At 47.5% G+C, this 72,089-nt stretch overlaps 1 protein-coding gene across 4 annotated transcripts; it reads right to left on the bottom strand.

The window, feature by feature from the left end:
* Positions 1–14,362: 14,362 nt before the first annotated feature.
* stard3nl (STARD3 N-terminal like) lies at positions 14,363–50,267 on the bottom strand. 4 transcript variants are annotated; one of them, XM_078539780.1, is made up of 9 exons: positions 50,160–50,267; positions 44,365–44,624; positions 39,849–39,926; positions 39,679–39,756; positions 37,913–37,966; positions 32,445–32,565; positions 29,672–29,761; positions 23,683–23,719; positions 14,363–17,027 (listed from the first exon to the last, which is right to left on the bottom strand). In XM_078539780.1, the coding sequence occupies exons 2-9, from the start codon at positions 44,581–44,583 to the stop codon at positions 16,913–16,915; spliced, it is 792 nt and encodes a 263-aa protein (XP_078395906.1). In that variant the 5' UTR covers positions 44,584–44,624; positions 50,160–50,267; the 3' UTR covers positions 14,363–16,912. The 4 variants fall into 4 exon arrangements, with proteins under 4 accessions (XP_078395906.1, XP_078395907.1, XP_078395909.1 ...); XM_078539783.1 differs by having other exon boundaries at positions 16,900–17,016; positions 23,676–23,719; XM_078539782.1 differs by having other exon boundaries at positions 16,901–17,019; positions 23,676–23,719.
* Between the last annotated feature and the right edge of the window lie 21,822 nt (positions 50,268–72,089).

Raw genomic sequence — 72,089 nt, 5'->3', positions numbered from 1 at the left:
GCTGCAACCAAATTACAGCAGGACTTTAATAAACTTGCAGAATGGGCTTTAAAATAATGGAAGGGCTTGATAGAGTGGATACAGAGAGAACATTTCCTCTTGTGGGGAAGAGCATAACTAGAGGCTGTCGGTATAAGATAGTCAGCAAGAAATCTAACAGGGAATTCAGAAGAAATGTCTTTACCCAGAGAATGTGGAACTCACTCCCACAGGGAGTGGTTGAAGTGAACAGTGCAGATGCATTTAAAGGGAAACTAGACAAGCACATGAGGGAAAAGGGAAGAATGGTTATGATGGTAGACTAGAGAAAAAATGGGAGGAGACGTGAGTTGAGCCTTAACACAGACATGGGCTGGTTGGGCTAAAGGGCCTGTTTCTGTGCTGTATATCCAATGTAATCCTACGCAAATGACCAGACACTCTTCCTCTCCCTTAGACAGGAATACATTCCCTTCCCCTACTCCTTAAAACTCCTTATAATCTACCTCTTTGGCCAAAGTTTTGGTCATTGGCCCTAATATCTCTTTATGTGTTTTGGTGTCAAATTTCATTCGAAAGGCATTAGAAGCATTATATAAATATGAGATTTTGTTGGGGCAGATATTGGTATATTTTGCATGTGTACATCATCAATCTCTCTGAAGATGGACTAACATTCAGGCATTGCTTGGATCATTAGACTGCTTTATTCTACAGCAAAGTAAAACAAGTGGCGCAACAGGTATGATTAGAACATTTAGTTTGTTACAAGTTGTATTTATGTACATTTTTTTATTCATTAATGGGATGTGGGTGTCATTGGCTAGACCAGCATTTATTGCCCTTCCCTAATTGCTCTTGAGAAGGTGGTGGTGAGCTGCCTTCTTGAATCACTGCAGTCCATGTGGTGTAGGTACACCCACAGTGCTGTTAGGAATGGAATCCCAGGATTTTGACCCAGCGACAGTGAAGGAACAGCGATATATTCCCAAGTCAGGATGGTGAGTGACTTGGAGGGGAACTTACAGGTGGTGGTGTCCCCATGTGCCTGCTGCCCTTGTTCTTCTAGATGGTAGAGGTCATGGGTTTGGAGTGAAGCAAAATAAAGAACATGCAGCACTAGCCCCAGTAGGTTGCCTTACTAAACCTAAACAGAGTAAAGTATCTGCAGTCCAGGACAGACTTACTCTCCCTACAGTCTGTGAACTTGGAGCATTTTACTTCCTGTTTATTTCTGTTTCCAAAGGGCAGCCTGATTTTTCAGGTGTATAGGATTCTACTTTATTTATGATTATTTAGTCAGGAAGAGATCAAAATATTCCCAACACAACACGTGAAAAATGTACAACCTTTATCGACACAAGCCATAAAATTGTCTATTGTTTAATAACTGGGGAAGCTTTCCAATTGGCCTATTAACCACTTGCATCTGACTTTAGGTTCATAAAACATGGGATTTTGCTGAGAAACATTCCTCTTTAAAGCAGATTTAACTTGGAATGCATTGACCATATCAGAGGAAAAGTGGTTCAAAATAATTCTGCTTTCAGATAGTATATCAATTAGAAAACAATATCACTCTCAGCATACACATCCTTTCATTGGACGCTACAATAAAGGGCATTCAAGATGGTTACATTAAAATGTGCCAAATTACCTTCTTTGTACTGATAATCCTGTAATTTTTTAAAAGGTTCCTATCAAGGAGGCACTTTCAACTCCACCTTCAAATGAAAATACCTCCCAAAGAGATGGAAAAGGAATTGATCATTTATGTGGAACCTGATGATGCTGAGTTGTCTATCTAAATTCACTAAGCAATGAATGGCTCCCTCTGGTGACAGAACACCAACAGTACAAGTTGAATTTCTTACCGACATGGAATGGGGTTAAATTCTGGTAAATACTGCCACAAAATTCCATACAGCAACAGAAACAACTTGAATTTCTACAACGCATTTAACATAGTAAAACATCTCAAAACACTTTACATGGGTTTATGAAACAAGATGTGACACTGTGCCACATTAGGGAATATTCGAGATAGATGACCAAAAACCTCATTAGAGGCAAGAAGGAAGTTTACAGCATCAGACATCTCAAAGTGCTTTAGAACAGGCTTGTCAAACCGTTCTGTGTGAGGGGTCACATTTCAACTCTTTTCTCACTTAAGGGCCCGATGATCAAATTTAATTAAGATCAGGTTTCACACAACATGAAGCATAAATTTCTTTAAAAAGTCAATGTCAAAGCAAGAGGGAATAAAATCAGGGATGTTCAAGAGGCCAGAATTAGAAGAATGTAAACATTTGGAGGGTTAAGGGACATTACAGAGATAGGGAGAGGGGAAGGGCTATGGAGGAGTTTAAAAATAAGGATGAGAATTTTAAAATCAAGGCATCGCTTAATGAGGAGTGAATGTAAGGCCGTGAGCACAGGGGGAATGGGGGAATGGGACTTAAAGTGAGTTAGAATATGGACAGATGATGTTTGGATAATATCAAGCTTAAGGACAGTACAATGTGGAAGTAATGCATTAAAGCAGTCACGCCTGGAGTTAACAAAGGAAAGGACGAGGGTTCCTGCAGCCAATGAGCTGATGCAGGGATGGAGTTTGGCAATGTTACAGAAGTGGTAATATTCAATCTTAAGTGATGCTGCGGATATGTTGTTGGAAGTTCATTTTGGGATAAAAATATGTTTGTGATGTTCGGCTCAGTTTCAGACAGCTGCCAAGGGAGGGATGGAGTTGGTGGAGAGGGAGCAGAGTTTGTGGAGAGGGATGGAGTTGGTGGAGAGGGATGGAGTTGGTGGAGAGGGATGGAGTTGGTGGAGAGGGATGGAGTTGGTGGAGAGGGATGGAGTTGGTGGAGAGGGAGCAGAGTTTGTGGAGAGGGACCAAAGACAATGGGAGTCAGTCTTCCTGTTCATTCAGCACTGGATGTTGGATAAGCAGTCTGGCAATTTAGTAACTGTGGAAGGATGGAGAGAGGTGGTGGTGTGGTAGAGTTGGGTGTGGTCAGTGTACATGTGGAAACTAACATTTCTTTTAGATTATGTCACTGAGGGGCATATAGATGAGAAATAGGATTCCATACATGGGAAGTTTAGGGAATATATTTCAAATAACACTTGATATGGACCTCAGTATTACTTTTAATACATGACAGAAAGAGCATATTTACTGAGATAGTACAATTCAGAAAAGTATATGATATTTCACAAAGAACTCTTCAGAACGGGGTGATGATTTTTTTATGTATATTTATTTATCAGCCATTTCTCAGTTGCAGTCATACAACAGATTTCTCGAGGTCAAAGTAGTTGTTGCAAATGCAGTCTGCTACATTTGAAAAAGCAATGGTGGGTCATTAATTTCTTTAGGGGAGGAAATCTGCCGTCCTTACCTGGTCTGGCCTACATGTGACTCCAGACCCACAGCAATGTGGTTGCCTCTGAAATGGCCAAGCGAGACACTCAGTTGTATTAAACCACTACAAAGTCACAAAAAAAGATGAAAATGGTCAGACAGTCAGGTCAGACAACCCCCTCAAGCGCCCACTGCCTGGACCTGTTAATGGCTAACTTGGCCAGGGCCAGAAGCAGGTTCATGAGGAGGTTCCCCTCCTCACCAGCTCCCTTCCGCACTGGGTGCCTGTAGATCAGGGACGTGGGACTGAAGTTCAAACAAAACGGAAGAAAAAGGTTCTTCAAGTAACTAAAAAAGGGAGTGCAGCCTACAACAACCAACATACACGTAGGCCACGGGCTTCAGGAGGCTGCAAAAGGCGCAGGTGTCCTGGGAATCCATGAACCGACACATCCTATGGTTGTAAGGGACTGCTGCATGCAACACCCTGCACCCCAGTCCCTGATGGAAGGAGGGAGGGCACCCCCATAGGCAGCCCCCCAATGGGGAACTCTGCCGCCAGACGGCAACAAGGCAGCCAGGGCGTGTCTGGGCAGCGGGTGAGGGTGAGGGAGTGAAGGGTGTGCAGCAGCAGCAGCCCGTACAGGAAACCCCTCCACACTGTGCTAAAGGACACAGAGGGCATTTCCTCGAGGCGACTCAGGTTGCAGGGCACTGGCTCCCGAGGGAGGGTTCGGGGCTTGGGGCCAATGTGGAATTCCGTCTGAATGCTCAGACAGGAGGCCACCGCGCACCTGGGCCACCTCAAGACCCAGTATAACATCGGGGCCAAGCACGACTGTCCTGAGGTCTCGAATGGCATTGGCCGAGAGTCAAACATCCACGGACGCGCCATGTGTCAACTCCTGCGGGAGCATCCAGCCCACTCCTCCACCACCCAGCACGTCCCTGATCCTGGTCACCACGGCAGCCACAGCCCTCCTCTCCGCCAGCCACTGAAAAGGACGGAGGGGCGGATTCCTGAGCAGTGGATCATTGACGATAGCCGCTACCCCTGACAGGGGAGAGCTGCGTCACGAGGCGACCATGTTCCAGACTTTTATCAGGTCCTGGTAAAAGGTGGGCAATGCCTGCAAGGAGCCACGAAGGCCCCTCAAGTCTACAAACAGGAGCTGCCCGTCATAATTCAGGCCGTGCACCTGGTGGAAGAAATACTTCACCAGGGTACACCATCTCGGAGGGGTCTCAACGTAAAGGTATCGCTTCAGGGCCTGAAGGCGGAAAGTTACCACCTGAGTGTGTAGGCAACCAGTGCCTGACCGCCTTATCTAAGTGGGAGACTCAGAACCTCAGCACCGACCCGGTACCCCGGCACCGACCCGGTACCCCGGCACCGACCCGGTACCCCGGCACCGACCCGGTACCCCGGCACCGACCCGGTACCTCCGCACCGACCCGGTACCCCGGCACCGACCCGGTACCCCGGCACCGACCCGGTACCCCGGCACCGACCCGGTACCACCGCACCGACCCGGTACCCCGGCACCGACCCGGTACCTCCGCACCGACCCGGTACCTCCGCACCGACCCGGTACCTCCGCACCGACCCGGTACCTCCGCACCGACCCGGTACCCCGGCACCGACCCGGTACCCCGGCAGTGACCCGGTACCCCGGCACCGACCCGGTACCTCCGCACCGACCCGGTACCTCGGCACCGACCCGGTACCCCGGCACCGACCCGGTACCTCGGCACCGACCCGGTACCCCGGCACCGACCCGGTACCCCGGCACCGACCCGGTACCCCGGCACCGACCCGGTACCTCCGCACCGACCCGGTACCTCGGCACCGACCCGGTACCCCGGCACCGACCCGGTACCTCGGCACTGACCCGGTACCCCGGCACCGACCCGGTACCTCCGCACTGACCCGGTACCCCGGCACCGACCCGGTACCTCGGCACCGACCTGGTACCCCGGCACCGACCCAGTGCAGCCCTTCATCCCAGAAGTCGTCGACGAGCATTCTCTGGATTTTTGTGACAAACTCTGGGGGAGAGGTCAAAGTGACCAGCCGGTCCCACAACATGGCATCAATCAGCTGGTTTACGACCAGTACTCGACCCCAGTAAGACAGCACTCGGAGCAGTCCTGTCCAGCGCCGCAGGCGAGCGGTGACTGGTCTCCAGCTTCTGCCAGTTCACCGGCCAGGATCCCTCAGCAGGGCAGAGGTGGACCCCCCAGGTAGAGGATGCTGGTCCTGCTCCAGGTGAAAGGCCTGAGCTCCTTGGGTTGGGGATCCATCTGCCACGGACCCACCAGGAATCCTGAACACTTGCCCCAGTTGATCCTGGCAGAGGACGTGGTAGGGTAGACCTCCAAGCAGCATCTGTAACCTCATGGCCCAGCATATCCCCCACTCTACCATTACCATCAAGCTAGGGGATCAACCCTGGTTCAATGAAGAGTACTGGAGGGCATGCCAGGAACAGCATCAGGCATACCTAAAAATGAGGTGTCAACCTGGTGAAGCTATAACACAGGACTACTTGCATGACAAACAGCATAAGCAGCAAGTGATAGACAGAGCTAAGCGATCCCACAACCAACGGATCAGAACTAAGCTCTGCAGTCCTGCCACATCCAGTCGTGAATGGTGGTGGACATTTAAACAACTCACTGGAGGAGGGGTCTCCACAAATATCCCCAACCTCAATGATGGGAGAGCCCAGCACATCAGTGCAAAAGATAAAGGCTGAAGCATTTATTACAATCTTCAGCCAGAAGTACCGAGTGGATGATCCATCTCAGCCTCCTCCGGAGGTCCCCAGCATCACAGATGCCAGTCTCCAGCCAATTCAATTCACTCCAGGTGGATATCAAGGAGAGAATTTTCTCCCTGTCGAACGGGCCTCAGGGAGATCAGATTAATAATAAAACATTGCAAAAAAGAAAAAATAACATTATTCAGACATGTCCCCTCATGTGACAATTTCACTCACATGAGCTGGGGCATATTTATGAATTTTCGGAATATGTTTTATTTAATTAATAAACATCATGAAGCCTCATCCCGCCCGTGGATGAGGTTCCATGAAAAATGTGAAGGCCGCCTGGGCTCTTCGCCTGCCCAACAACCAGGCAGCCCTGACAATCAGTTTAATTAGTTAATTAACGGCCTTAACAGACCCTTGACGGTTTGGCGGGTGCGCAGCCGACTCCTATGTGTGCCCGTCAAACTGAAGATCGGAATAACATGCGGTGACATTGGAACGCACGCCCGACATCACTGCGCATCATTTTACACATCGGCGTGTGGGGCCTGCCTCCCCCATGCCAAGGAACGGCTGAAGGCGCTGGATACTGCAAAGGCTATGGGCCCTGACAATATTCCGGCAATAGTACCGAAGGCTTGTGCTCCAGAACTTGCCGCACCCCTAGCCAAGCTGTTCCAGTACAGCTACAACACTGACATCTACCCGGCTATGTGGAAAATTGCCCAGGTATGTCCTGTACACAAAAAGCAGGACAAATCCAACCCGGCCAGTTACTGCCCCAACAGTCTACTCTCAATCATCAGTAAAGTAATGGAAGGGATCATCAACAGTGCTATCAAGTGACACTTGCTTAGCAAGAACCTGCTCACTGACACCCAGTTTGGTTCCACCAGGGCCACTCAGCTCCTGACCTTGTTACAGCCTTGGATCAAACATGGACAAAAGAGCTGAACTCCCGAGATGAGGTGAGAGTGACTGCCCTTGACATCAAGGCAGCATTTCAGAGTGTGGCATCAAGGAGTCAACGGGAATCAGGGGGAAAACTCTTCGCTGGTTGGAGTCATACCCAGCACAAAGGAAGATGGTTGTGGTTGTTGGAGGTCAGTCATCTCAGCTCCAGGACATCACTGCAGGAGTTCCTCAGGGTAGTGTCCTTGGCCCAACCATCTTCAGCTGCTTCATCAATGACCTTCCTTCCATCATAAGGTCAGGAGTGGGGATGTTCGCTGATGATTGCACAATGTTCAGCACCATTCACAACTCCTCAGATACTGAAGCAGTCCATGTCCAAATGCAGCAAGACCTGAACAATATCTAGGCCTGGGCTGACAAGTGGCAAGTTACATTTGTGCCACTCAAATGACAGACAATGACCATTTCCAACAAGAGAGAACTCAACCATCGCCCCCTGATGTCCAATGGCATTATCATCACTGAATCCCCAACTACCAACATCCTGGGGGTTACCATTGACCAGAAACTGAACTAGCCATATAAATACTGTGGCTACAAGAACAGGTCAGAGGTTAAGAATCCTGCAGCAAGTAATTCACCTCCTGACTCCCCAAAGCCTGTCCACCATCTACAAGGCACAAGTCAGGAGTGTAATGGAATACTCTCCACTTGCCTGGATGAGTGCAGCTCCCACAACACTCAAGAAGCTTGGCATCCAGGACAAAGCAGCCCCGCTTGATTGGCACCACATCCACAAATATTCACTCTCTCCATCAGTGAAGCACAGTAGCAGCAGTGTGTGTACCATCTACAAGATGCACTGCAGGAACTCACCAAGGCTCCTTTGACAGCACCTTCCAAACCCACAACCACTACCATCTAGAAGGACAAGGGCAGCAGATAGATGGGAACACCACCACCTGGGACAAAATCCTGGAACTCCCTTCCTAACAGCACTGTGGGTGTACCTACACCACATGGACTGCAGCGGTTCAAGAAGGCAGCTCACCACCACCTTCTCAAGGGCAATGAGGGTTGAGCAATAAATGCTGGTCCAGCCAGTGACACTCACATCCTGTGAATGAATAAAAAAAAAATACTGTCACTGATCCCACAGTCAATAAGCCAATCTCCCAACTACAATTGAGAAGTTATCCGATCTGCAAATATCATAAATCTTGCTTATAGTATTCTTGTTTAATTATTAATTCAATTTGCAAAAAAAAAATAATTACCACCAGATCTTATTCTGAAAGTTGCATTCAAATTTAATCCCACTTTAATTTTATTGTACAGGAGCAAAGGACTAAACTGGAAAATTAGATCTCCTGATAAAACCTGGGGCTGTTAAAACCATTAAAGAAACAGGTTTAAAATGTCTTTTGGGCAATTAGAATGTATTTTACTGACATCGGAAGTTTTGTGGAGTCTAATTATTATTAATCTATTCCTTTGCTAAATGGTTTTAGTTGTTCTGTAGAACTGATTACCTTTTCTTCAATTTAAACTCATGTCATGTGACATTTCAATAAACACAAAAACTCAAACCTTGAGCTTAAATACATGTTATATTAAAGCCACTTTACAAAACTTCCATTTACACACAGCTAAAGAACCTATAACACAAAAAGGTAGTTTGTTATCAGACAACTGCATCTTGCAGTTACCATATTTTTCATGAATTAGGTGTCAAGGTGCAACTCTCAAATGGTCAAGAAGTAAAACTTCACAGCAGATGGGAGGTGGAATTATAGTGCAGAACAGAGTCAGTGGTAACCCTAGTACTGGGCCATTTAACACCGACATCTAACACTGCCATCTCCCCCGGGCACTGGGCCATCTCCCGCTCCCCTCTCCCCCGGGCACTGGGCCATCTCCCGCTCCCCTCTCCCCCGGGCACTGGGCCATCTCCCGCTCCCCTCTCCCCCGGCACTGGGCCATCTCCCGCTCCCCTCTCCCCCGGCACTGGGCCATCTCCCTCTCCCCTCTCCCCCGGCACTGGGCCATCTCCCGCTCCCCTCTCCCCCGGCACTGGGCCATCTCCCGCTCCCCTCTCCCCCGGCATTGGGCCATCTCCCGCTCCCCTCTCCCCCGGGCACTGGGCCATCTCCCTCTCCCCCAGGCACTGGGCCATCTCCCACTCCCCCCGGCACTGGGCCATCTCCCTCTCCCCTCTCCCCCGGCACTGGGCCATCTCCCTCTCCCCTCTCCCCCGGCACTGGGCCATCTCCCACTCCCCTCTCCCCTGGCACTGGGCCATCTCCCTCTCCCCTCTCCCCCGGCACTGGGCCATCTCCCTCTCCCCCCGGCACTGGGCCATCTCCCGCTCCCCTCTCCCCCGGCACTGGGCCATCTCCCGCTCCCCTCTCCCCCGGCACTGGGCCATCTCCCGCTCCCCTCTCCCCCGGCACTGGGCCATCTCCCGCTCCCCTCTCCCCCGGCACTGGGCCATCTCCCGCTCCCCTCTCCCCCGGCACTGGGCCATCTCTCGCTCCCCTCTCCCCCGGGCACTGGGCCATCTCCCTCTCCCCCGGCACTGGGCCATCTCCCACTCCCCTCTCCCCCGGCACTGGGCCATCTCCCACTCCCCGCTCCCCTCTCCCCCGGCACTGGGCCATCTCCCTCTCCCCCCGGCACTGGGCCATCTCCCTCTCCCCTCTCCCCCAGGCACTGGGCCATCTCCCACTCCCCTCTCCCCCCGGCACTGGGCCATCTCCCGCTCCCCTCTCCCCCGGCACTGGGCCATCTCCCTCTCCCCCGGCACTGGGCCATCTCCCACTCCCCTCTCCCCCGGCACTGGGCCATCTCCCACTCCCCTCTCCCCCGGCACTGGGCCATCTCCCACTCCCCTCTCCCCCGGCACTGGGCCATCTCCCACTCCCCTCTCCCCCGGCACTGGGCCATCTCCCACTCCCCTCTCCCCCGGCACTGGGCCATCTCCCTCTCCCCTCTCCCCCGGCACTGGGCCATCTCCCTCTCCCCTCTCCCCCGGCACTGGGCCATCTCCCACTCCCCTCTCCCCCGGCACTGGGCCATCTCCCACTCCCCTCTCCCCCGGCACTGGGCCATCTCCCGCTCCCCTCTCCCCCAGCACTGGGCCATCTCCCTCTCCCCTCTCCCCCGGCACTGGGCCATCTCCCTCTCCCCTGGCACTGGGCCATCTCCCTCTCCCCCGGCACTGGGCCATCTCCCACTCCCCTCTCCCCCGGCACTGGGCCATCTCCCACTCCCCTCTCCCCCGGCACTGGGCCATCTCCCACTCCCCTCTCCCCCGGGCACTGGACCATCTCCCGCTCCCCTCTCTCCCGGCACTGGGCCATCTCCCTCTCCCCCGGGTAGTGGGCCATCTCCCGCTCCCCACTCCCCCAGGCACTGGGCCATCTCCCACTCCCCACTCCCCGCTCCCCTCTCCCCCGGCACTGGGCCATCTCCCACTCCCCGCTCCCCTCTCCCCTGGCACTGGGCCATCTCCCACTCCCCGCTCCCCTCTCCCCCGGCACTGGGCCATCTCCCTCTCCCCTCTCCCCCGGCACTGGGCCATCTCCCGCTCCCCTCTCCCCCGGCACTGGGCCATCTCCCTCTCCCCCCGGCACTGGGCCATCTCCCTCTCCCCTCTCCCCCGGGCACTGGGCCGTCTCCCGCTCCCCTCTCCCCTGGCACTGGGCCATCTCCCACTCCCCGCTCCCCTCTCCCCCGGCACTGGGCCATCTCCCTCTCCCCTCTCCCCCGGCACTGGGCCATCTCCCGCTCCCCTCTCCCCCGGGCACTGGGCCATCTCCCACTCCCCTCTCCCCCGGCACTGGGCCATCTCTCGCTCCCCTCTCCCCCGGCATTGGGCCATCTCCCGCTCCCCTCTCCCCCGGCACTGGGCCATCTCCCGCTCCCCTCTCCCCCGGCACTGGGCCATCTCTCGCTCCCCTCTCCCCCGGGCACTGGGCCATCTCCCTCTCCCCCGGCACTGGGCCATCTCCCACTCCCCTCTCCCCCGGCACTGGGCCATCTCCCACTCCCCGCTCCCCTCTCCCCCGGCACTGGGCCATCTCCCTCTCCCCCCGGCACTGGGCCATCTCCCTCTCCCCTCTCCCCCAGGCACTGGGCCATCTCCCACTCCCCTCTCCCCCCGGCACTGGGCCATCTCCCGCTCCCCTCTCCCCCGGCACTGGGCCATCTCCCTCTCCCCCGGCACTGGGCCATCTCCCACTCCCCTCTCCCCCGGCACTGGGCCATCTCCCACTCCCCTCTCCCCCGGCACTGGGCCATCTCCCACTCCCCTCTCCCCCGGCACTGGGCCATCTCCCACTCCCCTCTCCCCCGGCACTGGGCCATCTCCCACTCCCCTCTCCCCCGGCACTGGGCCATCTCCCTCTCCCCTCTCCCCCGGCACTGGGCCATCTCCCTCTCCCCTCTCCCCCGGCACTGGGCCATCTCCCACTCCCCTCTCCCCGGCACTGGGCCATCTCCCACTCCCCTCTCCCCCGGCACTGGGCCATCTCCCGCTCCCCTCTCCCCCGGCACTGGGCCATCTCCCTCTCCCCTCTCCCCCGGCACTGGGCCATCTCCCTCTCCCCTGGCACTGGGCCATCTCCCTCTCCCCCGGCACTGGGCCATCTCCCACTCCCCTCTCCCCCGGCACTGGGCCATCTCCCACTCCCCTCTCCCCCGGGCACTGGACCATCTCCCGCTCCCCTCTCTCCCGGCACTGGGCCATCTCCCTCTCCCCCGGGTAGTGGGCCATCTCCCGCTCCCCACTCCCCCAGGCACTGGGCCATCTCCCACTCCCCACTCCCCGCTCCCCTCTCCCCCGGCACTGGGCCATCTCCCACTCCCCGCTCCCCTCTCCCCTGGCACTGGGCCATCTCCCTCTCCCCTCTCCCCTGGCACTGGGCCATCTCCCTCTCCCCTCTCCCCCGGCACTGGGCCATCTCCCGCTCCCCTCTCCCCCGGCACTGGGCCATCTCCCTCTCCCCCCGGCACTGGGCCATCTCCCTCTCCCCTCTCCCCCGGGCACTGGGCCGTCTCCCGCTCCCCTCTCCCCTGGCACTGGGCCATCTCCCACTCCCCGCTCCCCTCTCCCCCGGCACTGGGCCATCTCCCTCTCCCCTCTCCCCCGGCACTGGGCCATCTCCCGCTCCCCTCTCCCCCGGGCACTGGGCCATCTCCCACTCCCCTCTCCCCCGGCACTGGGCCATCTCTCGCTCCCCTCTCCCCCGGCACTGGGCCATCTCTCGCTCCCCTCTCCCCCGGCATTGGGCCATCTCCCGCTCCCCTCTCCCCCGGGCACTGGGCCATCTCCCTCTCCCCCAGGCACTGGGCCATCTCCCTCTCCCCTCTCCCCTGGCACTGGGCCATCTCCCTCTCCCCTCTCCCCTGGCACTGGGCCATCTCCCTCTCCCCCCGGCACTGGGCCATCTCCCGCTCCCCTCTCCCCTGGCACTGGGCCATCTCCCTCTCCCCTCTCCCCCGGCACTGGGCCATCTCCCTCTCCCCCCGGCACTGGGCCATCTCCCGCTCCCCTCTCCCCTGGCACTGGGCCATCTCCCTCTCCCCTCTCCCCCGGCACTGGGCCATCTCCCGCTCCCCTCTCCCCTGGCACTGGGCCATCTCCCTCTCCCCTCTCCCCCGGCACTGGGCCATCTCCCTCTCCCCCCGGCACTGGGCCATCTCCCGCTCCCCTCTCCCCCGGCACTGGGCCATCTCTCGCTCCCCTCTCCCCCGGGCACTGGGCCATCTCCCTCTCCCCCCGGCACTGGGCCATCTCCCGCTCCCCTCTCCCCCGGCACTGGGCCATCTCCCGCTCCCCTCTCCCCCGGCACTGGGCCATCTCTCGCTCCCCTCTCCCCCGGCACTGGGCCATCTCCCTCTCCCCCCGGCACTGAGCCATCTCCCGCTCCCCTCTCCCCCAACACTGGGCCATCTCCCTCTCCCCCCGGCACTGGGCCATCTCTCGCTCCCCTCTCCCCCGGCACTGAGCCATCTCCCACTCCCCTCTCCCCCCGGCACTGGGCCATCTCCCTCTCCCCTCTCCCCCGGCACTGGGCCATCTCCCTCTCCCCTGGCACTGGGCCATCTCCCTCTCCCCTGGCACTGGGCCATCTCCCGCTCCCCTCTCCCCCGGGCACTGGGCCATCTCCCGCTCCCCTCTCCCCCGGCACTGGGCCATCTCCCACTCCCCTCTCCCCCGGGCACTGGACCATCTCCCGCTCCCCTCTCTCCCGGCACTGGGCCATCTCCCACTCCCCTCTCCCCCGGCACTGGGCCATCTCCCTCTCCCCCCGGCACTGGGCCATCTCCCTCTCCCATCTCCCCCGGCACTGGGCCATCTCCCTCTCCCCCGGGTAGTGGGCCATCTCCCGCTCCCCACTCCCCCAGGCACTGGGCCATCTCCCACTCCCCCGGGCAGTGGGCCATCTCCCACTCCCCACTCCCCTCTCCCCCGGCACTGGGCCATCTCCCACTCCCCGCTCCCCTCTCCCCTGGCACTGGGCCATCTCCCACTCCCTGCTCCCCTCTCCCCCGGCACTGGGCCATCTCCCACTCCCCGCTCCCCTCTCCCCCGGCACTGGGCCATCTCCCACTCCCCGCTCCCCTCTCCCCCGGCACTGGGCCATCTCCCACTCCCCGCTCCCCTCTCCCCGGCACTGGGCCATCTCCCACTCCCCGCTCCCCTCTCCCCCGGCACTGTGCCATCTCCCACTCCCCGCTCCCCTCTCCCCCGGCACTGGGCCATCTCCCACTCCCCACTCCCCGCTCTCCTCTCCCCCGGCACTGGGCCATCTCCCGCTCCCCTCTCCCCCGGCACTGGGCCATCTCCCGCTCCCCTCTCTCCCGGCACTGGGCCATCTCCCGCTCCCCTCTCCCCCGGCACTGGGCCATCTCCCGCTCCCCTCTCCCCCGGCACTGGGCCATCTCCCTCTCCCCCAGGCACTGGGCCATCTCCCACTCCCCTCTCCCCCGGCACTGGGACATTTACCCTCTCTTGGCTACTGGGCCAGTTATGAACGAAATGAAAATGAAGCATTTTTTGCATTAAAGAGGCCACTATAATGTAATTAGAAATTCCTCAAATATAAATTCATAGAAAAGTGCAACATAATTAGCTGATTAGAGGTCAAAATAAAAAAAAATATTTGATTGGCTTAAAACAAATGGCCTTTCGTATTAAAGCGAGGATCAGATGTCAGGACTCCAGTTTCCAACAGTAAAATCAAAAAATTAAACAAATATAAGGGCAGAAAAAGCATAACTCTCAAAACATCAAATAGAGTTTCTTAAATAAAACATCTTTCTTCCATTTTCATTGATCCATTAACTTTTATTGCAAATGATTTAACGTATAAAGTGACCCATCTATTTCAGGTGAATAAAACAAGGTATGAATTGAAAGTTGCAGACACAATATCAGATACACTAGCATAAAGGCAGGAGCTGGAAACAGCTGGACTGATTCTGCCAGCTTAGTTTACAACTTGATTATTTTCATCTTTTAACTGGTCTTGTGTGTTCAATATCAGCAGTTTGATCATTTAAAGCCCTAAATCCCTTTGTGTAAAGTTTGACCAGGGAGATTGAGATGAGCGTAAAACACCAACATTCAGCCTCCATTTTACCAACACTCATTCTTACTCCCACAGCGAGTTGTGCTCTGGAAGGGCAGCCCACATTAGGATCTTGTAAAGCCCAGTGACAGGGAACTCCAGAAGAATTACTAGTGGATGGAGAGAGATTAAAAATGGAGTTCACACAGCCATGATCAGTTGTTAGCTATATAAAGGGCAGGATTTTGAATTTCAGTCATGAGGTGGAACTTGTATCTTTTAAAAAAAAATCTGCAGCCATAAAAAAGGAAGCATGGCATTAAAATAAGATGACCATTGAATCACTCAATACATTTGCACATAGAGCCTGCTCTTGACAATTCAGAATTGTTTCTTAATGCTAAAACAAATTTTTATCCAATAATTTGAAGCAATGTAAACAGAATTAAAACAATTATCAGAATAACAGTTAAGAGCTTTTTGTATAAAAATATGATGCAAGTCAAAAGCCTCTGGCACGTGCAATAAGCAATTATAATTTCAGTGTAGCAGCAGCACATCACAGCATTAATACTTTTACTGTAAATCAATCATTTACAGAGCTCCTGGTATATCTCCTTGCATATAATTAAAATTAAACAGGAGATTTTCCACAAAAACATTAAAGCAGTTGATTAAATGTACATTACGTACAATTCCATTTCAATCCAATTTAAGCTAATGTTAAAATATTTTCTCAAATTTCTACAATGCATTAATTTTGCAGAAGCAATCGTCCATATTATCTCACACACACACAATATCCCCGTGCCCAGATATTTGGTCATATTCAAGGGTTTTGGCAGGGGGGGGGGGGGGGGGGGGGGAGAGGAGAGGAGGGAACTATGTGAAATGAAGTGCCCATGATTGTCTATTAAATAGGGATCTTATCAATTAACCAGCACTGGCATCCGTAACCGTGGGAAGATGCTATGCACCTTTATAATGTAAAAGACACTTGCCAGCAGAGGAAGATCTAATAGGAAGAGCATGGGGCAGGGGTAGGCTGCCTTCCTATGGGATAGGGGTCAGCCAGCCTTGGTTCAAAATCAGATGAGCTCTTTGTTAGCGTTGAGGCACAAAAATCAGAAAATACAACATATAATTTATGAGGGAGCTGGGGAGAGGTCACCAACAGTTGGAGCCTTGTCCCAAGGAATGCTCCTATTTTTTTTAAAGAATGAATTAATCTCTTATTACAGAACACAATATTTAATACTTACACAAAAAGTCTGCAAGCAACTAAAATTGATTATAATGACATTGCATTGATTTATAAATCTACTGCTTTAATTATTAAAAAAGAAATGCAATTAAAACTTTAACTGTTTTACAAAGTAAAGGATTGGAATATCTGCACTAGTGCTTCCCATCTCACAATACAAACACGACTACAGCATCAGGGCTCACACCATGAAGGGAGTTTTACTATGGGAGTGCTGTCAGCTGACATATCCAATTATGGGCTGATATTGGCAGCAGAGATTGCGTCCTGCCACCCACATTGAGTCCTGGGGCTTTCAGCAACTCCTGGAGGATTTAATGGATAAAGATAAATTCTTCATTCTGTCACAAAATATTTTGTTTGGTTTCATTGTCAAGAATGTTGTGTAATTTTCTGCCTAGTTTGTTGCTATTGTCAGCTAAATATAAATGGTTTTTAAAAAAATTCCTTCAATAAACTTGTGTTGCAGAAAGTAACAGCTGTAAGCTGTGATGTGCTCTGATGTTCAGGGATATAAACACTGCACGTGGGCTGAATATCAGTCACTTGCGCATCTGTGCAATGCTCCCTCTGTTTATCTCAAATACTTTTCTTTACAAATAAGGCATAAATATGAAAAAAGCTTGAATGTTCAGGAACACTTCATAATTTATAACATTCTGCTGCATTTGGCCAATTCCATTTAAAATAATGAAAGACCAAACAAAAATAATTAAGAATTTTAGTGCAACATAATGCTTAAAGTGAATAAGTGCGACCACATCAGTCAGGTGACTTGATCACACTTGTCAGCGATCCTCAAATATTACCTCAGTAAAATTATTAATCCCTGAAATGATTGGTTTGGGGCCTAAAATGAGCTATTTTGAGAAATGTTACGCAGCAGCTGATTCTGGGATTGAAGTTAGTTCAGTGATAGCAGGACCCTGAAGCCATTTCAGGGTTGGCATAAGGCAGTAAAGTGATAAACTTCCATCAGGTGAAGGCTCTGCAGCATAAAGTGAATCACAGATTTCCCATTGCCAGTCACATCTCATTCTTCCCCAAAATGAATTCTGGTATTGGGAGAATTCAGCAGCTCAGCTATTAGAAACTTTTCCACTGTCCCTTTCAGACTGAACTGCATCCACATGGCAGCTGCTGAGATGGTTAAGGGGAGTTTGAAGAGAGAAAAAGTCAGGTTACTTGCAATAAACTTTCACACAACTGAACACACGGATGCACAATCAATGATCTAATCAGCCAGTCAGCGCACTGAGTGATAATTGTGTATGAATTTACATCTTAGATATAAATGCAAATTATAACGCAATTTCAGTTGATGCTGAAGAGTCTGGTAAATCCCCCATTTTAAAGACAAGATTATAATTTATTTGCGAGTAATTGAATAACAAAGTAATAAAAAGCAAAATGCTACGGATGCTGGAAACCTTAAATAAAAACAGAAAATACTCAGCAGGTCAGGCAGTATCTGTGGGGTTAATGCTTCAGTTCGATGTCTTTTCATCAGAACTGAAGAAAGATAGAAAAGGAATCGTTTCTAAGCCAGTGGAAGGGGAGAGGATCCAGGAAGTAAAAAGGGAAGGTCTGTGACACACTGGAGTGCAGGGTAGATTAAATAACAAAAGATTTCATGATGCAAAAGCTAAAGGAGAGACGTAAAGAAACAAAAGTCGTGTTCAGATGAGGTATGAATGGCTACATATCAGCTGTCTGAATACAAAATGAAGAGCTAAAGAAAGGAACAAACAAGACCAAACCAGCAAAAGGAAAACAGAACAGGTGGAGACAGAGTTTATGGGCAGGATTTTTCCTGTCGGCGAGTGGGGGGTGCGGGATCTGCTCGCCGACGAGTAAAATGACTCATGGTGATGTCGGGCAGAACTCCCGATGTCACCGCGCCCCATTTAAATTTTCAGACAGGCGGGGTTGCAGCTAAATCAGCTGTGGGCCCACCGACCTATCAATGGCTAAGTGAGGCCATTGACAGAGTCATTGAAGTAATTAATGGACCTGACTGACCAACCTTAAGGCTGGTGGGCAGGCCAAGAGCCCTGGCGGGCTTCAGAAAAAGCATGAAACCTCAACCACGGGCGGAATGAGGTTTCATGTAGGCTTTAAAAAACTTAATTAAAGCTTTTTAATAAGTTATGGACATGTCAGGGTCTTTTTTCTATTTTTAATATTTTTGACAGTAGAGCCGATCTCCCTGAGGCAGCACTTAGCCTCAGGGAGGTGAGTGTGCTCTTTCGTGCGCATGCGCAAAACAGCGCACTCCTGGGTTTAGGGATTTTCCCCCACCTGCACAGGGAGCGCTCAGCGCTTCCATGCGGATGTCACACTGGGCGGGCCTTAATTGGCCAGCCCACAAAATGGCAGCACGTCCCCGATTGGGGGTGCCAATCAGAGGCGCGCCTCTTGTGCACCCACACTTCAACGTCCCACCCTGACTGGGGGGAAAATCCTGCCCTATGGTTTGAAACTATGGAACTATTTGATGGTGGCATCACGTTGAAAGGGGTGAAAATAGCAGAGGATGAAACTGTTGAATATGAGGCTGGTGCGGACAAGGGGAACCTTATCATTCTGGGAGCGAGGGGAAGGGGTGAGAGCAGAAGTGCGTGAAATAAATCAGACACTTGTAAACCAATTAAGATTGCATCTGATACAATGCAGGAATCATTCCAATTTAACTTTAATAGCTAATGAACAGAGCTGGGACCACTAGCTAAGAAGCTATAGTGTTCCCATCAACGGCAACTCAATGTTGGATTATTTCATGCAAGTGAGTCAACAAAATATTACCAAGCACCCTACTTTCACTCTTCATCAGTAAATAATGACAAGAGGTTCTTTTCTGATGCTTTATGCTGATTATGAATCATAAACCAACACATTCCTTACCACTGACTGTTTACTGTGAAAACTAAACCAGCTCAGCTGTCAGCTAACAAAAGCTTTACAAACAGAACAAAACTTCAAAAGATAGAGTGAAGGGGTGAGCTCATTTTAATCTCAGTGGGGCTGAAATACAAAGGGAACTAAGGTAAGATTCAGTTCAGACCTGCTGAGTTTTTCCAGGTATTTTTGTTTTTGTTCAGTTAATTGGGGTTTAGTCAGATCCCATCTGCAGTTGTGTGTTCATTTCTTGGCACCACACCTCAGGCTTTGGAGGGAGTCCAGTGTATATTCACCAGCGCAATGGGGCAAGGAGGTTAAATTGAGGACAGGTTGCATAAACATGGCTTGTCTTCCCTCGGGTGCAGAAGGTTGACAGATGATCTGATCAAGCTGCTCAAAATGATAGCAATTTGATAGGGTAGAAATGGAGAAACTATTTCCTCTAGTAAGAGAATCCAGAACAAGGGGACATGATCTTAAAATGAGAGCCAGGCTGTTCAGGGGCAAAATCAGGAAGCACCTCTTCACACAAAGGTTAATGGAAATCTGGACCCACAACCCCAACATCCCTGTGTTCAAATGAGTATTTCAAGCCTGGGATCAGTGGAGTTTTGTTGGCTTAAGGGTATCAAGGGATATGGAGCAAAGGCAAGAAAATGAAGTTAAGGTACAGATAAGCCATGACGTAATAGAAAGCCAGAACAGGCACCAGGGGCTGAAGGGCCACCCGCTGTTCTTATGGCACACAGCTGCTAAAATGTACAAAATGTTAACATTTATGGCAGCTTTTTATGTCAACTTAAAACACAGGTTATTGCAACATTTGCTTAAAATTAATTACTTCTGAAATCTTGCTGGGTTTACATTATGAACCTGAAACATAAGATTATAAGATAAAGGTATTTCTAGTTAGGGTTGTGGACCACAACAAGTAATGGCAGTTTGTACAACCCAAATATAACACAACCCACCAGAGGGTTGGCCTATTGTCAGGGATTCATACCAGAATTTTTTTATAACCGATACACTGGCCACAACAGTTTAAGCACCAGGTGTGAAACCGTCACATGGAAAATCTTTGTTCTGTATTACGAATGATTACAACACAATTATTGTGCTTAAATGCAGTTTTGAAGTTTCGGAGAGTTCAATAATTGTCGTGGTGTGCAGCAAATAACTTGCTGCCTGGGTGAGATGATCCCAGTATCAATGTCGGCCCAGGGAAGGAAAGAAAAGAACAAAATTAAAGATCACAGGAACAGGGTATTTTGCAATAAAAACAGAAAGTGCTGGAAAAACTCAGCAGGTCTGGCAGCATCCGTGCAGAGAGAGAAACAGAGTTAACCTTTTGAGTCCGTATGACTTCTTTAGAGCCAAAGAGTAGAAATGTGATGGATTTTATATTGTTTAAGGAGTGGAGCAGGTGAAGTAAGGTAGAAGGTCAGGGATAGGTGGGAGCTGAGGAGAGATTGACAAAGATGTCATGGACACAGGACAGAGGGAGTGTTAATGATAGTCTTAAAGACTAAAGAAGATGCTGATTGTGGCAGAAGGTGTTAATAGCAGAACAAGGGTCAGCACCCTGTGAAAGCATAACATAGAAACAAGTGACAGATGGCTCTGTGGTTGGGGGAAAAAAGGAATAAATAAACATGAAAATAATAAAAATAAAGATAAAAAATGGATTATAAAAGGAGTAGAGGTGGAAGAGAGAGTTCTGAAGTTGTTGAACTCAATGTTAAATCCAGAAGGCTGTAAAGTGCCTAGTCGGAAGATGAGGTGCTGTTCCTCCAGTTTGCGTTGGTCTTCACTGGAACAATGCAGCAGGCCAAGGACGGACATGTGGGCAAGAGAGCAGGGTGGTGAGTTGAAATGGCAAGCGACAGGGAGATCTGGGTCATGCCTGTGGACTGAGCGAAGGTGTTCGGCAAAGTGGTCACCCAGTCTGCGTTTAGTCTTCCCAATGTAGAGGGGAGCGAATACAGTAAACCAAATTGAAGGAGGTGCAAGTGAAGCACTGCTTCACCTGAAAGGAGAGTTTGGGGCCTTGGACAGTGATGAGGGAGGAGGTCAAGGGGCAGGTGTTGCACCTTTTGCGGTTGCATGGGAAGATGCCGTGGGAAGGGGCTGAGGTGTTGGGAGTGATGGAGGAGTGGACCAGGGTGTCCCGGAGGGAACAGTCCTTATGGAATGCTGACAGGGGAGATGAGGGGAAGATGTGTTTGGTGGTGACATCATGCTGGAATTGGCGGGAATGGCGGAGGCTGGTGGGGTGAAAAGTGAGATCAAGAGGGACTCTATCATGGTTTTGGGAGGGTGGGGAAGGGGTGAGGGCAGACGTGTGGGAGATGGGTCGGACACGGCTGAGGGCCCTGTCAACCACAGCGGGGGTAACCCTTGGCTCAGGAAAAAGGAAGACATGTCAGAAGGGGTGTTTTGGAAAGTGGCAACATCGGAACAGATGCAACGGAGGTGAAGGAACTGGAAGAAAGGGATGGAGTCCTTACAGGAAGCAGGGTGTGAGGAGCTGTAGTTGAGGTAGCTGTGGGAGTTGGTGGGCTTGTAATGAATATTGGTGAACAGTCTATCAACAGAAATGGAGACAGAGAGGTCAAGGAAGGGAAGTGTCAGAGATGGACCATGTGAAGGTAAGAGAGGGGTGGAAATTGGAAGCAAAATTGATAAATTTTACATTTTTGTATGCTTTTTCTTTTAGTTTAGTCGTCTTTCACTTCTTTAGTTGTCTATGGCTGTCTTTATTGGCAAGTATATTTTTGTTCCTTCTGACATGTGCTGTTATCCTGTAGCCAGTAACTTTTGTAATTTTATACTTTTGCATTTTATTTCTGCTTTGCTCAATTTTAAGCCTGTATTGAATATTCGTAAAGTTAGTTTTAAATTAAGGGCTACAAAGTAAGTGTTATTGTGTCAATATAAGTCAAATAATTAAACAATACAAATCAGTAGTGATATTGTTAACTGTAGACTTGTTTTCCCAGGATCTTGTTTATCATACTGGCCATTCACAGCTGGTATTTCGCCCACATCATCAGTTTCTCTTTTCAAGCCAGACTTAATAAAATAAAAGTTGTCTTTGTTTAACAGAAGTCATTTTTCTTGAACTACAAGCTAGGACAACGAATAACCTTGAACGTGGGGTGGTCAAGTATGGTGTGGAATCAGGAGATGGAGTTTGATTGATGGATACACAATCTGATTGATGACAGATGGGAGACACCATCAAAAGATGGGTAACAACTTGAATATTGCAAAGTTTGCAAAGCCTTGCAGTGCCTGTGAGGAGAATTGGATAAAGGCTCGTGTTTACCAGGCCCCTGGTTTGAGAAAGGCTGGAATGGAGCCAGGAATTGGACTTAAAGGGGCACAGCATCCAACATTTGGGGTTGCAGTCAGAGTGGATTAGCCAATTACTCAAAACTACAGGAGACCAAGTAATGTCGACAGAGTGACTGACAGGAGTGTCCACTACCGTGTAAGGTTATTCGAAGACTTGGTGATGTATGAACCAAGGGGAATTTCACCACTTGGGGGAGCTGTCGTGAACAGACCAATTTGGGGGTGTTTTACCATCTTTGTATTTGTAATATGGTATGTTTAGTATATACGTAAAGTTGCTTTTCTTCCTTTCTTTTCAAAAAAGTTATCTTTCTTTAATTTTCTTTTAATCTTTAACAATTGTTTAACAGTTGTTTAATAAAGATTGTTGTTTTCATACATTGCTTGGTATTGAGAGTCTCATTCCTCTTCGTCCACAGTACGGCTCCAAACCTAAGTGAGATTCCAAAAGGGACACTCATCCCCTTACAATGCTAGTCTGATCATCCTAATCTATGTGAAAGTTAAAATCCCCCCAAACCATTAAAACTATTCTGCTTTTACTACATGCTTGTCTAATCTCAGCAATTATACAAGCTACTACTTCACAGCTACTACTAAAGGGGGCCTATACACAACTCCTGCTACAGCCGTAATTCTTAATTCTACCCATAAAATCTCCACTGCCTGTTTACTTTCGTTATATCCTCTCACATCATTGAAGTGATTTCACCCGTAATCATTAAAGCTACCCCTCTCCATCTGCCACTTTCCCTGGCTTTCCTGTAGATCTTGTAACCTGGTATATCTAGTTCCTAGTCTTGACAGTCTTATAGTCATGTCTCCGTTATGGTTACCATGTCAGGCTCTCCAAATTGAACTTTTGCCTGCAATTAATTGAAATTGTTTGTATAAAGAAAACTTAATTGGGCCCCAGAGCCCAAGCTGCCCTTCTGCTCTAATATTTTACACTCATATTTCCTAATTCTCTCTCTCCTGGTTCAATTACTTCACATCTTTCAGTTCTTCTTTTATCTGTGGGGCTCAAAGGGCAATTTCTGACTGTTTCTCTATGCTCTTCCCTTTTCTTTGTTTCCAAACTATTATCTATACTACTGTATCTATCCAGGTCCTCCTCTCCGCCCACTAGTTTAAACTCCTATTCATTCTATCTGTTAGGAACCAGGTTCCAGTCTGGCTCAGATGGAGTCTATCCCAACAGTAAAGTTTGGTACTAGAAAGTTCATGCACTTGTTCCAATGAGCCAAGGAGCTGGCTGTCTGAACCTCAATTTGAGCTTCAACAGAATCACACTTCCAATAGAGCAGGGAGAATGCTGTATATTACGAAGATCGGTGGAGAAGAAATAGGGTGAGGGTATGTCAAAGGGATAGAGCATATTGCACATTCCAGAGAAAGAGGCTGAAGTAAAGAGTGCTTAACAATAACTTCTTTCTTTTTGTGTAACTGTGAAACCATGCAGCCAGTCAGTATTCTCACTCACAAGCCTGGACATGAATAGTGCAAATAGGAGTCAACAGCTTTGCCATTTTCCACACCTGTTAGTATTTTGAACGCTCAGCATCATCTTCCTCATCAGAATCTACAAATTAAACACACACAATATTAATCTCCTGATAATTTCTTGTGCCTCAGACACAATAGACGTGAATTATGTCTACATTCAGGAGGTACATTTTGGGCTAACACTGGTGACTATTTTTTCCAATCTGAAAATGATAAATAAATACATAATTGGAAGGTTAAAAGAGGCAACACTGTCATTTTCAGGCATCTCTGCTTCTATGATTATACAGAAATTGCAACACAGAAACACGTAATTAAGTCTAGCCTGTTCTGTATGTTATATTCCATTGAAGTATTCTAATTCCATGTACCTGCCCTGTCCCCATTTTCCTTCAAACAACTCTCTAACCTCTTCTTAAATGTTAACATGGTTCGGTTTCAATCGGTAATTCCAGTAGTGCTTCCACTGCCTCACAATCTCTAAAGGGGTTTCTCCTGTCCTTTTCCTAAATTGCTTACATTTACCCTTAGATCAATGGACCCTCATTCACATCCTTTACCACTGAAAACAATCTGTTTCTATCAATTCTGCCCCATCTTCTCATAATTGAAGGGAGGCCTCCCAAGAGGAGACAGTTTGTGTGAAGAGTATAATAATAATAATAAAATTGCAGGAAATACTCAGCAGGTCAGACAGCATCTGCGGAGAGAAACAGAGTTAATGGGCCATAACTTCCTCAGAGTGGCAATCAGTGTCGGATTGCCACTCCATGCCCAATTATTTATGCAAAATTTCTCCCATGCCCGTCTCAGCCAACCTTCTGGCTCAGGCTGGGCGAGATCCAGGCACAGCAGCTGTCTCTGAAGTCCACTGTTGTAGTCCAGCAGAGTTGGGTTGAAGAAGGACACGTTCCCTTTTTTACAGCACTGTTGGACACCATGGGGGCTGGTTGGGGGGGAGGGGGGGTCAAAGGGCCGAGGGAGGCGGTGGGCATTGGATTGGGTCGGGAGGGCAGGGGGGTGGTCAGGTGGTTTGTGTCTTTACAATGGTCAGACAGAAGTTACAAGGGACTTGGATTCTTCTAACATTTCCTGAGTAACTTTTTGTGTAACACAGCCAGAATCATCTGGAGTTTGCCATTTAAATTGCATTTCAGATGGTTTCCAGCGCAGGGCAATTGCCCAAAGGAAGTTTGCGCTTCTGGGCAATTGCCGTGCAAACCCTGACCATTGAGGTTCTGAGGGGGGTTCACCAGCGCATCTTTGGGGTACCCCCCAAATCCGACGTTGGGGAGCTCGGAGGTTACGGTCCAATGTTTCAGGTCGAAATCACCTTTCATCAGAACTGATGATCTCAATCTTAGCATTTTTGTTTTTATTTCAGATTTCCAGCTTCTGTAGAATTTTGCTTTTGCATAAAGAGTAGACAGGTTCCCATCCAAAGCTAGAGCTTCCTTGGTGTCTAAAGAAATGCAACAAATTTAAAGAATTTAAATGAAACAGAAAAAGGAGGGTTTTAAGAAATGTCAGTTAAAATTCAGTGGAGAACCAAGCTGAATACAAAAAGTACAGAGGAAAACCAAACAAAGGAAACGAGAGACAAAGAGAGAATGAGAATAGATTAGCCGGTAACATAATAAGGGGACCCAGAAGTTTTTTCTCACACATAAATAGTAAAGAGGACAGAGCTGATTAGGGACCAAAAAGGTGATCTGCTGGTAGAATTAGCAGGTATAGTTGAGGTACTGAGTGCTTTGCATCAGTCTTCACTAAAGAAGAGGATGCTGTCAACGTAGCAGTAAAGGAGAAGGTGGTAGCAATGTTGGATAGCATAAAGTAAAGCAGAGAAAGCTAACAGGTTAGCAGTGCTTAACTGGTACAGAGAGGATGCATCCTAAATACTGAGGGAAGTAAGGGTGGAAATTGTGGAGGTTCTGGCCACAATCTCCTTAAATAGTGAAGTGCTGAAAGAGCACTGGAGGTTTGCAGCTGCTAATCCTCTGTTCAAGAAAGGAGGGACAGATAAACCCCAGTACCTACAGGACAGACAACCCAACATCGGTGGTAGGGAAATTTTAGAGACAACAGCGTGAGACAAAATGAATTGCCATTGGGAAAACGTGGGCTAATGAATGAAATTAAATGAAATGGACTTGTTAACAGCAAATCGCGTTTGACTAACTTCACTGAGTTCTTTGAATTACATAGAGAGTTGAAGGTGATGCTGTGTGCGGACTGTCAAAAGGTATTTGACAAAGGACCACAAAATGGACTTGTTAGAAAAATTGATGCCCGTGGGGTTAAAGGGGCAGCGGCAGCATGGATACAAAATTGACCAAGAGACAGAAAGCAGTGTTAATGGTGGTTTTTCAGTTGGAGAGAAGCATACATACAAGTCCCCCAGGAGTCAGTATGAGGACCTTTGCTCTTTTTGATATATATTAATGACCTGGAATTGGTTTTATAGATCATAATTTCAAAGTATGCAGATGACATGAAACTTGGAAATGTAGTAAACAAGGAGGAAAGTAGCAACAGATTTCAGGATTCAGACTATTGAAATGGGCAGATGCATGACAGATGAAATTTAACAGAAGTGTGCAGTGCTACATTTGGGTAGGTTGAATGAGCAGAGGTAATATAATCTAAATGGTACAATTTTAGAGGGGGTGTAGAAATAGAGGGGTTGCGGGGAGGGCGTATACATAAGTTTTGAAGGTGGCAGGGCAAGTTGTAAAGATTGTTAAAAGGCACACAGGATCCTTGGCTTAAAACACTAGTAAGGCCCCAGCTAGTGTAATATGGGCAATTCTGGGGGCCACACTTTAGGAAGGATGTCACGCCTTAAGAAGGGTGCAGAGGAGGCTTACCAGAATGGCACTACCGATGACGGATTCAGTTATATAGACAAACTAGAGAAGATGAAGTTGTTCACCTTGGGGAACTGGGGAGATTGAAGAGAGGTGTTTAAAACCGTGAACGATTGAGATAGAGTAAATCAGGAGAATCTGTTTCCAGCAGCAAAATGGACAGGAACCAGAGCACACAGGCTTAAGGCAGCATGAGGAAACTTTTTATTGAAACCCTGAGTTGTTGTGACCTGCAATGTACTTCCTGAGAGTGTGGTGGAAGCAGATTTAATAGTCACACTCAAAAGGGAATTAGACAAATATTTGAAAAATAAACATTTGCAGGTCGATAGGAAAAGGGTGGGGGGGTTACTGATTGGATAGCTCTTTCAGGGAGATGGCACAAGCATGATGGGCCAAATGGCCTCCTTCTGTGCTGCATCATTCTATGATTCTACTTCCATCAACCTCTGTTCAACAAAAACAGGCCCAATTTAGGTCTTCTGTCGAATTTGTAACTCCCTGCAGTATGCAGCAGTCCAAAGAACCTGTGCTGCATTCCACACCATCCATCACTTCAACATCTTCCCTATAATGTGGAGCTCAGAACTGTATGCAGTGCTCTAACTGTAGCCTTACTGTACTCCACAGCAAAGGGTGGAGGGGTGGTGGGGCAAGGGCTTTTAAAGTTTAACCTATTTCATTTCACAGCAGACAGAAATTAAACATTCAAATATTTACCAAGTGGATTGTTTTTAATGCCAAACTGAGCAGTCCCTTCAATTAGAACCAGCCTGTGTCATTAAAAAATGTTTTCTCTTGGAGAGAAAAAAATCGAAAGTTTTGTTATTTCTGAAGGAGAGAGCCCAAGATCAGAGAAGTGGTTGTTTTGTGGCTGAAAACAGTTAAACTCCTTTACAGCCAACACCTGCATCAACTTAACACAGACAGCACAGCCGAGAATCGCACGATACAGGAAATACTCGCTGTGGTTTAAGATCATGGCTCTGGAGATATTCGGGAAACAGGCTCCTGTAGCAGAGAATCAGTCTCTCAAGGAACCAATATAAGTTTTAACCCATCTCTGTACAAAAATAACTGAAGAGGAGAGGATGTGGTGGAGAGATGGGGCTCCTGTCATATTGCACACTGCTCAATGAGCTGATAGCTGGAACAGACACAGCCCACAGATGGGGAACTTATGGGCCATCACCCTATTAACTTACACATCCTAACACTAACGTATGCACCCTAACACCACCAGTCTAACTGAGGGAGGAAATTGAACTATTTCCAAAAACCAAACCACATCAACACTCACTCCAGCTTCACTGTCCTTTACAGTCCATATCAGCATGGTTACAACTGGAGGGCAGTCACCAGTAAACATCTGCTCTGCACTTCAGCAAATGTAATTCTGGGAATCAGCATCAACTTGGCCTCTTCTATACTGGCTCGAATTGAATTTACGCTTAAAAAGGCTGAACAAAATGCAGAAGTTTAGGCTATAATTGACATACCACAGCAAAGGTTAACAAAGTTCAGTAATTGCTTATGACACAAGATTAAACCTAATTTTAGAACCACATATTATGGCACAAGAAAGTATATTCTGAGCAAAGCAATAGTCTCCAAAAACTATTTAACAAACATTTATTACCCAGGAATAAGAACCACTAAAGAGGCTGTAGCTGACTTTTGCTGCAATGTATGTGTGGAACAATATAAATCAAATTGAAACCAAACAGCGTTGTGTGTTTGTAAAAAAAAGTGACAAAACCTTTATGAAGGGTTTTTCTCACAAACTTATTTTTAAACATCTTACTGATTCAATTCACATGAGAGCATGATAACCAAAGACTTGGAACAAGGCAGTTGGACTTTTGTGCAAATTCATTTGTAATATTAGGAGGCCTTTCCTTCTGTTCAATAGAGAACTGTCCTTCCAGTTAGTGTGTGGCTTTCAGCTCACAGCCAGAGAGTGATGACACTTACAGCAGTGAAGAGAAACACACACAGCACCAGCGAAGCTCAACTGTTCAAACTGAAGGACTGGTCCCCATTCCATTTCAAAACAAGTTAGGAATATCACAATGATTTATGTAGGAAAACAGTTAAACCAACGTGTATTTATATTATATCTTTAACATAAACAAAATCACAGGGTTACTGTACAGAGACATGTCAGACAAAATGGAGAGAGATGTTGGGTGAGTGGCCAAAATGCTTGGTGAAAGAGTTGGGTTGAGGAGGAGAGAGAGGTGGGAAGAGGGAAATGGGGTAAGCAGCAGAAGCAGGAGAAAGGATGGTCTGCATCTTGGAAAAAAGAAATCCATAAATTCCACAGATTTTCTGGAGGCCAGGGAGGCAGGGATTAAAGGTTTGATTGATGGTGCAGGGAAGAAGCAGTTATCTTCAGTGATTTCAGGGGAGGAACTTTCTTCCACCAATGTAGGTGCAGGAGATGGGAGGTGGTTAGGGGGCTACAGGTGCAGAGGGCTAAAATGAAGTGGTCACAATTGAGTATGTCAGTGATGAAGACTATGGGAACAGGCAGGTTCCAGAAAATGGTGAGGTTCAGTGGCTCACACCAAGAGCAAGGCCAGGATTAGGTTGTCAGTTTAAAACAGGTGTTTAGGGAGGGAATGCACTGCAGCAGGCACTAAATTCAGAGATGCTCACATTCGTTCAACAAACAACAGCAAGGGTTACAGTCACAGAGTCAGTTTGAGGGGAAAAACTGTACAGTGAAGAGGATGGATATGGTGGGAGTGCCAATTCTGGAGAGTGATTTATTTCAAAACTGCAAAAATGCAAAGATCACTGGTAATGAGGTGAGTGCTTGGGAAGAGTAGGAGAACATGCCTACTCAGTCTCTGCAAAGTGTCCTGGGCAACTGCTGGTCTTCACCATCTCACAGATGTCTTGCTCTATGCAGAAACTTGGTGAATGGCCAATTAATGGAGATTTGGTTCCAAAATATCAATGGGATATTTAGGTAGGAATTAATCAGACCTTTAATATTCTTAATGTGCTTTGCACATTTCACATGGATGAACACATGTTTGTGGGAAATTAATAGCTTATTATTCCATAAACAGATGTGATGAGTGTTGGCACCATGTGCCAAAAGCATCAAATCTGCCCTACAATCTCCATTACACACTTACAATACTCACCAACAACAGATTCAGGAGGAGAATAAAACTGGCCATCAGAGAGGGGGCCAGGAATGATGAGAGGTGCATGTTCTGCTACTGTAAAGACTCCTAGAACAGAAAGAATAATACGTGTATTACAGGCACCGGCAGAACAAAATGTACGTGGGATTTATTATAATTTATATCCCCAAAGCAACAAGTTACAAGTTGTAACTACTGACTTGGCAGTATCACACATTCCAAATTTGAAAACCGGCCTATTTACTAATTTTAGGGAATGAAGCCGGGCAAGTGGTAGAGGTATCAGTGGGGGAGCATTTTGCAGATAGTGATCATAACGCCGTTAGATTCAAGGTTGTTATGGAAAAGGACAAGGATGGGCCAGAAATCAGAGGTATAAATTGGGGGAAGGTCGATTTTATTAAGATCAGATGTGATTTGGCCAGAGTGGACTGGGAACAGCTACTTTTAGGTAAATCTGCGTCAGAGTAGTGGGGCTCATTCAAGAAGGAAGTAGGGAGAGTACAGGGCCAACATATTCCAGTAAAGATAAAGGGTGGGACCAACAAATCCAGGGAACCCTGGATGTCGTGGGATATACAGGATTGGATAAAGAGGAAAAGGGAGGCTTATGGCAGATACCGAGGGCTCAAAACAGCAGAAGCCCTAGAGGAGTATAGAATGTGTAGGGGGAAACTTAAAGAGGAAATTAGGAGATCAAAAAGGGGGCATGAAAAAACATTGGCGGGTAAAATAAAGGAAAATCCAAAGTTATTTTACAAGTACATTAAGAGTAAGAGGATAACTAGGGAAAGAGTAGGGCCCATTAAGGACCATAGTGGTAATTTGAGTGTGGAGCCGGAATATATAGGTAGGGTTCTAAATGAATACTTTGTGTCAGTGTTCATGAGTGAGAGGGATGACGTGGGTATGGAGATCAGGCAGAAGGACTGTGATATAATTAAAGAAATTAGCATAGAAAGGGAGGGGGTTCTAAGTGGACTGGCAGGCTTAAAAGTAAATAAATCTCCAGGCCCAGATGAAATGTACCCCAGGCTGTTGAGTGAGGCAAGGGAGGATGTAGCAGGGGTGCTGGCAATAATTTTCAATACCTCTCTGGCCACAGGAGAGGTGCCAGAGGACTGGAGGACAGCCAATGTGGTACCGTTATTCAAGAAGGGAGGAAGGGATAAACCAGGGAACTACAGGCCAGTCAGCCTAACCTCAGTGGTGGGGAAACTATTGGAAGCAATTCTGAGGGACAGAATTAATCTACACTTGGAGAGGCAGGGATTAATCAAGCACAGTCAGCGTGCTTTTGTTGAGGGGAGGTCATATCTGACCAATTTGATTGAATTTTTCGAAGAGGTGACCAGGTGTGTAGATGAGGGCAATGCATTTAACGTAGTCTACTTGGACTTCAGCAAGGCTTTTGATAAGGTCCCGCATGGGAGACTGATAACGAAGGTAAAAGCCCATGGGGTCCAAGGCAATTTGGTAAATTGGATCCAGAATTGGCTGAGTGGCAGGAAGCAGAGGGTGATGATTGAGGGGTGTTTTTGTGACTGGATGCCTGTGTCCAGTGGGGTTCCACAGGGATGGGTGTTGGGCCCCTTGCTGTTTGTGGTGTATATAAACGATTCAGACTTGAATGTAGGAGGGTTGATCTGTCAGTTCGCGGATGACATGAAAATTGGTGGGGTGGTAAATAGTGAGGAGGATAGCCTTAGATTACAGGAGGATATAGACGGGCTGGTCAGTGGCAAATGGGATTTAATCCGGATAAATGTGAGGTGATGCACTTGGGCAGGACAAGGCACGGGAATACACGATGAATGGTAGGACCCTGGGAAGTATCAAGGGTCAGAGGGACCTTGGTGTGCATATCCACCGGTCCCTTAAGGTAGCAGGACAGGTAGATTAGGTGGTTAAGGCGTCATATGGGGCACTTGCCTTTATTAGCCGAGGCATAGAATATAAGAGCAGGGAGGTTATCCTGGAATTGTATAAAACACTGGTTCGGCCACAGCTAGAGTATTGCATGCAGTTCTGTTATCTGCATTATAGGAAGGATTTGATTGCACTAGAGAGAGAGCAGAGGAGATTTACCAGGATGTTGCCTGGGCTGGAGAGTTTTAGTTATGAGGAGAGATTGGACAGACTGGGTTATTTTCCCTGGAGCAGAGGAGATTGAGGGAGGGCATGATTGAGGTGTATAAAATTATCAGGGGCATAGATAGGGTAGACAGAAAGGAACTTTTCACCTTGGTGGAGGGATGAATAACCAGGGGGAAAAGATTTAAGGTAAGGGGCAGGAGTTTTAGAGGTGATGTGAGGAATAATTTTTTCACCCAGAGGGTGTTGGGAATCTGGAACTCACTGCCTGAAAGGGTGGTAGAGGCAGAAACCCTCATAACATTTAAGAAGTATTTGGATGTGCACTTGCGATGCCATGGCATACAAGACTATGGACCTAGTGCTGGAAAATGGGATTAGAATAGTTAGGTACTTGTTTGACCGGCGCAGACTCGTTTGGCCGAAGGGCTTTTTTCTGTGCTGTGGACCTCTATAACTCTATAACTTTAAAGAAGTGTTACAGCAAGAGTAGAATGGACAGGGAAAAGCTTGTGAATAAAACAAGGGGTTAGATTGACTTCATTGAAAAAGACTAAAATTCAGTGTCATAAATCACCCTTTATCTGCACCAACTATTTCACCTGCTCGGTCTGCAAATTAATCTGACATCAGAACGAGGGGATAGAGAGTACAAAGGAACAGTAACTGGACTTACTGTTTTCATCCTTTGCCTCTTGTGGCAACACCTTAAAATCCAGGAACCAGGTCTCGATCCAGGCCAGTATGAAAGAGATGATTGGCAGTAAATAGGCAAAGGCTGTACCTTGGACCAGAAGCTAAAGGAAAACAAGATCCGTTTAACAAATTAAAGGAAGAGAGTGATGGGAGACAATCTCAGTAATTTTTAAAAACTTTCTTTCCAGGATGTGGTTCACTGGCTAGACCAGCATTTATTGCCCATCCTTAATTGCTCTTTAGATGGTGATGACTCAGGTGTCTACAGTACAGGAGGAGGCCATTCGGCCCATCATGTCCGCACCGGTCAACAAAGATCTGACTACACTAATCCTTACAGTGCTTGGCCCATAGCCCTGGAGGCTATGGCAATGCAAGTGAATATCTAAATACTTCTTAAATGTTACGAGAGTTTCTGACTCAACCACCCTTTCAGGCAGTGAGTTCCAGACTCCCACCACCCTCAGGGTGAAAAAATTTCTCCTCAACTCCCCTCTTAGCCTTCTACCTCTTACCTTAAATCTATGCCCCCTGGTTATTGACCCCTCTACTAATGGAAAACATGCTTTCCTATCCATCCTATCAATGCCCCATATAATCTCACACACCTCTATCAGATCCCCTCTCAACCTTCGTTGCTCCAAGGAAAACAACCCTAGCCTATCCAATCTTTCCTCATAACTCAGCCCAGGCAGCATCCTGGTAAACCTCCTCTGCACCCTCTCCAGTGCAATCACATCCTTCCTATAAAGCGGTGACCAGAACTCCAAGAAGTACTCCAGTTGTGGCCTAACCAGTGTTTTATACAGTTCCAGCATAACCTCCCTGCTCTTGTATTCTATGCCTTGGCTAATAAATGCAAGTATCCCACATGCCTTCTTAAAAACCTTATCTACCTGCCCTGCTACCTTCAGGGATCTGTGGATATGCACACCAATGTCCCTCTGATCTTCAGCACTTTCCATGGTCCTACCATTCATAGTGTAACCCCTTGCCTTGTTAGCTCTCCCCAGGTGCATTACCTCACACATTTCCAGGTTGAATTCCATTTGTCACTGCTCTGCCCACCTGACCAGCCCATTGATATCCTCCTGCAGTTTACGGTTATCCTCCTCACTATTTACCACCCTAACAATTTCCGTATCCGCGAACTCCTTGATCATATCCCCTACATTTAAGTCCAAATAATTTATGTACACCACAAACAGCAAGGGCCCCAGCACCGAGCCCTGCGGAACCCCACTGGAAACAGACTTCCAGTCACAGAAACATCCCTCTACTATCACCCTCTGCTTCCTGCCTCTTAGCCAATTTTGGATCCAACATGCCACTTTGCCTTGAATCCCATTGGCTCTTACTTTTTTGACCAGTCTGTCGTGAGGGACCTTTTCAAAAGCCTTGCTAAAGTCCATGTAGACCACATCAAATGCATTACCCTCATCAACACTCCTGGTTACCTCTCAAAAAATCCAATCAAATTTGTCAAACACGACCTTTGTTTAACAAATCCATGCTGACTATCCCTGATTAATCTGTGTTTCTCCAAGTGCAGATATATTCTGTCCCTCAGAATTCTTTCTAGTAACTTCTCCACCACCGAGGTTAGACTGACTGGGCCTGTAATTTCCTGGTCTAATCCTACCTCCCCTTTTTAATAATGGGACAACATTAGCAGTCCTCCAGTCCTCTGGCACCTCACCTATGGCCAGAGAGGGTTTGAAAATTACTGCCAGGGCCTTTATCTCTTCCCTTGCCTCCCTCAACAGCCTGGGATACATCTCATCCGGGCCTGCAGATTTATCCACTTTTAAGGCTGCTGAACCCATTAGCATTTCCTCTCTCTGTATGTTAATTTCCTCTAATATTTCACAGTCCTCCACCCTAATGTCTATAATTGCATCGTCCTTTTCCATTGTGAAGAGCGACACAAAGTATTCATTGAGGACTGTACCCACGTCTTCCGGCTCCACACACAGATTGCCTCTATGGTCCCTAATTAGCCCTACTCTTTCCCTAGTTATTCGCTTGCTCTTTATATATTAAAAAAAAACCCTTTGGGTTTTCCTTTATCCCACCCACCAATGCTTTCTCATGTACTCGCTTAGCTTTCCTAATTTCCTTTTCAAGTTCCCCTTCGCACTTTTTATACTCCTCCGAGGGCTCTGCCATATTGAGCCCTCGATGTCTGACATAAGCTTCTCTTTGTTTCTTAATCCTAACCTCTATGTCTCTTGACACCTAGGATTCTCTGGACTTGGACTTGGCCCTGCCACTGCCCCCCACCCCACTTTGTCTTTATGGGAACATATTTGCCCTGTACTCTCGCTATTTCCTCCTTGAATGCCTCACACTGCTCTGACACAGTTTTACCTGCAAGTCACTGCTCCCAATCCACTTGGGCCAAATCGCATCGTAGCTTAGTAAAATTAGCCTTTCCCCAGTTTAGAACTTTTATTCCCGGCCCAACCTTATCCTTTTCCATAATTATCCTAAGTCTAACTGAGTTATGGTCACTATCTCCAAAATGCTCCCCTACTGATATGCCTTCCACCTGCCCAGGCTCCTTTCCGAATATTAGGTCCAGTATTGCCCCCTCCCTTGTTGGGCTTTCTATATATGTCTAAAAAAATTCTCCTGGATGCAACTTAAGAATTTTGCTCCTTCCTTACCTTGCACACTAAAACAATCCCAGTTAATATTTGGGTAGTTAAAATCCCCCATTATTAGTGCCCTATTATTCTTATACTTCTCTGAAATTTGATTACATATTTGATCCTCTGTCTCTCCCTGACTGTTTGGGGGCCTATAGTACACACCCAACAGCGTGTTTGCCCCTTTTGTGTTTTTTTTACTTCTACCCATATGGCCTCATTGGATGATTCTTCCAAGTTATCATCCCTCCTCACTGATATAATTGATTTCATGATCAATATTGTAACCCCCCCCTCTTCTAACCCTCTCTCTATCTCACCTGAATACCCTATAACCAGGAATGTTGAGCTGCCAATCCTGCTCTTTTAGCCAGGTCTCGGTCATAGCTATGATAACATACTCCCACATGCCTATCTGTGCCCTCAGCTCATCTGTCGTCTTCCTCAGGCTCCTTGCATTAAAATATGTTCCAGTCAGCCTTGCTAAACTCACTTCTTTCTTATCTAGCCTATGTTTCCTCTGCTTTCCACACTCACTTACTAGTGTTTTAACTTCTAATTCCATCTCAGCTTCTCTCCCTCTGAACTACTTTTCAGGATCCCACCCCCCTGCCATTTAGTTTAAATCCACCCCAGCAGCATTAGCAAACCTCCCCGCGAGGATGTTGGTCCTGTTCCTGTTCAGATGTAACCTGTCCGACTTGCACAGATCCTACTTTCCCTAGAAATGGTCCCAATGCCCCAGGAATCTAAAGCTCTCCCTCCTGCACCAGCTCTCCAGCCACGCATTCATCTGTTCCTATACTCACTACTGCATGGCACCGGGAGTTATCCGGAGATTACTACCTTTGAAGTCCTGCTTTTCAATTTCCTCCCTAACTTCCTAAAGTCTGCTTGCAGGACCTCATTTCTCTTTCTTCCTATGTCATTGGCCCCAACATGGACCACGACCTCTGGATGTTCACCCTCCCACTTCAGAATGTCCTGCAGCCGTTCCATAATGTCCTTGACCCTGGCAGCCGGGAGGCAACATACCATCCTGCAATCACATCTACGGCCACAGAAGTGCCTATCTGCACACCTCACTAACAAATCCCCTACCACTGTTACCCTTCCACACTTCTTCCTCCCCTTCCTGAGCAGCTGGACCACCCACAGTGCCATGGCCTTGGCTCTGGTTGGCCTTCACAGAGGAACCATCACTCTCATGGTTTTCCATGGCTGAAAAATGGTTTGTGAGCGAGATGCGCTCAGGGGATTCCCTCGTGACCTGCCTGGTCCCCTTCTTCTGTCTGGTGGTCACCCATTCCCTCTCTGCTTGCAGTTCCTTAAGCTGCGGGATGACCACATCCTGAAACATGCTGTCCACGACCCTCTCAGCCTCATGAATGCACCGTATTGCCCCCAGCTGCTGCTCAAGCTCCAAAACCCAGAGCTCGACTTGCTCCAGTCAGAGACACCTCTTGCACACATGGTCATCCAGAGCTCCAGGAGCGTCTAGGATTTCCCACATAGCGAAGCATGTGCAAATCACGGGACTGAGCTCCCCTGACATCTCTTAACTAAATAGAATATGGACCTTCGCTTTTATTTTACTCTTACTCCTACTTGAGTATAGATTAGATGCTAGATCCTCCTCTTGCACTCTCCTCTAGGTGCTGCTGACTGCTTGTCCCAGGTCCTCCTCTCGCACTCTCTGCTGAGGGTGAGCTGCCTTCTTGAGCCGCTGCAGTCCATGTGGTGTTGGTACAACCACAGTGCTGTTAGGGAGGGAGTTCCAGGATTTTGACCCAGCGACAGTCAGGATGGCATGTGGATCGGAGAGGAATTTGCAGGTGGTGGTGTTCCCATGCATCTGCTGCCCTTGTCCTTCTAGGTGATAAAGGTCACGGGTTTGGAAGGTGCTATCTAAGGAGCCTTGGTGAGTTGCTGCAGTGCATCTTGTAGATGGTACACACTGTTGCTACTGTGCATCGGTGATGGAGAGAGTGAATGTTTAAGGTGATGTATGGGGTGTGGACAGTGGGCTGCTTTGTCCTGGTTGGTGTGAGCTTTTTGAGTGTTGTTGGAGCTGCACTCATCCGGCAAGTGGAGAATATTCCATCACATTCCTGACTTGTGCCTTGTAAATGGTGGACAGGCTTTGGGGAGTCAGAAGGTGAGTCACTCGCCTCAGAATTCCCAACCTCTGACCTGCGCTTGTAGCCACAGTATTTATATGGCTCGTCCAGTTCAGTTTCTGGTCAATGGTAACCCCCAGAATGGTAATAATGGGGGATTCAACGATGGTAATACCATTGAACGTCAACAGGAGGCAGTCAGATTCTCTCTTGTTGGAGATGATCATTGCCTGACACTTGTGTGGCGAATGTAACTTGCTACTTATCAGTGCATGCCTGGCTATTGTCCAGATCTTGCTGCATTTGGGCATGGACTGCTTCAGTACCTGAGGAGTCGTGAATGTTGTGAACATTGTGCAATCATCAGCGAACATCCCCACTTCTGACCTTATGATGGAAGGAAGGTCATTGTTGAAGCAGCTGAAGATGGTTGAGCCGAGGACACTACCCTGAGGAACTCCTGCAGTGATGTCCTGTAGCTGAGATGATTGACCTCCAACAACCACAACCATCTTCCTTTGTGCTGGGTATGACCCCAACCAGCGGAGAGTTTTCCCCCTGATTCCCATTGATTCAGTTTGATGCATACTTGATTAAATGATGCCTTAACATCAAGGCCAGGCACACTCATCTCAATTTTGGAAAGATCTTTTATTCAGAGTTTAGTAAGTACCTACCTTGGAAACAATGACTTTTACAATTAGAAAGGCACTGGTGACAGCTGTTGTAATCTGGAATAGTGAAGAGAACAAATATTTACAATCACAGGAGAAAGATTGAATAATTCATCACTTTGTGTTGAGGGTGGATTAATCAAACCTAATTAAGTGTGGGGGCTGTGACCACTTACGAAAACTATGACACTTTATCCAAATTGTTCGTTGTATCAGGAGCACTTTTTCAGTAGAAGCCCAGCCCAGACAGGTGTCGCCCTGTCCGCCCAGCCCAGCCCAGACAGGCGTCGCCCTGTCCGCCCAGCCCAGCCCAGACAGGTGTCGCCCTGTCCGCCCAGCCCAGACAGGCGTCGCCCTGTCCGCACCGCCCAGCCCAGACAGGCGTCGCCCTGTCCGCACCGCCCAGCCCAGACAGGCGTCGCCCTGTCCGCCCAGCCCAGCCCAGACAGGCGTCGCCCTGTCCGCACCGCCCAGCCCAGACAGGCGTCGCCCTGTCCGCCCAGCCCAGCCCAGACAGGCGTCGCCCTGTCCGCCCAGCCCAGCCCAGACAGGCGTCGCCCTGTCCGCCCAGCCCAGCCCAGACAGGCGTCGTCCTGTCCGCCCAGCCCAGCCCAGACAGGCGTCGCCCTGTCCGCCCAGCCCAGCCCAGACAGGCGGCGCCCTGTCCGCCCAGCCCAGCCCAGACAGGCGGCGCCCTGTCCGCCCAGCCCAGCCCAGACAGGCGTCGCCCTGTCCGCCCAGCCCAGCCCAGACAGGCGTCGCCCTGTCCGCCCAGCCCAGCCCAGACAGGTGTCGCCCTGTCCGCCCAGCCCAGCCCAGCCCAGGCAGGCGTCGCCCTGTCCGCCCAGCCCAGCCCAGACAGGCGTCGCCCTGTCCGTCCAGCCCAGCCCAGACAGGCATCGCCCTGTCCGTCCAGCCCAGCCCAGACAGGCACCGCCCTGTCCGTCCAGCCCAGCCCAGACAGGCATCGTCCCGTCCGCACCGCCCAGCTCAGACAGGCATCGTCCCGTCCGCACTGTCCAGCCCAGACAGGTGTCGCCCTGTCTGCACCGCCCAGCCCAGACAGGCGTCGCCCTGTCCGCACTGTCCAGCCCAGACAGGTGTCGCCCTGTCTGCACCGCCCAGCCCAGCCCAGACAGGTGTCGCCCTGTCTGCACCGCCCAGCCCAGACAGGTGTCGCCCTGTCTGCACCGCCCAGCCCAGACAGGCGTCGTCCCATCCGCACCGCCCAGCCCAGACAGGCATCGTCCAGTCCGCACTGTCCAGCCCAGACAGGTGTCGCCCTGTCTGCACCGCCCAGCCCAGACAGGCGTCGCCCTGTCCGCCCAGCCCAGACAGGCGTCGCCCTGTCCGCACCGCCCTGGAGTGTGGGGGGCAATGACGCTAAATTTGAAGGAAATAAAACACTTTTCCAAACACCAGATTATTTATTTAAATAAGGTCTAACAGACCTCTGGGTGTAAAGTGCCCAATCACCTGATACAGCAGAGATGCTTTTTGGAGTCTGCGGTTAGAGCACAGTGTACGTCAGGCTGCAGGGAGCTTGATTCTGCACACTTCCCTTATGGTTGTGACATGGCCACCAGCAACAACAACATTAAATCCTTCTTTTTCCTGCATCGATAGCCCATATCACAGAAATTCAAATATACACAACTTTAAAATAAACCTCTCATCTGGTTTGAGAATGGGGTTTGAGAAGAGTACAGATATGTGGATTTTCAACATCTTAACACAGAGGACAAGAACAATGCTATCACATCACTCACCGCGATCACCCACCAGTGGTTTAATCTACACAGAGCATACGCTAGAACCAGCATAAGGAATCGGAACAGCGCCAGTAACTGGGAAGGACAAGAAGGATTAGATAAAAACTGCAATGAGTTTAAAGCTGCATTAAACAACTATTTCCAAAGAAATGAGGAAATCTACTCACAAATATATCAAAGTAAGATTTGTGGAAGTCATAGTGAATAACCTCACTTTCCAAACTATGAATTATGCCACCATCTACCTAGGGAAAAAAAAGACATGAGTGGAATTACCTTGTCAGCAATCGCTATTGAAACATGGAGTTAAATAATCAAACTTCTAGATGTAGGCTGGCAATTAATCAGATTTTAAAACTGGCATCAGATCAAAACAACAACTTTTTATTAAACATGCAGAAATATCTCAATCAGAACAGCAATTAGGGATGAGCAACAGATGCTGGCCATGCCAGCGACACTCACATCCTATGAAAGAAAAAGAAAAAATTATCACCGGTTATCCTAAAAAATGACCTTGGGCTCAGTTTGTGGTGTCTTGATATACTGCTTCTATTATCAGGTTTGCCATGGGATTGCTGCCAGTGCAAGTGCTGGAGTCCGATTTCTGATGCTGCCCACAGTATTGATTTACAGAGAGAATAAGGTACCAATAATTCCACAATAAATAACCTGTAGCAAAGGTTTATCGTCACCCCAGGTGAATCGGTATTAGTGCAGTAATATTCTGAAAGAGAAACATTTAAAAAGGAGTATGGGGAAAAAGCAGGGAAATGGTCAGAACCCTTTCAGGCAGCTATATAACTGTGTGCAAAGATGAGTGGCAGGCCAGACAATTGGTCAGAATATAAAGAATGGCAGAAAGAAATTGCAGTCTGAGAGGAAACTAGCTGGAAATGTAAACACGGATAGCAAAAGCTATTTAAAAAGGAGAAAAGTAAGTAAAGTGAGTGTTGGTCCTCTACAGAGTAGGAATGGGGAGTTAATAGTAGATTGTAAGGAAATGGCAGATGAAACAAACAAATATTTTGCTTGTCTTCACTACAGAGGATACAAAAAACATTCCAGTAAAAGCCGTAAATGAAGAGGTGGAAGGGAGAGGGGAACTTGGTGAAATTACAATCACTAGGGAAGCCTTACTGAGCAAACTGTTGGAGCTGCAGGCTGACAAGTCTCCAGGTCCTGATGGACTTCATCCTAGGGTTTTAAAAGAGGTGGCTAATGAGGTAGTTGATGCACTGGTGTTAATTTTCCAAAATTCACTAGATCCTGCAAAGGCTCCATCAGATTGGAAAGTAGTAAATATAACCCCTCTATTCAAGAAGGGAGGGAGGCAGCTAACTGGAAACTATAGGCCAGTTAGCTTAATGTCTTGTCATGGGGAAGGTGCTAGAATTGATCATTAAGGTTATAGCTGGGCACTTAGAGAAACTCAAGGTAATCAGGAAAAGTCAGCATGGTTTTGTGAAAAGGAAATCATCTTTAACCAATTTAGTGGAGCTCTTTGAAGGAGTAACTTGCGCTGTGGATAAAGAGGACCCTGTAGATGTACTGTACTTGGATTTCCAGAAGGCATTCGATAAGATGCCATATTAAAGGTTACTGCGGAAAATAAAAGCTCATAGTGTAGAGGGTAACATATTAACATGGATAGAAGATTGGCTGGCTGGGAGAAAACAATATGCATAAAAGGGTCATTTTTTAATTGGCAGGATGTAATGGGCGGAGTCCTTCAGGGGTCTGTGCTGGGGCCTCAACTTTTTATAATTTATATCAATGACTTTGATGAGGTCAGCAGAGGCATGGTAGCGAAATTTGCAGATGACATGAAGATAGGTAAGAAAATATTTTGTGAAGAGGACATAAGGAGGTTGCAGACAGATATAAATAGGTTGAGTGAGTGAGCAAAAATCTGGCAGACAGAGTACATGTGGGAAAATGTGAAGCTGTTCACTTTGGCAGGAAGAATAAAAAAGCAGAGTATTGCTTAAATGGAGGACGGCTGCAGAATTCTGAGGTGCAGAGGGATCTAGGTGTTCTGGTGTATGAGTCACAAAAACTTAGTATGCAGGTACAACAAGTACTGAAGAAGGCTAATGGAATGCTATCCTTCATTACGAGAGGAATTGAACATAAAAGTAAGGATGTTATGCTTCAGTTATACAGGGGGCATTGGTGAGACCATATTTTGAAATCTGTCTGCAGTTTTGGTCTCCTTATTTAAGGAAGGATGTAAACATGTTGGAGGTGGTTCAGAGGAGGTTTACTAGATTGATACCTGGAATGAGTGGGTTGTCTTATGAGGAAAGGTTGGACAGACTGGGCTTGTTTCCACTGGAGTTTAGGAGAGTGAGGGGTGATTTGATTGAAGTATACAAAATCCTGAACAGTATTGACAAGGCAGATGTGGAAATTATGTTTTCTCTGTGGATGAGTCCAGAACTAGGGGGTACTATTTTAAAATTAGGGGTCGCCCTTTTAGGACAGAGATGAGGAGAATTTTTTTCTCTCAGAGGGTTGTGCAACTTTGGAATTCTCTGCCTCAGAAGGTGGTGGAGGTGGGGTCATTGAATATCTTATAGGCAGAGGTAGATAGATTCTTGTTAGGCAAGGGAACCAAAGGTTATCGGGGTAGATGGGAATGTGGAATTAGTAATACAAACAGATCAGCCATGATCTTATTGAACAGTGGAGCTCGACAGGCCGAATGGCCTACTCCTGCTCCTGTTTCATATGCTCGTATAGGTGTACACTACTATTATGCTGTAAAATTCCCGGATTCTATAAACATCACATTATAGGAATCAAAAGAGATTTGAATGATTCAATGGCCTCAAAAGTAGCTGTAGTCAGCCTGAATGGGAATGAATGTCAGTAACTTATTGTTTTGTTTCAATTTAACATCAAATGAATCAGTATCAATTTTGAAACCCTGGAGTCTTAAACAAAGAGAAATAGAGAATCATGGGACAGGAATGTCTCTCTGGAATGTCCTGACAACATTTTCACCGACATGTTCAACACGTGGTCTCCCTGAAACCCAGTCCCCTACTCTACACTGCTCCAATGCACCACATCAGGTGAAGAGGAAAGGGCAGTGGGTACAATATATGGACAGCTCTTTCTAGGGTAAATTCAAGTATGGCACCTGCAGGCTGAGTGTGTGAAAGAAGTGATGGCCCAGGAGTGGCTATCAGGATGAGAATCAACACCATAGTAAGACACACTGAAAACTGGTTCTTACTTGAATGTGGAAGCAAGGGGAACTCAACTGCTGGGGTCTTGCTAGTCTTGTACAAGTGGGCAGCTGCCTAGCAGAGGCTAAGAGCATCTCCAGATGGTGACCTTTGAAGGCGTCGGACCTTCGGAAGGTCTGAGGAGTTAACGACTAAAGGGTTGCACTTAGGTTAAATCTACAATAATCTCAGAGAGAATGATTTAGAACAGAGGTCAATATAAAGAATTACTGGATTGTTTTAGTGTACTGCAGTTTTGTTTCGCTGTTTCCTAGTATGTGGGTATCTCTGGCAAGATCAGCATTTGTTCCCCATCTCCAATTGCTCTTAAGATGATGGTGGTGAGCCACCTTCTTGAACTGAGTGGCTTCCAGGGCCATTTCACAGGGGCAGTTAAGAGTCAGCCACATTGCTGTGGGTCTGGAGTCACATGTAAACCAGACCAGGTAAGATTTCCTTCCCTAAAGAACATTAATGAATCAGATTTGTTTTTACAACAATCAATGACAGTTTCATGGTCACCATTACTGAGAGTAGCTTTGAATTTCAGATCCTTATACTAATCAATTTAATTGATTGAATTTGAATTCACCAGCTGCCATGATGGGATTTGAACCCAAGTTTCCACAGTATTAGCCTGGGCCTCTGGGTTACTAGTTACCATTACGCCACCATTTCCTTGAGAGGTGAGATGGTACGGCAGATGAATCAATTACACCATAATTGTAATTGCACAACTGTAACTGCAGTTTAAAACAGGTAAACAGGGTACTGGGCTGTAAGAGCAGAGGGGCAAAATACACACTAAAAGGTTCACTGACTATTGCAGAAGATAGTGGTCAGCTTCCTTGAAGGGTAGTGTGTGAAATCTGGTCATCTAACCAATGGAAGGTTGTTGCTGCTCCTGAGGAAAAGGATGTGGAAATCAGGGGTGCAATCAGAGCTTAAAGTTGTGAGGAAAGCTGGGCAAAAGTGTAAGAAAGAAACATCAAGGAAAAGTCAGCAAACACTTTAGGCACAGCTCGTCTGTTAAACTTTTCCCATGCTATGAGCAGAGGTACCAGCCAAACTCACAAATTTAGTGACTTAACTACATGAGAGAGGCTCACAAAACTCCAATCAAATGCTATTTTTAAATACAGACGGTAAAATCTTGTCGAGATTTCCAGAAAAAGGAATCAATTAGGCTCATTGGTTCAGTATAATTATTAGCCACATGCTATCCATTTTCAGTCAGAGCCTCTCCCCTCTCTCTGTTCTCTCCCAGTCACACCCCGTTTCCACTCCCCGCTCCGTATCCATTCTCGGTGTATCGATAAACTCAACCCAATCTGCATGTTTGTCAAATGATACCATCAGAAATAAGTCATTTGCAGTTTCTACAGGGATATATACAAACCCACGTACTAGATCACAGAGATCTGCAGTAAAAGAGTTTAATACTTACATTTAATTCTATTATCCACAGCAAACCAACAAATAAAAGGTCAAATGTGACAAATAAGCAGAAAGTCCTTCTGACATCAGAAATAGGTTTTTTGTCGCTGTATGGTTCTAATCTAGCAGCAAGTTGGGACATGTTAACGGAATGCGTGTTACTGAGGGATGCACTGGAACTGAAGCGATTGACTCGAGCATCGTCCTGGTCATTCGGCAACCTGCTCATCCTGCACAGCTCTGCCACAGCTTCAGCATCACCACAAGTAGCTGTATGAGAACAGAAATATGAGTGTGCAGCAAGTGTGTTAAAACAGTAACAACATGGCTCACTTTCCTTGAATAAAACCCATAAAACTTAATTCAATACAACTACCACGCCCCCAATCGAAGACAAGAGTCAGCAGCTGGTTAGCGAGAAGCACTGGGCACAGAGCATCACACAGGACAAGCCCATGTGGGCCAGGGCATTAATGGAGCATCACCCTCCACACCCCATTCCTCCACATGTCCTGCTCAACACAGCACTGTCTCCCCAGAGTGTCACTGCTCCTTGGTGGTATTAGTTCTGTGACAATTGTAAAACACCTTTAATGTAGAAAATGTCCCCAAGTACTTCACAAGTGTTATCAAACAAACTTCGCTCGCCAAATCATGTAAGGAAATATTAGGACAAATGATCAAAAAGGTAGGTTTTTAAGAGACACCTTAAAAGAGGAGAGAAAGAAAGAGAGGCAGAGGTTAGGGAGGGAGTTTCAAGCTGTGGGCCTTAAGCAACTGAAGGCAGAGCCACCTATGGTGGGTGGGGTGATTAAAATCAAGGATGCTCAAGATGTCAGAAATGGAAGAGTGCAGGTATCTCTGAAGACTGTAGAGCTGGAAGAAGTGAGAGTGGGGGAGGCAAGGCCATGGGGGGGATTTAAAAATATGAAATCAGAATTTTAAAATCGAGGTGTTGCCAGACTGGGAGCCGATGTAGGTCAGTGAGCACAGGGGTGATGGATGAATGGGACTTGTTGCGAATTAGCAGTAGAGTTTTGGATGAGCTGAAGGTTACGGGCAAGTGCTCTGTTCCATTCAGCATCTGACAAGATGCATTTACCATGGAACAAACATGTAATGGGTCAGACAGCATCTGTGCAGAAAACAGGAAGTTAATGTTTCATGTGTGAATGCTTTGACAAAGGATCCTCCCCTCAAATGTTAGCCCTGCTTCTATATCCATACACGCTGGCTGGTCGCCAAGTGTTTGCAGCATTTCCGATTTTGGTTTCAGGTTTGCTTTTTGCTTTTGTAGGAGCGCAGTACATAAACTGCCTTTATTTTATTCACCACCAGAGGGCCACAGGGACCTAAAATTCAATGCCCGCAAAATTGGACAGGGCCTGAAAATGGGTGGGGTGGGGTGGGGTGGGGTGAAATCACAATGTGGGTTACCCTGCACATGTTGTGTTCGATGGAGGCAGCTTGAAACTTTGTGCTGCCTGCTATTTGAAATGATTGTAGTGCGCTGTCAGCACAAAGTGCACCATTGATGGCTGCTTGGATCAACAGGGGGTGCAAAATCATGAAAGACTAGCAGCAGTTAAAGGCAGCCTGCGCTACTTAAAGACACTCTGCACCACCTAAAGGAGAGGTGCATTGAGGCTGAAGTAGGTGTTGGAGCTTTTGTTAAAAGCGATTTTGACATGGGGAACACTCAATAATGGCCCAACATGGCACAGAGCAGGATGCAAGATTTTCCAATGCTGCACTGGAGGACTTGGTGCAGGGCATGGAGGGAAGAGGGATGTCATCTATTCGATAGGAGACCAGGGGCCAGTACATACATCATCAACGGGGCCACATTCATAACTCTAGCTCATCCTTACATAGGGACAGGAGGAAGGAAGGCGGCAAGTAACCCATGGTGATCAATGCCAGGATTTAAGCCCAGAGGATCTGGATGCAGTGCTGCATCAATGCAGCCAGTGCATACATCACATTCACAACTCTACCTCATCCTTACATAGGTATATAAGAGCAGGAGGAGGCCATTCAGCCCATCGAGCCTGCTCACCATTCAATACGATCATGGCCGATCATCCACTTCAATGCCTTTTTCCCCACACTATCCCCCTCTCTCTTTATGTTATTAATATTTAGAAATCTGTCAGTCTCTGCTTTAAACATACTCAATAACTGAGCTTCCACCACCCTCTAGGGTAGAGAATTCCAAAGATTCACAACCCTCTGAGTAAAAGAAATTTCTCCTCATCTCGGTCCTAAGTGGCTTCCCCCTTATTTCAAAATTGTGTCCCCTGGTTCTAGACTCCCCAACCAGGGGAAATATCTTACCTGTATCGACCCTGTCTATCCCTTTAAGTATTTTGTAGCTTTCAATGAGATCTCCTCTCATTCTTCGAAACTCTAGACAGTACAGGCCCAGTTTCCCCAAACCCTCTTCATAAGACAGTCCCACCATCCCTGGAACAAGTCTGCTGAACCTTCGTTGCACTCCCTCTATGGCAATAATATTCTTCCTAAGGTCAGGAAGCCAAAACTGCACACAGTACTCCAGGTGCGGTCTAACCAAAGTTCGATACAATTGAAGCAAGGTTTTGTTCCTGTGCTCAAATCCTCTTGTGACAAAGGCTAACATTCCATTAGCTTCCTAATTCCCTGCTGCACCTGCACGTTAGCTTTCAGTGACTTATGGACAAGGACACCCAGGTCCCTTTGGACATCTACACTTTCTAATCACTTACCATTTAAGAAATACTCTGCACATCTGTTCCTCCTACCAAAGTGGATAACCTCACATTTTTCCACATTATATTCTATCTGCCATGTCCTTGTCCTCTCACTAAGTCTGTCCAAATCCCCTTGAAGCTGCTTTGCATCTTCCTCACAACACACATTCCCACCTCGCTTTGTGTCATCTGTAAACTTGGGAAATATTACATTTGGTTCCCAGATCCAAATCATTGAATATATATTGCGAAAAGCTGGGGCCCAAGTACTGATCCTTGTGATACCCCACTAGCCACAGCCTGTCAATGTGAGAATGACCTGTTTATTCCTACTCTGCTTTCTGCCCTTTAACCGATGCTTAGTCCATGCCAGTATATTACCTCCTACCCCATGTGCTTTAATTCTGCTAACTAATCTCCTGTGGGGGACTTTATCAAAAGCCTTCTGAAAATTCAAGTGTACTATGTCAATTCTGTTAGTGACATCCTCAACAACAGTAAAAAGCAAAATACTGCAAATGCTGAAAATCTGAAAGAAAAACAGAAAATGCTGGAAAAACTCAGCAGGTCTGGCAGCATCTGTGGAGAGAGAAACAGAGTTAACGTTTCAAGTCTGTATGACCCTCCTTCAGAGCTTTCGCAACAACAGGTTTGACAAACATGATTTCCCATTCATAAATCCATGTTGACCATGCCCAATCAGATCATTATTATCTGAGTGTCCATTTATCACATCCTTTATAATAGATTCTAGCATTTTCCCTGCTACTGATGTCAGGCTAACAGGTCTCTGTTTTCTCTCTCCCTCCCTTCTTAAATAGCAGAGTGACATTTGCTACCTTCCAATCTGCAGGAACCATTCCAGAATCTATAGAATTTTGAAAGATGATCACTAATGTATCCACTATCTCCATAGCTACCTCTTTCAACATTCGGGGATGTAGAATATCAAGTACTGGGGACTTATCAACATTCAGTCCCATTTATTTCTCCAATACAATGTTCTTATTATTAATAATTTGCTTCAACTCTTCATTCTCCCTAGTCCCTTTGTATCTTCCTCAGTGAACAGACAAAATAATCATTGAGCTTCTTTGCCATTTCTCTATTCCCCATTATAAATTCTCCTGACTCTGCCTGTAATGGACCCACATTTGTCTTTAGCCAAACATTTCCTTTTTATGTACCCATAGGGGCTTTTACAGTCTGTTTTTATGTTTTTTGCTAGTTTACATTCATATTCTATTCTCCCTTTCTTTACAGTTTCTTGGTCCTTCGCTGTTTTCTAAAATCCTCCCAATCCTCAGGTTTATCACTATTTCTGGCAGCTTTATAGGCCTTTTCTTTTAATCTTATACAATCCTTAACTTCCTTTGTGAGCCACGGTTGGCTGACTTTTCTTTTTGGGTTTTTGTGCTTTGAGGTAATGTTTAATTGCTGTAAACTATCTTTAAAGGCTATTCATTGCCATCATATTTTTCAATGTATTCTCCCAATCAACCTCAGCCAATTTACCTCTCATACCAATGGGTCGGGGGTGAGAGGGGGGGTCGGGGGTGAGAGGGGGGTCTCGGGGGTGAGGGGGGTCTCGGGGGTGAGGGGGGTCTCGGGGGTGAGGGGGGGTCTCGGGGGTGAGGGGGGGTCTCGGGGGTGAGGGGGGTCAGGGGGTGAGGGGGGTCAGGGGGTGAGGGGGGGTCGGGGGTGAGGGGGGGGTCGGGGGTGAGGGGGGGGTCGGGGGTGAGGGGGGGGTCGGGGGTGAGGGGGGGGTCGGGGGTGAGGGGGGGGTCGGGGGTGAGGGGGGGGTCGGGGGTGAGGGGGGGTCGGGGGTGAGGGGGGGGTCGGGGGTGGGGGGGGGTCGGTTGAGAGGGGGGTCAGGGGGTGAGGGGGGTCAGGGGGTGAGGGTGGTCAGGGGGTGAGGGGGGTGGTCAGGGGGTGAGGGGGGTGGTCAGGGGGTGGTCAGGGGGTGAGGGGGGTGGTCAGGGGGTGAGGGGGGTGGTCAGGGGGTGAGGGGGGTCAGGGGGTGGTTGAGAGGGGGGGTGAGGGGGTGAGGGGGGTGAGAGGGTGAGGGGGGTCAGGGGGTGAGGGGGGTCAGGGGGTGAGGGGGGTCAGGGGGTGAGGGGGGTCAGGGGGTGAGGGGGGTCAGGGGGTGAGGGGGGTCAGGGGGTGAGGGGGGTCAGGGGGTGAGGGGGTGAGGGGGGGTCAGGGGGTGAGGGGGGGTCAGGGGGTGAGGGGGGTTCAGGGGGTGAGGGGGGTCAGGGGGTGAGGGGGTGAGGGGGGGTCAGGGGGTGAGGGGGGGTCAGGGGGTGAGGGGGGTCAGGGGGTGAGGGGGGTCAGGGGGTGAGGGGGGTCAGGGGGTGAGGGGGGTCAGGGGGTGAGGGGGGTCAGGGGGTGAGGGGGGTCAGGGGGTGAGGGGGTGAGGGGGGGTCAGGGGGTGAGGGGGGGTCAGGGGGTGAGGGGGGGTGAGGGGGGGTCAGGGGGTGAGGGGGGGTCAGGGGGTGAGGGGGGGTCAGGGGGTGAGGGGGGGTCAGGGGGTGAGAGGGGGTCAGGGGGTGAGGGGGGTTCAGGGGGTGAGGGGGGGTCAGGGGGTGAGGGGGGGTCAGGGGGTGAGGGGGGTCAGGGGGTGAGGGGGGGTCAGGGGGTGAGGGGGGGTCAGGGGGTGAGGGGGGGGTCAGGGGGTGAGGGGGGGTCAGGGGGTGAGGGGGGGTCAGGGGGTGAGGGGGGGTCAGGGGGTGAGGGGGGGTCAGGGGGTGAGGGGGGTGAGGGGGTCGGGGATCAGGGGTCGGTTGAGAGGTGGGAGTCGGGGGTTTGTTGCCACCCGTCGTCTTGCCGGGTTCCGGATCGGGAAGCGGCGGCGGAGGGAAGGAGCCTCTGCCCGGTGAGCGGCTCCCCCGCGGGGGGGGGGGGGGGGGTCCGGGCTCAGGCCCAGCCCCGGGTTTAGTTGGGAACCAGTGATCCACAGGCCGGTCTGGGTCCCGGGACAGCCCCAGGCTCCAAGGCCGGGCCTTGTGATTGTTCCCCGGGCTCCATCAGCACAGCCGGGAAATGAGGCACCAACCGCCGGACCCGCCTTTACCTGAGGAACCGCCGGACCGGAACCGCCGCCCGGGACTCGCTGCTCCGGGGGAGACTTCCAGAAGGTACCACACGTGACCAGTGGAGGCCCCCAAACCGAGGGCAGGGGCGGGGCCATGGGGGCGGGGCCACGCGGGGGCGGGACCACGCTGGGGGCGCGGCCATGAACAGGGGCGGGGGCACGGGGGCGGGGCCATGGACGGGGGGCGTGGCCACGCTGGGGGCGGGGCCAGGCAGCTTCTCCCATTGTCCCTCTCCCCATGTTTCTGTCCATTTCCCAGGAACTGCCAGGACCTGATGAGCATTTCCAACCTGCTCTGTGTTTATGAGTTAATTCAGGCCAAGGCAGCTTCAGACACAAACCGCTGACCCTTATCCTGCTATTAACACATTCTGCCGCTATTAGCACCACCTTTAGTCCTTACCTGGACCATTAACACTCGGCTTGTCCCGTCTCCATGATATCCTTGTCAATCTCTCCTCAGCCCCCACCCATCCCTGACCTTCTATCCTGCTTCACCTGCTCCACCCATCTTAAACACTGTAAAATCCATCACATTTCTACTTCCCTTTAGCTCTGAAATACAGAGTCAAAACGTTAACTCTGTCTCTCTCTCCCCAGGTGCTGTCAGACCTGACGAGATTTTCCTGTGTTTTCTGTTTTTATTTCAGTTTTAGGCAACCTCTGACTTATACTTAATCAATTTGCAATATCAAAAAGCATTCGATTCGCTGCCTCACACAAGGCCTATTACCATATCGAGCATCCTTCTGATCCCACTTTTAACTAATTGTTCACCAAACGCAAGGCACTCATGACCTCTATTTTTGCTAATAATATGCCCTGCTCAGCATTTTGTCTGGTACTGTTCTGCTCATACACATATATTTCTAATACCTTTAGTCTGTTGCTATCTGCTTCCCCTGGTCTAAGCCCCTGTTGCTGGTGTTTGTTAGTTATGATAATGCCACTCCTCAAAGTGGGCAGCAACTTTCAATGAGTTTTGGGCTGGATTTTGTGATCAGTGGCAAAGCCAAGGCACTCACCACTGACCTGAAAGAAATTTGCCCACAAAAGCCTATGGATCTCTGTTGGTATCAATCTGCATCAGAATTTTTAAATTATAATGGAGAAATTTAACATGCACAAACATAACATTAGTTTCTTGGGGCCAGTGAGGATGTTTAGCAGTAATCACCAAGTTATTACAGACTTAAAAACCAAGTTAAATCTCGTTCAACACTTTAAAAGGTTTTTAAAAGCAAGAACAATTGTGTAAATGTGGCAATTTTCATGAAGTCACTGATATCTTTGGGATTGCAGTTTGTAGGAACCTCAAGAGTGCAGAGTCCCAAAGTTGCTGTCAGTTTCAAAGGAGTAATGGCGGTGAATGCGAACAGTTTCACTATCATTACTGCCACAAAATACAGACAATTGTGACTGTTCAGCATTTCACCACATAATGAAGAGGTTGTTCAGTGTTAGGAACAAGGTATAATTTTTAAGTTGAATATATATATTTGTGTGTTAAGGTAAAAAGGGTTTCAATTTCATGTAGGTTTGGTATGAGTGTTGGTGCCTAGAAGTTTGGGTGGACCTGTGGCTGATATAAAGAACATATCCTTTTTATTTTTCTCTATTTCTTTTGGACTATGGATTTAAAACTACAATGGCTGCAGTTTGAAAGACATATCTACTGCAACAGGATGAGAGATATATACAATGTTGCAGTCCTGGGACAGAGTGTGCCATGAAAGACAGGATGGTGCCAGAAAGGAGTCCTGTAGTCCAAGGGAGCTGCCTAACAACAGCATTTTAATTGGCTCCTGACCAGGTGACCAGGATTTGTAAGAGGGCAGTGCAGTAGAATAGCTCCTCGCCTGCAAAGAGAAAGCACCTAAAAATCTCTTTTCCTCATATCTCTATAACCTGCTCTCTCTCTGAGGAAACCCTTGTAAAAAGGAAAAGGGGAAAACCATTGTTAGAGACATTGAAAAGCAAGTTCTCAACCAGTGAACTAAAGACTAAAAGTGCTGGAAGACCACCTTGTTTAATCAACAAAGAACTGAAAGGAATTTGGAAGACATCGATTAAGATCAACCCATTGAATCCTGTACTCCAGAATTGGTGCTATTGAGCTGTTTTAGCCCACCCTTAAAATCCATGTTTTGTGTGCCTTATATGTCGTGTGTGTGTGTGTGTATAGGGATTTAAGAAGGAGGTAGAGTTTAAGTTATAGTGTTAGAAATTAACAGTTCATATTTCTTTCTTTTGCCGCTGGTGAAAGACAATTTGTTCAATAAACTGTTATTTACTTATGAAGTTTACAAACCTGGTTCTCATATTCTGTTAACCTAAATTAAACAGTTAGGTAGAATTGGGACAATCTGGTGGTTTGATCAAACTTTTCACATTTGTCGTGGCTCGGGGAACAGTGAGGCTTGGTATTACAGCACACTATCCCCAGTGAGCTGTGACATTGAAAAGTCAGGCTTTTGGGTCCGTTTATATATACATATGTTTTTAATGAGTTTTCACAACCCCTGAAGCTGAAGAAATAGGTTAACAAGGGTTTAGAAGTTCAGTGACTTTTGGAAATAAAACACAAATTAGGAAGAACTGGTCTGTTGCCTAGCGACAGTGATCAAGCAATACAGAGAAAGATAGAGGAGAGATCAGTGTGTGTCAGAGAATGAAGACAGGAATTTTCAATTCTCTGAGATAAGAAATACTACAAGGCTACTGGGAGACTGAGTTTAGGGAATTTGTGCTTGCTCTGCAGTTGAAGCAAAAGTGAGTTTAGAGTGTGGTTTTGGGTGTCTTGGGGAGAGTTATGAGTTGGGTGAGAAACATCAAGTGAATGCTCAAGAATTCAATGGAAGAAAACTGCACAAGCAAGGAGTCCTTGAGTCAAGTGAGTGGTAACTCTTCACTCATTTATGTGTCAGTAAAGATATTGTTGGGTGAAGGAACAGTGGGACAGTGAATCATCTTGTGTTTGTATTGAGATCTTTCCAATCTTTTTGTCTGGTGTAATATAATTCATTCTTCTTGTTTTAATAAATATTTTATTATTTGTGTTAAAAGTTCATGAACAGACTCCAGAAGTCTGAAGAAGACAGACTGTGAAGAAGAGTCACATATACTCGAAACGTTAACTCCATCTTCCTCCCCACAGATGCTGTCAGTCCTACTGAGTTTTTCCAGCACTTTTTGTTTTTGTTTCAGATTTCCAGCATCCGCAGTATTTTGCCTTTATCCTGTGAATTTGTTCAGTAACTTTTCTCCATGGTTTCAAAAAAAAAGTTAGGATCTGTCAAGGCAGGTTTCACTCTGGGATCTGAGTTGTCCAATATTAACATCATCTGGGACCGGAACATTAGATTGTGTTGGTTCCTTAATCTGGGAAATGTATTTTCAGCCCCTCAGTCACAGCTCATATTTGTAAAGTGTCTTTAATATATCAAGGAGTTCCTAAAGCTCTTGAACCCAATGGACCTTGAGTGAGTCTGATATTTTCACCACTATTACTGTACTGGAAGGCCATTCAATACCTTAACCCTGTGCAGAAGCAGCTCTTCCTCAGGCATGTCCTAACTTACCCTCTCACCGGTTTTAGCTAGTTGACATTAATACCTTGTCTTACCCTGAAGTATTGCTCCAAGGTTCAGAACTTTGTGCATTCAAATGTCAAATTCTACATCAGGACAAGCATTAACCCAGGTTGACACTCAATGGGGAGTGCTGCATTTCCAGAGGTGCTCTTCTTTCCGATCAGATGTTGAACCGGCACCTCCTCTGCCTGTTCTGATACACGTTTAATAAAAGGGTTGCATTGGGAAGATAGTGCAGTCACAATCCTGAAAGGGTGAAATGAAATAAACAGAAAAGTATTGTTCAAACCAAACTCTGGATTGCTGAGGGGTGACAAGGAAGTCGGAGTCTGTAAGAACACCACTCCTGCTGAGGAAAGCTAGTTACTTCAAGGAGATGACAAGTTCCAAAAGTAAATCTTGACCAACACCTGCAGATTCAGTGTACGAGATTGTTTTTTGATAAATTGGCAACAGGACCTGATAATTATCACTGAAGATTAGAAGGAATGTTTTCACAAAACAGAACTTGTACTGTGTTATCACTAGTGCCTACTGAGGCAGACTTTAACATTATTTACAATGAAAATGGATCGGTGTTTCAAATGAAAGAAAAACATTTCAGAACCTCAGAACATCCTGAAATGTTTCACAGCCAATGAAAGAATAATTGTCCCTGAGGAATTTCCTCTCCATCAAGAGCAGAGCATTCATGTCAGTTAGATTGCCAAGAACACAGTGTATGAAAATTAGAATTGATGGAAATACTCAGCAGGTTAGGCAGCATCAGTGGATCATCAATGAAAGGTCATCGACCTGAAATGTTAACTCTGTTTCTCCACAGATGCTGTGTAACTTGCTGAGTATTTCTAGTATTTTCTGTTTTCATTTCAGATTTTCAGCACCTGCAGTATTTTGCTTTTGTAAGTGTAATTGTACATAAACTGCCTTTATTTTATTCACCACCAGAGGGCCACGTGGACCTAAAATTCAAAGCCCGCAAAATTGGACCGGGCCTGAGAATGTTGGGGGGAAGAATCGCAATATGATTCGCAACCAACCACACTCCAATCACTCAGCTACCAACAGTCTCTGTCAATCATGATTCATAGATCACATTCATAACTCTACCTCCCTCTGACATACTCAGAACTGCTGTAAGCCTCACAACCACATCTCACAGCTTGCATCCACTGCCAGCTATTCAACCATGATATTACCCAAACACATTGCATCACACTCACTGACATACTTCCCTGCAAAATACACTGAGAATTTGCCCTCTCAAACCCCCAAAAAGCCCACGAAAAATCAATGATGGAGGTGACAACAGTGAGAAAAGTTGCCCTGTACATGGGAGAGGCAGAACAAGGAGGGCACACGTGCAAGGTCCAGCTCCTGGCACACGTGGTGATGTTAAGGCACTGGCGGCCGCCACCAGTTGGAGCTCGAGCTGGGAAAGAGGAAAGTGAAACAGCCATGAAGACGAGAGCACGTGCGAGTTAAACACCCACGTCACAGTCCCTGTCAGGGAAGAATCTCAAAGTTATTAGCCCCATCACTTCAGAGTTGGGACACTCACAGTTCTCATTTTTTAAACCTCATTTATTCATTTACTTTTACCTCTGTTATATTTTTTAAGTGTTTTTGCCACTAAATTTATTGCTGGCCTTAGTTATGTTGCTGCTAAGGGGGTCTTTGTATTTACAAGTGTGGTACAGTTGGAAAGCAGTTTCCATTTTCCCATGGATTTAAAGCCGTGTGGTCCACATTGCCTCCAGAGTGAATTGGGAGCAATTCACTCTGGAGAATGCTTTGCCACACTTTGCTCTTGTCTCAGCTCAGCTTCAAGCTATACAATTCCACTGTAATTGCTGTCAGAAATACCTCATCTGACTCTAGTTTGCAGTGTGAATGCAGCCTATGTTTGTGGAGTGTAGCCAAGAGCACCTGGCCCCTGGCTCCTGATGTGACAAGGCAATGAAATAACTGGATATCAAGCCATATGACTTGAAGCAGTGAAGACAGGAGTGTGCTAAGGTGCTTTTATGTTTGACACTGGTTCTGTTCATGACAGGGAGTGGTAGCAGAGTGGTCACCTTACCCAGTTAGCTTAATCCAGAGACTTGAATTAAAGATCAGGAGGCAGAAATTCCCCTCCCACAAGGGAACTTATACTCGGTTAATTAAATAAACTGAATTGTTATAAAAAATATCTGATGTACTAATATCCTTTCGAGAAAGAAATTATCCTTACCTGGTCTGGCCTATATGTGATTCAAAATCCACATCAAGGTGATTGGCTCTTAACTGCCTCTGAAATGAGACTGAATAAGGCACTCAGTCATATTCAAGAAGGCAGCTGACCACCACCTTCCCAAGGGTAATTTGTGTGGGCAATAGGACATGACATTACAGCATTAACATATGGATAACATACTGTTTTGATCTGATTAACCCTTGGCTTGAGATTGGATGAGCTGTTATATATTGTAGAGTCTTTCCATTTGGTATTCGCACTATCTTCTCTATTTGAAGAAGGAAACCCTGAGAAAAAAATCACCACAAATGCTGAAGGTTATGTGAATACTTGACTGCATCACCTAATAAAGGAGTTATTGAGAATTGAAAAAAGGAGGCTCTGAAATTTAAAACGTCCCCTTGAAAAGCAGTTATTTTGACCTCTGCTTCTGTCTTTCTTGCAGGGTAAGGTGACATTTAACCAAAGGCAGTGATACCTAATTGAGAATGGCTGACAAAGCGACATGTCCATACCCCACTGCAGCAGACAGTGCTCACCATCTTTGGAGCAGCCATGATTGAGGTTGTGACTAATGGCAGGTGTGAAATCATGGAAGATGAAGTTATCTTCATACATAATCCTCCTTATTAAATCCCATTTCCCTCTCATTCGACAATCTCTTCTGCTTTACAAGACACAGATGCTGTAAACATGCACTGTCTGTTTCTCCCCCTCCTGTGTTATGCTATGTTTGGATGAAACATGTTACTGTGATGGTGAGTCGTGCACTATGGAGTAGAGATTCAATGTACCTTGGCATACTGGGTAGGGTGAGAGTTCCCAGGTAAAGAGTTTTCCCCTAAGTGGGTCCAATCACAAGTAACTGGAGCATGAGTCAGCACTGGAAGAGGAAACTAAGGGGCAGATAGGCAATCAGTCAACATCAGAGGCAATAATCATGGATGACTTCAATCTTCATGTAGATTGGGTGAAACTTCCCAAAGATTCTCGAAAATCAAGGGGTGAATGGGAGGGAGGAACTTAAAAACAATCACTGACACCAGGGCAAAGGTGCTGGGAAAACTATTAGACTGAAAGGCTAACAAGTCCCCAAGACCAGATGGCCTGCATCCTAAGGTCTTAAAAGAAGTGGCTGCAGAGATAGTAGAAACATTGTTTATAATCTTCCAAAGTTCTTTAGATTCTGTAAGGGTCCAAATAGACTGGATAATAGCTAATGTAACACCTCTGCTCAAGAATTGAGGGAGACAGAAAGCAGGAAACTACAGGCCAGTTCGCTGAACATCTGTCATAGAGAAATTGCTGGAATCCATTATTAGGTTGGTTATTGCTGGATACTTTGAAATTCAAAATGTGGTCAGGTAGAGCCAACATGGGCTTGTGAAAGGGAAATCGTGATTAACTAATTTATTAACTAGTTTTTTGAGGAAGTAACAAGCAAGGTAGATAAAGGGGAACCTCTAGATGTGCTGTACTTGGATTTCAAAAAGGCATTTGATAAGGTGCCATATCAAGGGTTACTATACAAGATGAGATTACATGGTGTGGCGGTGGGGGTGTAACATATTAGCATGGTTAGAAGATTGGTTAGCTAACAGGAAGCAGAGAGTAAGGATAAATGGATCTTTTTCGGATTGGCAAACTGTAACAAATGGAGTGTCACAGGGATCAGTGCCGGGGCTTCAACTATTTACAATCTACATCAATGACGCGGATGACCAAACGTATGGTTGCTAAATTGTTGATGGCACCAAGATAGGTAGGAAAGTAAAAAAAAAAACTACTGCGGATGCTGGAAATCCAAAACAAAAATCGAATTACCTGGAAAAACTCAGCAGGTCTGGCAGCATCGGCGGAGAAGAAAAGAGTCGACGTTTCGGGTCCACACGACCCTTCAACAGAATGGAAAGTAAGTTGTCAAGAGGAGGTAGAAACAGGTTAAGTGAGTAGGCAAAACTTTGGCAGATGGGGTATAATGTGGGAAAATGTGAACTTGTCCACTTTGGCAGGAAGAATAGAAAAGCAGTTTACTATTTAAATGGAGAGAGATTGCAGAACTCAGAGGAACGGAGGGATCTGGGTGTCCTGGCACATGAATCACAAAAAGTTAGTGTGCAGGTACAGCAAGTGCTTCGGAAGGCAAATGGAATGTTGGTGTTTATTGCAAGAGGAATGGAATATAAAAGTAAGGGAAGTTTTACTGTCGCTGTACATGGCATTGGTGAGACCACATCAAGAATACCGTGTACAGTTTTGGTCTCCTTATTTGAAAAAAAGATATAGTTGTGTTAGAAGCAGTTCAGAGAAGGTTCATTCCTGGGATGAGCAGCTTGTCTTATGAAGGAATGTTGATCAGGTTGGGCCTATACCCATTGGAGTTTAGAAGAATGAGAGATGATCTCATTGAAACATATAAGATCCTGAGGGGTTTGATAGGGTAGATACCAGGAGGATGTTTCCACTTGTGGGAGAGACTGGAACTATAGGACACCGTTTAAAAATAAGGGATCAACCTTTTAAGACAGAGATAAGGATTTTTTTTCCCCTTAGAGGATCATTATTATGTGGAACTCTCTTCCTCAGAGATCGCTGGAGGCTGGGTCATTGAATTTATTCAAGGCTGAGTTAGACAGATTTTTGATAGACAAGGGAGTCCAGGGTCATGTGGGGGCAGACAGGAATTGAGACACAAACAGGTCAGCCATGATCTTATTGAATGGAGCAGGCTCAGGGGGCTGAATAGCCTATTCCTGCTCCTAAGTCCTTTGTTCCTGTGAGGGGTGAAAGATTGCCCGCCAAGTTGGACTGCGATGAAAAGACATCTTGCCAATGGAGTCACTTATTTGAACCTTCAGGCTCTGTGGGTGAGGCTGTTACCACTGAGTCAGAAATTTTTGGGTTCAAGCCAAGGTAGGTCGTATAAGAATAATGAGGCAGTGCTTCACTGTTAGAGCTGTTAACTTTCACATGCAGCATTAAACCAAACTCCCACCTGCCCTTTTAGGTAATTGTAAAAGATTCTCCACCAGATCAGGAGAGTTTTCCACACTTATCCTGACCAACATTCCTTTATCAACCAACTTCATTTGATCTCATTGCTGTTGTGGGATCTTGCTGTGCACAGGTTGACTGCTGCTCTTCTGTACATTAACATACTGATTCCATTGTCTGTGAAGGGCTTTGGAACATCCTGAGGATGTACAAGGTTCTATAGAAATGTAAGCTCTTTATGCTGTGTGGAAGTTGGAGCCTGGGCTTCCTTCTTTCCTGCTGGTCAAGCCTGCAGTCCAGCCTCCACTCCCCAACAGGGTCCAGCTCCTTCACTAGGGAGAATTTCCAATGTTCAATAACTTCCTGGGAGGAGCCCACCACCTCCGAGAGAGGGAAGTGTGAGCAATCCCACAACAACAGAACAGGCTTTGTAAAGGGGCAGAAGAGTGGGGCTTGATCTGTTTTATGGCCACCAATATGGGCCAAGGATTAAAAAGGTAAATCTTTGGGGCCTGAGGGTTTATCACTAGAATTGGAAAGCAGGTGACTTTTTACAAATTCATTCATGGGATGTGGGCTTCGCTGGCTGGGCCTGCATTTATTACCCATCCCTAATTGCCCTTGAGAAGGTGGTGGTGGGCTGCCTTCTTGAACCGCTGCAGTCCATGTGGTGTAGGTACACCCACAGTGCTGTTAGGGAGGGAGTTCCAGGATTTTGACCCAGCGACAGTGAAGGAATGGCGATATATTTCCAAGTTAGGATGGTGAGTGGCTTGGAGGGGAACTTCCAGGTGGTGGTGTTCCCATCTATCTGCTGCCCTTGTCCTTCTAGATGGTAGTGGTCGTGGGTTTGGAAGGTGCTGTCGAAGGACCCTTGGTGAATTCCTGCAGTGCATCTTGTAGATGGTACACACTGCTGCTACTGTGCGTCGGTGGTGGAGGGAGTGAATGTTTGTGGATGTGGTGCCAATCAAGCGAGCTGCTTTGTCCTGGTGTCCTGGACGGTGTCGAGCTTCTTGACAGTTGTGGGAGCTGCACTCGTCCAGGCAAGTGGGGAGTATTCCATCACATTCCTGACTTGTGCCTTGTAGATGGTGGACAGGCTTTGGGGAGCCAGGAGGTGAATTACTCGTCGCACAATTCCTAGCCTTTGACCTGCTCTTGTAGCCACAGTATTTATATGGCTAGTCCAGTTCAGTTTCTGGTCAATGGTAACCCCCAGGATGTTGATAGTGGGGGATTCAGCGATGGTAATGCCATTGAATGTCAAGGGGCAATGGTTAGATTCTGTCTTGTTGGAGATGGTCATTGCCTGGCACTTGTATGGCGCGAATGTTTCTTGCCACTTGTCAGTCAGGATATTGTCCAGGTCTTGCTGCATTTGGACATAGACTGCTTCAGTATCTGAGGAGTCATGAATGGTGCTGAACATTGTGCAATCATCAGCGAACATCCCCACTTCTGACCTTATGATGGAGGGAAGGTCATTGATGAAGCAGCTGAAGATGGTTGGGCCTAGGACACTACCCTGAGGAACTCCTGCAGTGATGTCCTGGAGCTGAGATGATTGACCTCCAAAATCTACAAGCATCTTCTTTTGTGCTAGGTTTGACTCCAACCAGTGGAGTTTTCCCCGATTCCCATTGACTTCAGTTTTGCTAGGGCTCCCTGATGCCACACTCGGTCAAACACGGCCTTGATGTCAAGGGCGGCAGTCAATCTCACCTCACCTCGGGAGTTTTGCTCTTTTGTCCAAGAGGCTCAAGAGACCAAGGCTGTAATGAGGTCAGGAGCTGAGTGGCCCTGGTGGAACCCAAACTGGGCATCAGTGTGCAGGTTATTGTTAGGCAAGTGCCACTTGATAGCACTGTTGATGACTTCTTCCATCACTTTACTGATGATCAAGAGTAGACTGATGGGGCAGTAATTGGCTGGGTTGGATTTGTTCTGCTTTTTGTGTACAGAACATACCTGGGCAATTTTCCACATAGCTGGGTAGATGTCAGTGTTGTAGCTGTACTGGAACAGCTTGGCTAGGGGCGCAGCAAGTTCTGGAGCACAAGTCTTCACTACTATTGCTGGAATATTGTCTGGGCCCATAGCCTTTGCACTATCCAGTGCCTTCAGCCATTTCTTGATATCACATGGAGTGAATTGAATTGGCTGAAGACTGGCATCTGTGATGTTGGGGACCTCCGGAGGAGGCCGAGATGGATCATCCACTCGGCACTTCTGGCTGAAGATTGTAGCAAATGCTTCAGCCTTATCTTTTGCATTGATGTGCTGGATTCCCCCATCATTGAGGATGGGGATATTTGTGGAACCTCCTCCTCCAATGAGTTGTTCAATTGTCCACCGCCATTCATGACTGGATGTGGCAGGACTGCAGAACTTAGATCTCATCCGTTAGTTGTGGGATTGCTTAGCTCTGTCTATCACTTGCTGCTTATGCTGTTTGGTATGCAAGTAGTCCTGTGTTATAGCTTCACCAGGTTGACACCTCATTTTTAGGTATGCCTGGTGCTGCTCCTGGCATGCCCTCCTGCACTCTTCATTGAACCAGGGTTGATCATCTGGCTTGATGATAATAATATAATAGGAAAGCACATTGCCTGCCCATTGAGATCCCTGGGTTTGAAAACTGGACAGGTTGCGTAATGGGTGAATGATCCACTCTGCACCCTCCTGTAGAAAAGCAACATACCTGCAGATCATCCCCCCAACACCTTCACCTAGCTCACTAATATAGACGAACTGAAAGGATCCAAAGGCCCTAACCACTTCAGGCACATCCACAGCACTGATAATGACTTTCTGCCTACTGGTGTTCATTAATCCATAGCTGTAGCTTCACATTAATTCAACATGATTCTACTTTGTGGAACAGTTTATGGTAAGGGACTTCAACTATGCTTTCTAAATATCCAGGTAAACAACGTCTTCAGAGTAACCTTCATCCACTAACATATTGGCTTCTACAAACAAATTCAATCAAGTTAGTAAGACATGACATGTTGATGTTCCTTTTCTGTCTAGGTGTTTATATAGAGTGTCGTATTCCAGAAAGCCAGATAGTGAAGGATTGAAATGGAGTTAACCTTTACGTGCTTTTATAAGTATTTATTTACAGAGATACCCATTACAAGCATGCACCACCTAACCGAGCCACCACAGTTTCAGTCTGTTTCAATTTATAAGGGCACAAGTGAATCCCCAGTTAATTTGCACCGCTGCATATAATTAAATACAATTAACATGGAGCATCTCTTATGATCCCTTTGAGGATCTTACCTATTACTGAGGTAGAGCTCCTTGGCACTGTCTTCTCTCCATCTTTTCAAATTGGAATTAGAGGAGCAGTCTTTCAGTGCAAGGGACTTTTAAAAAATATTCATTCATGGGATGTGGGCATCGCTGGCTAGGCCAGCATTTATTGCCCATTCCTAACTACCCTCATTCAGAGGGCATTTTTAAGAATCAGCCACATTGCTGTGGGTCTGGAGTCACATGTAGGCCAGACCAGGTAAGGGCAACAGATTTCCTTCCCTAAAGGGCACTAGTGAACCAGATGGGTTTTTAACAACAATCATTTCATGATTATTATACTTTTAATTCCAGATTGTTATTGAATTCAAATTTCACTATCTGCTGTGGTGGGATTTGAGCCCAGGTCCCCAGAGGATTACCCTGAAATATCAGTCCAGTGACAATACCACTATACCACCAGCTCCCCAGAAAGCTGTTACATATGTGAGCAAGGGGCTTGCAAAACCCATGCCCGATTTCTTCAAGGACACTCAGGCAGATGCTATCTGAGCCAGCAGCATGATCTACTTTAAGGTTTCTAATTCTAAGATGACAATTTCATCTATTTTAACATCTACATGTTTACTGTTAACAGTACCACTTTCCATCTGATGGTAAAGATTAATGCGATCACTTCATTTGTCTGCCATCTCCTGGAAGTCCATCCCTGTCTGTCCAAAGAATTTATCAGAGGCTCCATATAGTCTTGACAGACCTCTGGAAGCTTTTACCATTGCTACAGACACATTATTCAGTGATCATTCAGGGATTGTAACAGCAGTGTTGTTTCCCTTAATTGTGCACAATGTATATCTTAATTTTCCTGAGAATTGCATTCCTTTAATCTATGAAAACATTTTTGTTTAAATGTAAATGAATGGTACCTTTTGGATTTTTTCCCCCTATTCTGTGTAGCCACATTACAGTGGCACAGTCAGAGATGGACACAAGTCAGTAACAGGTGCCTTTGACACAGTACACACACACTTGTGAATTACAATGTATTGGTGATGGTTAAGATTAAAGTGTGGAAATTAGAAATAGTTTGTTGTGAGACAAGTATCTAAGTGTACAATAAAACTACAGTCAATATTAAGAATCACTGAATTTTTCAAAGTGCTGTGTTAGCTGTTGTGAAAGTTGTAATTCTATTGGTGTGTATCTGATATCAACATTAACACCTTTATGTCAAATCTAAAACTGAGTAGGGCACAAGATGGGTTTGAGGGAGAATACCATTCCTCAAGGCTTGGCGAGTTCTCTACATTACAAGGACTGGAAAAATGTCAACTTCTATTTTACATATTAAACTTTGGGAGCTGCAATTTCTTTAGTTGCTAATTTTAGTGAGTGTTGTATTTATTATTGTCTGTGTTTATCCCTTACTGAGGATTGAATTCAAAAAAATTGGAGAAAAGGAGAAAGCCAATTGTCTTTTGGATGAGATGTTAAACTGAGGCTCCATCTGCCCTCTCAGAAGGATGCTAAAGATCCCATGACACTATTCAAAGAAGAATGGTTTCATTTAATTGTGCACAATGTACCTACATGTTGGCGAAGTGGTATTGTTGCTGGACTAGTAATCCAGAAACCCAGGCTAATGCTCTGGGGACCTGGGTTTAAATCCTGCCATGGCAGAATTTGAATCCAATGAAAATCTGGAATTAAAGTCTAATGATAACAATCAAACCATTGTTGTAAAAACCCATCTGGTTTACTAATGTGTTTCAGGGAGGGAAATCTACCATCCTTAGCTGGTCTGGCCTACGTGTGACTCCAGACCCACAGCAATGTGGGTGACTCTTAAGTGCCCTAGGGCAACTAGGGATGGGTAATAAATGCTGGCTGAGTTAGTGATGCCCACATACCATGAACAAATAAAAAAAAAATAATGTCCTGGCCAGTATTTCTTATGGTTACAAACCTTGCTTTCATCATGAAACTATAGAGAGTGTATTGAGTGGACCTTCCTTTATAAGGTTTTGCCACACTGATGCTCAGATTATGCTTATCTGCCTTAGAGGTTCAGAGAGAGGGAATAAATGTAGGGGCTGATGTATCAAGGAGGCACTCCTGACAAAGAATGATAGTGGCAGAGACCACTGGTTAGGGCACTAAGAGCAAGCAACATTTGATTTACCAGCTAGTTAAGTGCATTTTCTGACCATTATTTTATTTATCTTATTTATCGGCATCTCATTTGGATGAAAGAGAATGTGGGAGCACTGTAACTAATAATTTGTGTCAAATTATTTCCAACATTTGTAAAATTTTACTTACATTAGATGCCAAATAAAAATGAAAGTATCATTTTTGCTCTACATTATGCTAAAAACAGAATTTCGTTGGTTGGGGCTAGGGAGTAGGGTCTCAGAGGTGATACATACACACTTGCTCAGATTGCCGACTGTAGGCTGGGTAGATAGGGGCTTGCTCAGTTTCACTGGGCCATTGCACATGAGAAGTACAACTCCACAACTTCATTAACCCACCATCCTGACATTGTCACTGGTTATCTGACTCGCTAGTTGTGCTAGGATGTTCTAAAACAGAGTTAGAGCAGGTGATTCCACATTAACTGTCCTCACTAATGTAAATTTTATTGTATGAAATCATTCACTTAAAAGCACACACATTTTCCATTTCATGTTGTAATTGACAACAGAAGAGGTTATAGCACTTTTAGCACCTGGTCTCTGATTATTTTCAGACCAGCCTACTAAACCTCCAATGTGACAAGCAGAAACTGCACGCTCACTATGTGGCAGAAGTGTGGCACCTGCCAAAGAATTGGTGTACAGTGTCCATGGCTGAAACAGGCTTTAGGCCCTTGGTGTATGTTACTAAGGGGCTTGTCATTAAGCTATTAATGTATATAATACTTTAGGAAATATTTTTCTTTTAAAATAGGGTTTAGTCTGCAGCTGTGTCTTAATTGGATTGAAGCCAGCTAGTCTGGGTGCTTTGATGTGTACTAGTTTTCATATGTGAGGGAGATATCATACATTTGCATTTTTTGAATAGAGCATTCAAGAAGTGGGGTGAAAACTTGATGCCTTTCTAACAGATACCATGCAATATGTTTATATTACTAATAAAATTGGTACAATAAATGGGGTTTCATTGTTAAAAGGTAAAGTTCAAAGAGACTGGTGAGACAATGAGAATTTGAATTCAATCAGTGATGGTAGGTATAGCTTCAGTAGTTTTCGGGTGTGCAGAGCAGAGGCAATGTCAGATCAAAAGGCAGCTGCAAACCTCCAACCAGCTCCACAGTGAAAGGAATCTCATTTTGAATTGGTAAGGTGAAAATGCTTTGCCTGGTGTTTGGGTAAGTCTATGAGTTGCTGTTGCCTTAATGGAGATTAGTTTGGGAATTTGTTAAAAGTAATGATAGTAGTAATTTGTAGCCATTTGTGTATATATTTTAACCTGTGTAAATTAATAAAATGTTTCATTTAGTTTAATGTAAAACCTTGAGAACTAGTGGTCTGATTCCTGAGTTTAGAGTCGTATCTCAAACATAATACTTAAAATTATTGGTTATGACAGTTGTTTAAAGTTTCCCTCTGGGATTTTTAAATAACTCCGCTTTACCAACTGCATCGGTCATAACACCGCCTAACAGTGTGATGTCCTTGCCTCCAATTAGTAAAACCGCATTTACATGCCGCCTAATTGCTGGCCTTAAAGAAATCACCCCATCACCCTCGATTGCCCCCCACCCTATCACACTGCCCATCACCCCACCCATCCTCTCCTGATTGCCTCCCTGATTGCGCCCTCTCCATTTCATCGGCCATCCCTCCCTCCACCATCACCCCACCTTTGCTTCAATACTGAGGGTGTGGCACATTCTAAAATGAGAGCCTACCTCCAATCAAGCCACAGGAATAACTTTACAGCAGCAGAATATCTGATAAATCTATCACAGCTCTTCAGCACAAAATGAATCCATACTCCAAGAGTCGGGGATTCATTTTGCCGTCTATAACTTGTCCAGAAATACTCATTACAGCTTTAGGAGAACACCTGGGCATTCTAAATGCTTATTTTTTTCTCCCAACAGTCTAGTAGTTTTGGTCAATTGGGAATCCGATCTTGTACGAGAACAGTATCCAGCACTAACAGATTTCTATTGAGGAATCCCTGTGTTCCTCATGGTGAGTTATTATTTGTTGAAAATAATACTGTCTGCAGATTGAGTGAGTATCACTAATTGCAAAACTAGATATAAATCCCATGCTATCCAGTTGCTGTGACAGTGTGAATGATATATTCATCAGCACAGGCCTCCAATAACCAACCTCACTCCAAAAAAGGGAAAATCAATTTTCTCCAAAGCACTGTCACCATAACGCACCCAGCTTTATATTTTTCAACCATACTGGGTAATTGCTCTTCAGGTTTTACATTGGATGAAGGCTGCTGCCAATTTTGGATCAATGCAGACCGTTAGTAGGAGGCTAAGCTAACAATGGAAGTTCGATGACTTGCTGAAACATTGTGCACTCTGTTACTGATTTGCTGCTTCTTGCTCTAAATGAAAACAAGTTGCACTCTTGCTTATACAAAGCAGAATGAAGACTTTTTAAGGGATAAATATAGAATCTAAAACACAGACAGAGGCCAGGCCATCCATTGCTGTGAAAAGCTATCCACTTTGTTCTATTTCCCTACCCTTTCCTACAACCTTATAAATTTTTATTTTCTAATATTTTTTCCACTTCCTATAATCTTCTATGTTACCCTCCAAATGCAGAACTCCTACTATCACATCATACTTTTAATCTGGAGTACAATCTGAGAAAGCAAAACCATTAAGTTCAGGAACTCTGAGAAATGTATTTCCTGCCCTCAGTAACTGGATCCCCAAATGTCATATCTTACTGGATACTGCAAAGGCTATGGGCCCCCACAACATTCTGGCAATAGTACTGAAGACTTGTGCTCCAGCATTTGCTGCACCCCTAGCCAAGCTGTTCCAGTACAGCCACAACACTGGCATCTACCCGCCTATGTGGAAAATTACCCAGGTGTATCCTGTCCACAAAAAGCAGGCCAAATTCAACCTGGCCAATTACTGCCCCTTCAGTCTGAAAGGGGTCATCGACAATGCTATCAAGCAGCACTTAGTGTCCTAGGCCCAACCATCTCCAGCTGCTTCATCAATGACCCTCCCTCCATCTTAAGGTCAGACAGAAATGGGGATGTTCGCTGATCATTTCACAATGTTTAGCACAATTCACAAAACCTCAGATACTGAAGCAGTCCATGTTCAAATGCAGCAAGACCTGGATAATATTCAGGCTTGGGCTGATAGTGGCAAGTAACATTTGCATGACACAAGTGTCAATGACCATCTCCAACAAGACCTTGGCCTTCCAGGAGTGCACTTGTGGTGATGACGGTGGCTGGGGAAGCTGGGTGGGGGTCCCATAGGGTCTGCTATCTTAGAAAGGAATAGTGCTGAGTTTGCAAGGATACTTTGAAATGTGTCTGTATCTACTTTCAAATGTAAAAGCTGTGTTTAACAGTGCAAACAATACAAGTTCTCTATCAGATCATGATCTTTCTTTTTGCTTCTACATGTGGAAATTGGAAAGGTTTGTTCTACATGTCACCTGGTATATGTGAGATAATGATTGTCATCCAGGCCGGAAGTCTATGGCTGTAATTCAATCAAGGTCTAATCTTGCTGTAACCGTTACTAGAACCTTCTTTCCAGATTGAATGTCAATTTTATAGCCCTCCTGGAATGTAAGATTCATTACTTCACCTTCAGTACCTTATTTAGTGTGTTTGGTAACAGTCACAAAACAAGAGGAAGTAGGTGTTTTACATTTCACTCCTGTTAAAGGGTATTAAAGGTAGCAGATCATATTTTACATCAATGCATTCAATAGTTAGCAAGTTCTAACCAGTGTATAATGATGTCCAAGAAAGGTTTTCATCAGTTGTGATGACATTTAACACAATGATGTTTTCAATTATCAAGCAGCATTGGTGAGGACAGAGTCTGCAGGTGGAATCTCATTTTGTGGATATTCTGATTACACAAGGACCACACGTCACCCTCAGGACTTATGGTGTCATCAGAAATTCTGAATTCTGGCAGCTTATTCTTGAGGTACAGTGACTGTTTGAGTGGGTAGACAGGTTGGTCATTTTAGAGAACGTGCCTGTCTAATTGACACAATTATAAGATGTGATACGTGACATCATGTCCTATATTCTACCCTCGGGCCGTTCCCAAACTCAGCGCAACCGCAAGTGGATGTAAACCCCGCTCCCAGCTGGGTTCGCACTGTGAACACAGTTTTACTCTGGGTGGCCAATTAAGGCCTGCCCAGCGAGAAACGTGACTGCCGGGTGTGGAGGTGGGAATGCATCGGGTCCAATGGGGATCCAGCGGGGTGTTCAAAACACGGAAGAGGCAGCTCCCGGAAGGCTGTCAGGAGTTGTGGGGGAGGCTGAGGGAACTGTTTGGAAGCTGTCCAGTAAAGGTCCTGGTGTGCAGGCATGGCCTCAGCATCTGCTGGTTATGGAAGGTGGGAGGGCAAGTGGGCTGGGCACTCTGGCCCCCGTTTCTCAGATGAGTGCCTGGGAGTGCTGGTGGAGGAGGTCAGTGCCAGACAGCATATCCTAATGCCCAGGGACAGCAAGAGAAGGCCGAGAAAGCCTGGACAGAGGTCACTGCCCAGGTCAGTGGACACGATGTGGTGCGCAGCTCGTGGCTTCAGTGCCTCAACACATTCAATGACCTGCTGTGGTCAACAAGGGTAGCGCAGAAATGGCGGGACCTGTGTGGAGAACTTTAGTTGGGTGCCTGTTTCTCAGAACGTTCAGGTGTCTAAGAGTGTGTCTGCCAACTGGCACTGAAACCTGCCCTGCCAAGGCTGAGACGTCAGTGTGACCGACCTCAATGCATTGCAGGGTGAGATGTGCCACACTGACATGGATCCACCTAATGCCCAGGTGGGAACCGGGAAAGGACCTTCAGGGAGACGGAGCAACATGAGACTATTTTCCCTGTCAGGGGAAGAGCAGTTGTAACAGTGCGGAGCGCCGCACAACAGGTGGAGGAGCCAAATCTGTGCATCCTCACAAAGCAGGAAAGCGATGCTCTGGGGCTGGAATGCCCCAGGCCAGCTCACTCCTCCGGTCGTGGTGAGGGAGGGGTCTCAGATGAAGGGAGGCCACTGCCAGTCTGAGAGGTGGATGAGGCAGCTAGTTTCCCAGCTAGGCCCCCGCACATCAGTGGTGAGCAGGGAGGTGCAAATGCACCTCACACTGGCAGACAAGCTTCCCTCAGGGCACACTGGACAAGGGCACCAGCTCCTCTGCCCTTCTGCCAGTGTCCGCAGCATCTGATGATGTCGCGATGACTGAGGAGTGCCCAGCTATGGGGCTGGATGCACCCTCCCAGGCAGAGCCTGCTCAGGCTCCAGCAGCCAGAGGACAACCGCCAAGGTCACCAGGGCCACCAGGACAGCAGCTACCCCCCAACCCCACTGTCAGCGAGAGGGGGGGGACACCAGGGGAGCAGCTACCCCCCAACGCCACTGTCAGCGAGGGAGGGGGGGGACACCATGGGAGCAGCTACCCCCCAACACCACTGTCAGCGAGAGGGGGGGTGCCAATACAGCAGCTACCCCCCAACCCCACTGTCAGCGAGAGGGGGGGGGGCATCGAGACAGCAACTACCCCCAAACCCCACTGTCAGCGAGAGGGGGGGGGGCATCGAGACAGCAACTACCCCCCAACCCCACTGTCAGCGAGAGGGGGGGGGACACCGAGACACAGCTACCCCCCAACACCACTGTCAGCGAGAGGGGGGGGGCATCGAGACACAGCTACCCCCCAACGCCACTGTCAGCGAGAGGGGGGGGGCACTGAGACACAGCTACCCCCCAACGCCACTGTCAGCGAGAGGGGGGGGGCACTGAGACACAGCTACCCCCCAACGCCACTGTCAGCGAGAGGGGGGGGGCACCGAGACACAGCTACCCCCCAACACCACTGTCAGCGAGAGGGGGGGGACACCGAGACACAGCTACCCCCCAACACCACTGTCAGCGAGAGGGGGGGGGCACTGAGACAGCAACTACCCCCCAACACCACTGTCAGCGAGAGGGGGGGGGCACTGAGACACAGCTACCCCCCAACACCACTGTCAGCGAGAGGGGGGGGGGCATCGAGACACAGCTACCCCCCAACGCCACTGTCAGCGAGAGGGGGGGGGCACCGAGACACAGCGCCCCCCAACCCCACTGTCAGCGAGAGGGGGGGGGCATCGAGACAGCAGCTACCCCCCAACCCCACTGTCAGCGAGAGTGGGGGGGCATCGAGACAGCAACTACCCCCCAACACCACTGTCAGCGAGAGGGGGGGGGCATCGAGACAGCAGCTACCCCCCAACACCACTGTCAGCGAGAGGGGGGGGGCATCGAGACAGCAGCTACCCCCCAACCCCACTGTCAGCGAGAGGGGGGGGGGCACTGAGACACAGCTACCCCCCAACCCCACTGTCAGCGAGAGGGGGGGGGGCGCCAATACAGCAGCTACCCCCCAACCCCACTGTCAGCGAGAGGGGGGGGGACACTGAGACACAGCTACCCCCCAACCCCACTGTCAGCGAGAGGGGGGGGGCATCGAGACAGCAACTACCCCCCAACACCACTGTCAGCGAGAGGGGGGGGGCATCGAGACAGCAACTACCCCCCAACACCACTGTCAGCGAGAGGGGGGGGGCACTGAGACACAGCTACCCCCCAACACCACTGTCAGCGAGAGGGGGGGGGCATCGAGACAGCAACTACCCCCCAACACCACTGTCAGCGAGAGGGGGGGGACACCGAGACACAGCTACCCCCCAACGCCACTGTCAGCGAGAGGGGGGGGGGCACTGAGACACAGCGCCCACAGACGTAAGTTGAAGGCACCTTGAGCACCGCAGGGGGCCTGTCACAGGTGACATTAATTATTTTGACTCGTATTTGGGATTGAGACTTTGTCCATGTGAAGTAACTTAAATGTTTATTTGATTGCAATGGGCTGAGTTGGCTGGATGGGTTGAATTGGTGCTCGATGCACAGGCTTGTAGAAGTATGGCATTGTGAGGTACTGGCATTCTGGCTGGGTTCTCATTTATTGATTGTTCGTAAAGGAGCCATTGGCTTGCTGAGGCATCGATGTCTTGGGTGTCTAGCAGAAGGTTCACTGGATCAAAGCATTCCTGGTGTCCCTGCCTCCACGAAGGTTCCTGTCCTCTGCCTCGAGGTCCTCACCCTGCGCCTCCCCAGGGTCTTCCTCTGAGCCATCACTTGAGTCATCCTCCGTGGCCTGTGGAGCTGCCTCGCTTTCCTCATCTCCAATGAGCCAGGTTGTGTAGGGCGCAGCACATGATGACTATGAGGGAGACACGCTCTGGAGGATACTGCAATGCTCTGCCTGACCGGTCCAGGCATCTGAAGCACATCTTCAGCAGCCCGATGGTCCTCTCCACCACCGCCCTTGTGGAGGTATGACTGCTGTTGTACCTCTCCTTGGCCTCAGTTCTTGGGTGATGGAGTGGGGTCATCAGCCACCTCTTCAAGGGATAGTCCTTGTCACCCAGGAGCCGTCCACCCACTCGTGCAGGAGCCAGGAGCAGCCTTGGTACCTGTGGGTGCCGCAAGGTGTAAGCATCGTGTGAGCTCCCAGGGTAACGGGCACAAACTGGGAGAATCTGTGCCCTGTGGTCACAGATGATCTGAACATTCATTGAGTGGAACC

The sequence above is a fragment of the Cetorhinus maximus genome, chromosome 4 (genome assembly GCF_964194155.1).
Source record: "Cetorhinus maximus chromosome 4, sCetMax3.hap1.1, whole genome shotgun sequence".
NCBI classification, from domain to species: Eukaryota; Metazoa; Chordata; class Chondrichthyes; order Lamniformes; family Cetorhinidae; genus Cetorhinus; species Cetorhinus maximus.
The sequence above is the reverse complement of the archived record's forward strand: the minus strand, read 5'-3'. Positions and strand labels throughout refer to the sequence as shown.

Excerpts from the sequence above, each read along its gene's own strand:
- stard3nl (XM_078539780.1), bottom strand. The coding sequence starts at position 44,583 with ATGAGCAGGTTGCCGAATGACCAGGACGATGCTCGAGTCAATCGCTTC. Across the intron at positions 39,927-44,364 it reads TGTGGATAATAGAATTAAAT|GTAGATGGTGGCATAATTCA; the intron begins GTAAGTATTAAA and ends TTTTTTCCCTAG. Across the intron at positions 39,757-39,848 it reads AATCTTACTTTGATATATTT|TTACTGGCGCTGTTCCGATT; the intron begins GTGAGTAGATTT and ends TGTCCTTCCCAG.